The sequence below is a fragment of the Balaenoptera ricei genome, chromosome 11 (assembly GCF_028023285.1).
Source record: "Balaenoptera ricei isolate mBalRic1 chromosome 11, mBalRic1.hap2, whole genome shotgun sequence".
NCBI classification, from domain to species: Eukaryota; Metazoa; Chordata; class Mammalia; order Artiodactyla; family Balaenopteridae; genus Balaenoptera; species Balaenoptera ricei.
In genome coordinates, this window is record NC_082649.1 from 96,082,425 (window position 1) to 96,154,513 (window position 72,089).

Consider the following 72,089-nt stretch of genomic DNA (forward strand, 5'->3'; position numbering starts at 1 on the left):
GACTTCTACGTAATACAGTGTGGTTAATTAATCAGAGTGATAGATAAATTGTTTGCTATTTTGTTACTTTCTCATTAGAATGTGAATGACAGCTGCAAAGTCCCAAAGTCCCTGTTTTCTTAGTATTATTTTTGGATCCCCTACACAGGTATTCTTGTAGAAGTATATTCCAATAGAATACTTGGAAGTACTACCTAGCGCTGCTTAAAAGAGGCTGTGTTGTACCTAATTATTTCTAACAATAAAATTATTTTAGGAGCATGTCTATTGAAAAGAAGACTACATTACCCATTATCCAGTGATAAATTAGAAGAGAGAACATATATCGTAGAAATGATAATGGTAAATTTGTTCTCTGGGGGGAATTTTGGAATATATTTATTTCCCTGCTTCATGGGTACCCAGTGTAGAAATTTTTAAAAGATTGGCTACAACTGAAGTTTGTAATGACAAATCCACATCTGGCAAGATTTATAGTAGATTAACCTATCTCTGAATCCAGATGATTTGAAAGTGAAATACGGTAGTTCTTGTTGGCACAAATTAATCTCAGTTGGGGGTCACAGTGGCAGTGCAAGAGTCTTTGGTGCTGCAAATCAACACAGGCCTTAGGCTAGGCATCGGTTCTCTAGTAAACAACTCCCAACCCCTGTGCAAATAACTGATTCTAGCAAGAGACTTCTGAGGTCCAGTGTGACTTACTGACCTTGTATAGACTTGTCTCCCAGGTACTATTTTAAATTTAGTTCAGTCTGAGAATAACTGGGTTCGAATATCTAAGGGCTGTTGAGTAGCCTATATGAAATGGCATGGGATGTCAGACCTTTAGCCCAGCGACAGGCTGTATATCAGCCAACCCTCTCTTACTGCCCCTTTTCTGCCTCAAGGTTTAGAGACTGGGACTGAAGAGATGAAATTAGACAGGCCTTTCACTCCATGAGTTCTCTTGGCTGTAAAGTTACGGCACAGTGACAGGTGAGATAAACCTTTTGGAGTGTATATCTCTCCTCCTGGCAAGTCTTCAGTTTTACGATATGTTCCTTTTAGCATCTTTCAATATGTTAGTAAACCATTTGGTACATTCTGGCCATCCAGACTTAGCGCCAAGGAACAGAAGGGTTGAGATCTATATATATGTATCTGTTTCTATATCTGTGTCTGTATCTATCTATGTCTGTGTATCCATAGCTGTATTCTTATCTGTATCTATAAAACTGTATCTGTATCTCTGTATCTGTAGCTATATATTTTTGAATATCTAGTTCCTCATCCAAGAGTGCTGTCTGATGAGCCACTCCTCCGTTGAGCCTTGGCTTGATTGTCAGTCCTTTGCCACCTGCATTAGCATCACCTTAGGAGCATGTGAACTGGGCAGATTCTGGAGCCCTGTCTCAGACTCGCTGAGTTGGAATCTCCACGGGAGAAGGCTTGGGAGTCTGCGCGCTGGGAGCAAGTGTACATGCTGGAGTTTATCTTCCTTCCACTGAGTTCTCTTCATCTCCTTCATTGGAGACTAGCCCACATCGGGATGAGGCTCTCTTCCTCTTTACATTTTCAGTGAGTCATACAGGGCTAATGATGTTGTCGACTGAATGAATGCATGAGTGCGTTTCTAGTTCATTTGCTTCTATCACTGACCCTGGGATATGATATATTGAGATGACGCTTCTTTGGTTTTAAACAGCCATATAGCCTAGGGGAGGAGAGTAAAAGCAAGACTCTTTAGGAAAGACAGTTGAGATCTGAAAACATGACACATGAAATGGGCTGGCCATTTTTCCCTCTCAGCGCAGTTAGGTGAAATGACAGTGTCTGGCACATAGTAGATCTTTAATAAATATTTGCTGAATAAATAAATAACTGAATTGATAGAGGACTCCTGATATTGAGAGGTAGTTCACTGGAGTTAATGATGGGATGTTAAAGTTCTAGCACTTTCTTAGGGGACATGGCTCTAGGGCTGAATGTTTGTATCTTCCCCAAATTCTTATGTTGAAGACTTAAACTCCAATATAATGGTATTTGGAGATGGGGGTATTTGAGAGGTAATTAGGTTTAGATGAGGTCAGTGGGGAGGGGTCCCATTATGGGATTAGTGCCTTTATAGAAGGAGACAGGAGAGAGAGATTCTCTCTCTCTGCTATTTGAGGATATGGCAAGAAGACATCTACTTGCAAACCAGCAAGAGAGCCCTCATAAGCAACCAAATCTGCCAGCACCTTGATCTTGGACATGAAGCCTCCAGAGCCATGAGAAATACATATCTGTTGCTTAAGCCACACAGTCTGTGATATTTTATTATAGTACCCTGAGGTGACACATGGTCATGTGTAAGGAAGGGCTTCTGGTCAGGGTGTGGGTCTATCTGCCTCCTCACTGAATCTTCTGAGCCTAGGATAATCCCTGTGTTATACCAGGGGCTACATAAATGTTTATTGAGTGATGGAATGCCCAAAGGACAACTGCAATTGGGAGGATTTCTAGATCAGAAGAAAAACAGGGACAATCTCTAGGTCCATCCATGTCACTGCAAATGGTGTTATTTCATTCTTTTTTATGGCTGAGTAATATTCCATTGTATATATGTACCACATCTTCTTTATCCATTCATCCATCCATGGTCATTTAGGTTGCTTCCATGTCCTGACTATTGTAAACAGTGCTGCAATGGACAGTGGGGTACATGTATCTTTTCTTTTTTTAAAAAACATCTTTATTGGAGTATAATTGCTTTACAATGGTGTGTTAGTTTCTGCTGTATAACAAAGTGAATCAGCTATATGTATACGTATATCCCCATATCCCCTCCCTCTTGCGTCTCCCTCCCACACTCCCTATCCCACCCCTCTAGGTGGACACAAAGCACCGAGCTGATCTCCCTGTGCTATGTGGCTGCTTCCCACTAGCTATCTGTTTTACATTTGGTAGTGTATGTATGTCCATGCCACTCTCTCACTTCGTCCCAGCTTACCCTTCCCTTTCCCCGTGTCCTCAATTCCACTCTCTATGTCTGCGTTTTTATTCCTGTCCTGCCCCAAGGTTCATCAGAACTGGTTTTTTTTTTTTAGATTCCATATATATTTGTTAGCATACGGTATTTGTTTTTCTCTTTCTGACTTACTTCACTCCGTATGACAGACTCTAGGTCCACCCACCTCACTACAAATAACTCAATTTCATTTCTTTTTATGGCTGAGTAATATTCCATTGTATATATGTGCCACATCTTCTTTATCCATTCATCTGTCGATGGACACTTAGGTTGCTTCCATGTCCTGGCTATTGTAAATAGAGCTGCAGTGAACATTGTGGTACATGACTTTTTTTGAATTATGGTTTTCTCAGGGTATATGCCCAGTAGTGGGATTGCTGGGTTGTATGGTAGTTCTATTTTTAGTTTTTTAAGGAACCTCCATACTGTTCTCCATAGTGGTTGTATCAATTTACACCTCACCAGTAGTGCAAGAGGGTTCCCTTTTCTCCATATGGGGTACCTGTATCTTTTTGAATTATGGTTTTCTCTGGATATATGCCCAGGAGTGGGATTGTTGTATCATATGGTAGCTCTATTTTTAGTTTTCTAAGGAACTTCCCTACTGTCACACTGACTGAAGTAAGTCAGACAGAAAAAGGCAAATATCATATGATATCGCTTATATGTGGAATCTAAAAAAATGGTATAAATGAATGTATTTACAAAACAGAAATAGAGGGCTTCCCTGGTGGCGCAGTGGTTGAGAATCTGCCTGCCATTGCAGGGGACGCGGGTTCGAGCCCTGGTCTGGGAGGATCCCACATGCTGCGGAGCAACTAGGCCCGTGAGCCACAATTACTGAGCCTGCGCGTCTGGAGCCTGTGCTCCACAACAAGAGTGGCCGTGATAATGAGAGGCCCGTGCACCGTGATGAAGAGTGGCCCCCGCTTGCCGTAACTAGAGAAAGCCCTCGCACAGAAACGAAGACCCAACACAGCCATAAATAGATAAATAAATAAATAAAACCCAAAAGTTAAAAAAAAAAAAAAAGCAACCATCTCAATAGATGCTGAACTAGCATTTAAAAAAAAAAACAAACTAAAAAACCCCAAAAACAGAAATAGAGTCACAGATGTAGAAAACAAACTTACGGTTACCAAGGGGGAAAGGGAGGGGAGGGATAAACTGGGAGATTGGGATTATTGCCATGTACACACTACTATATATAAAATAGGTAACTAATAAGAACCTACTGAATAGCTCAGGGAACCCTACTCAATACCTTGTAATGACCTATATGGGAAAAGAATCTAAAAACGAGTGGATATATGTATATGTATAACTGATTCACTTTGCTGTACAGCAGAAACTAACACAACATTGTAAATCAACTATACTCCAATAAAAATTAATTAAAAAAAATTTTTTTAAAGCAGTGAGAATAAAAATTCATAGTATTTAAAATTAAAAAAAAAGAAAAAAGATAGGGACAACTATGAGCAGCCAGGCCACCTCTGTCCCTCAAAGCCACTCTGCCTGCTCAGAGCTCTTTAACCGGCCCTAGTCCCAGCAGGATGTCCTCTGGGTTCCCCCAGGACATATGAAAGGAAACTTGTAAGTGAGAGGGGATGTGACGTGAACAAGAGAGAGGCCAGGTCAGGTGGGCTTTATAGCCACTCTAATAGGTGTGAGCTTTAGGGACCTGTGGCTTTTTGGTCACCTTGGCCCCGCTTGGTAACCTTCCTCCTGGGGACTCGTTAGGGAGGGGCAGCGGCTGTCTCTGCCAGCACAGGGCCAGCCTTTCCAAGAAGCAGGTTAATTAAGGTGGGCTGCCCAGCCAGGGAGTGTGAACAAGGAAATCTTTCAAAGTAAAATGTTAGCAGATCTATTTGGGAGAGACACCATTGGGAAATTCTCAGGTCAGCGCAGTAAGCCAACCTTGGTCTCTTCAACTACAAAACGGGGAGGACCGTGTTGGCGACATTAGTCTTGTGGGATTGTGATAATGAATGTTGAAGCACTTTATTAACGTCCTGTACAAATGCTGGCTTATCCTGTTTACTTTCTGGCTGCGTTTGGTTCAGTTCAAGCAGGGACCTATGGTAGGAACTGTGCATGGCAAAAAGTTGGATGTCCTGGTATCTAATGACTCTCTACAGTATAAAGTAGAGAAATGAGTGTTTTAAGAAAAGAACCAGCAGAAGGTGTCGGTGGTTCAAAGGAAGGGAAAGTCGTCTTTGGGAAGAGTTAAAATGCTTCATCAAGGAAGCAGCAGTGGAGCTGGGCTTTTGAGACTGGGTGGGATTTTTATGGTCTGAAATGTGGAGGAAGAAGACGTTGCAGGAGGAGGGACCACCAGTAAACAAGGCCAGGGAGTCAAGAGACGATGGAGCATGACCTGAGAATGGGGAGAAACCCACATAGGATGTTGATATGGGTGCAGTAGGAGATGAGACTGGAAAGGCGAGCCCGAGCCAGATTGCAGAAGCCCTTGAGAGAGGTGGAGACTTGATCTGCAGGTAAAGGCAGCCCTTAAAGGCAGCTGAGGCAGGATGTCACCTGACTCATGCGGTACTCTGGGGAAACGAAACTGATTACAGTAGGGGAAGACAGGATGCTAAAATGCACATTATGGTCTTCATCAAATACAGAGGTTATTTTAAGCCACAGAAAAATGAACGGGCAAGAATGCTTAGGGATTTCAGACCTACATCTGCAAAGGGATGAGGAGCAAACTGCTTTCTGATAATGATCCAGGAACAGCTCCTATGGTAGAACAAGTTCTCTAAAGGGCCGGGCCAATTCAAATATAGTAGAATCCCAGGACAGAGCACTTCACTGTATTGCTAGTTCAGTTAATTCCCCGCCATCCCCCCCCCCGCCGAAGATTGCATTGTTTTTGATAACTCCTTGGAAACCTGAGAAAGTAGGTAGCACACAGTGAACGTGAAACTGGCTCTTCACCAGCTGTGTTAAAATGAGGAGTTCTGTGGCTTCAATAAGACCTCAAATTTCTGATGTAAGAATAGACGATTTCACAGATCGGAAGACTTCCTGTTACCTGCATATATTATATATTAAAAATGAGTATTTTCTGGTTTTGTTCCTAATTATAAGGCAACATCTCTTCAATGCAGAAAGTTTATAAAACAAAAGGCACTATTGCAAGAAAATTATTGTTAATTTTCCTATACTCTTCTAGTCTTTAAAAGGGTAGGTTTAAAATCAGTGGCAATGGGAATGAAGAGGAGATTAAAAAAAAAAAAAGGGTAGGTTTAGCAGGTATATATTTATGTATTTAGCAGGTATATATTTATGTATATTTATGTATATTATGTTTAGCAGGTATATAATATGTATTTATATTTAACTATACTGCAACTGTTAAATACACATATGTTTGTGTGCGTATACATCTGGATATGTGTATATTTAAATAAGATACAACTTCTATAAAATTCCATAATATAATTTTTGTGTGTATATATACTACTGTGTACAAATTTGCATGCTTCAAGATATACACAATTTTTTGTGTGCTCAGTTATTTTTGAAGTAGATTATGCACATTTTCTCTTGTCACAAAAATATTCTTTGTAGTATGTGCTTTGATGTTCAGAAAAGTGAGCCTCCATGGCCCGAATTTTTCAAGTCTTTACACTAATTGTGCTATGACACAATACTTAATAATTTCTTATATTTGTCTAGAATTTTTATGTGTATTATCTCTGAATATAAGGATTATCACTATTCCCATTTAAAGATTAAGAGACTGACATTTCAAAAATTTGAGGCTGTCTCCAGGTTAAATAGCCAGTAACCTTGCTGTTGACAAGATCCACTATGTCTGAGAGTGGGACTCAAATCGTAAAGCAATTTATGACACTGGTTAAGCCCATGGACTTTGGAACACACTTCCTCGGTTCAAATCCCTGTTCTGCCACTTGGTTGACCAAGGTCTTCAACCTGTCTGAGCCTCTGTTTCCTTACTTGTGAAACAAGGATACTAATAGGACCCTTCTATCACCTGGGTTGAAGTGATGATTAAATGCATTAATTTATGCTCTGCTCTTAGAATATGCCGGTTCATGGCAAACACTGTCTCTACGAAGGGTAGGTATCGTTAAAACAGAGCTTTTCTTTCCACTGTGCCAGCTGTCTCTTTTTATGTGAGTGAGCCTTAATCTCTTGAGTCAAGTTATTTCTTTTTCTCCAGCAAAGGTGATTTTATTTAAGACTCTATCTAAATGTAACAAAAGAAAGTTCTTTCAAGGAAGGAATATGCACAGCTGTTACTTCCCTTCTGAAAGCGCTCATTTTTTACCCAGAGGTAAAGGAGCATGGGACTCGAGAATACTGCAGTACTTTCTTTAGGATATTTGCTGAAGCTGGAAGCAATATTTCTTATAGTTTTGTGTGGTGAGGGATCAAACTATTTTTTGGGGGGTTGCGATGTTGGGCTTGTTTGACTTCAGGTGTTGCCGGGACTCCTGGCTGAGCTGCTGCCACTTTTAGCTGTGATTCCAAAGCGGAGGCAGCTTCTCTTCCTTGTTAATCAGGGTGTTGAATGCAGGGGCTAATGATGTGATATGTAACCATACTGCAACTGTTAAACCATATGGCACTTGCTTGCTGTTATTTATGGCGAAAACATTTATGCTTTTAGTTCCCTGAAGCACTGAGCTACATCTGAAACAATGCTCCAAAGCCCTTTCAGAGGCAGTGGGTGCTAGCTTTGTGTCCTAATCCAATATTCTTAGGTCCAGTCTGTGAACAGTGTGGGGAAAATCAGCACCAGGGACAGAGTTTGAATGAAGATGCAGAATGTATTTGTGACCACACAGAGCAGGAAAGAAACTCAGTACTCACCTAGAAACAAAACATTGTCACCAGTTTTTCAAGAGACTGCAAGGGTATCAGACAGAACTCTCATGTTAAAAAGAGAGTGAAAATCATATTTTCTTGGCTTCTCTTTATGTGGATGGATTTAGCTTAAAAAAAAAATAAAACCTTGAGAATTGAAAGTACCAGGTTAAAAAATATACAGCTGTGGGGCAAATGTTTATATTAGTAGTAAAATGAGAACTGCCATGTACACTTGCTCTGTGCTGGGCACAGCAGCTTTATGGGCATGTTATGCCCAGGTGTCAGTCCACGAGGGGCTTGGGAACATCCCTCTAAGTGAGATGATAGGAGAGTCTGTATTTACCAGACATCCTTCCACAGTGAGTGTTGTATATGCTGCATCATTTGGATCATAGACATATATTTATTCTGCCACATGCATCACTTACCCATGATGGGAGGTGATACCCCAAGGGTTTTGTTCAACTTCATAAGGCTGATACTAGAAATACTGAACAGATGGTGTGGCATGGACACAGACCCAACAGTTTAGCTGTCAGTGAATATCAGGATGATCCCTTTCATGCTTATTAGATAAATACCTTCCTTGGTTCTCTAGAGCAGTGATTCTCAAACAGAGGGGTGATTATTGCAATGCCCCACCTGCCCAGGGGACTTGTGGCGATGTCTGTCAACATTTTTGGTTGTTCCAACTGGTGGGGGAAATGCTACTGGCCTCAAGTGGGTATGGGAACATCACTGTATATTCTACAATGGACAGGACAGCCACTGCCCTCCCCTGCAACAGAGATCCTGCACCACATGTCAAGAGTGCTGAGGCGGATAAACTCAGCTCTAGAGTGAGTCTGAGGCTGAAGTTGAATTCCTCGCAAGAGGGGCGATTGGCCAGCAGGGTCCTCCTCTCTATCCTTCTCTCAATGTAGCATCTCTTTTAAATAAATGTTAAAAGAATATTTAAAGAAATTATTTGAAGGAACACTAAGTGACTAACCTATACAGGATGCCACTGTATCTTGGTCCAGATTGGCTAGGCACTATACTAAGTGCTTTAAATCTGTCATTTTATTAAATTTGTTAAATAACTCTACCAGACTGAAGGCACTATCACTATATTTCAGAAAGCAGGAGAGAAAAATCTAAACCTCTACTTGCAAGTGAATTCCTCTCAGTGTTATTTAGAATCAAATAACATGCGCAGTTAATCCCTTACCACATGGTTGGTTTTCCAGAAGATGGAAATAGATCATATACTGTACCTGGGAAGGGACTAGAAAACTGATATTTTCTTAGTGACATTACAAAGCCATAGATTTAAAAGGCTTGGCAAACAGCATTGTTTCTAGTCTGGTTATTGTGGAGAGAATGAGTTTGTTAACCCATGCACGGAGTGCTTCCTGCCATGCAGCTGCCCGTGGGATCATACATTGCTCTGTGCAAAGAACTATACATTTTCCATCATGGTGTGTAGGGATACAATACCCAGGGAACATAAATCTCCTGCACTTCAGGGCCTGATTTGTTAGCTGGGCTGGTATTTCCTTACCTACTCAGTTGATTTACTCAGGTCTGACTGTAGAGTCTGGTCTTGATCCTATGGGCCATTAGTTTTGAAATTAACTTGGAGTATGCTCTGAGTACATTACACATATTAACTCATTCATGCATTATGAATATTTCCACTTTATGGACAAGGAAACTCAGGTGGAGGGAGATAATTGCCCAGTGTCAAGTCAGGGCTGAGTGCGGATTTGAACCTAGAATCTGTTCATTATGATGTGCGCTCTCTCTGTGCCAGGATGAGGTGGGCTCGGATGGTTGAGCAAGGGTTTTGAAGTTGGCTAGAATCTAGAGTCTGCTACTTCCTTGTCATATATTCTAACCTCTTTAATCTATAATCTCCTTATTTGTAAAATAGAAATATAAAAAAATACCTCTGGTGTGGCTATCATTACAGTCAGTCCTCACTATTCATGGTACTTGCAGTCTACAAAGTTGCTGCAAACACTGAATTAGCGAATACTGAACCTACAGCTCCCAGGGGAAATACTGGGTTAGGTTCCTATGAGCTTCTGGTCACAACATTGTCAACCAGTAGTATGTAATCTCGTTTTATGTATGTTTCTGTTTAAAGCCACCTTATTAAATGTATATCGTTGACTCATTCACATTGAATTCATGGCCAACAGGGCCATAACTCATGCCTGAACAAAGCTTATATAACACACCTGTGTTTTCTGTAAGGTGCATCCCAGCCTTCTTGCACTTGGGAACACTAGACAGCACGTCAGCACTATACTTGGGCCATTTTAAGCAGTGAAATCAGCAAGAAAATGTGAGAAATGTGGTACTAAATAGACTGTGAACAGGGAACTTGTTGACATATGAGAGCTGAAAGAAAGAGTTTCACCTTGTTTAACCTCAGCTGGGAAAGTGTGCATCAGGCAACTCAAATTTTTCACCACTCTGTGCATGGGTGAATGACTACAAAAGTGCCATGAGTGTTGATTCTAGAGTTGCAGATAAATTTTAGTGAGTAGGTGAATTCATGTATGTGAAATCTGTGAAGAATAAGGCTGGATTCTATATACCTCCAGGGTTGAGTAGGTATATATGAACTAAGGTATATATAGTACTTAGCATGTCACCACGGAGAATATTCAACAAGTGGTACCATTAGTGTTATTTTGAATAAAGGTTTGCCAAGAATCAGGTGCATTTTGGGTGTTCTGTGCTGCTCCCCTGTGCACTGGGAAAGTTCTGCTCAAAAGGAGACGATGTGGGCTTCCCTGGTGGCGCAGTGGTTGAGAGTCTGCCTGCCAATGCAGGGGACACGGGTTCGAGCCCTGGTCTGGGAGGATCCCACATGCCGCGGAGCGGCTGGGCCCGTGAGCCACAACTACTGAGCCTGCGCGTCTGGAGCCTGTGCTCCGCAACAAGAGAGGCTGCGATGGTGAGAGGCCCGCGCACCGCAATGAGGAGTGGTCCCCACTTGCCACAATTAGAGAAAGCCCTCGCAGAGAAACGAAGACCCAACACAGTCATAAATAAATAAATAAATAAATAAATAAAAGAACGTGAATTTCTAAAAAAAAAAAGGAGACGATGTGGCTACAGAAAGCAGCCTTTAAGGAGGTTACACTGGATCTCCCTGCTCTCTTCACTTCAGGGTGTGAACTAGGCAGCCGGGGGGTGGAACATATTGGACTTGGGGGGTATATGGTAGACTGAGAGAAGAGGGGAAGGGTGCGTTCAGCTTCCTGCCTCTCCCTGCCTCATAGGGTTCCTGATTTTTATTCTGAAGTTCTAGTTAACGTTTCTCAAAATGTGATCCCCAAACCAGCACGCATTATCAAAATTGCCTAGGAAGTTTTTAGAAATAAAAATTCTCACTCAAACCTCCTGAGTCAGAAACTGTGTGTTTCAGCCCAGAATCTGGGTAGAACTGACCACCAGGTGGTTCTGAAGCCAGCTAAGGCTGAGAACCACTGTTCTGGTCTAAACCCACATTCCAGTTATCGAGTTCTTTTGATCACTACTTTGGAGACTACAAACCCCTGTGAGACAAACATTATGTACTTCTTTCATGTTGGTTAAAACTTGCCTGGATATTTCTGGGATTGTGTGGAACCTAATCCTTTTGTTAAAAAACAACTCCCTGTTTGGCTTATGATAATTTCTGAAACTTCCATATTACATTTTAGCTTCTTATTTAATGGCTGCCGGTAGAGCTTCTTTGTTATTCTGAATTCATTTTAATGCAAATACCTACAGCCTCCAGAAAGATAAAGCCTGTGAATGGATTTGTCTTCCAAGTTCTAAGGCAGATGGATTGTCAAGGTTTTCCTTTCATTTGTAAAAAGTTGAGGCCATTTCATGTTTCTTTTCTCCCTACCTGTTCTCTAATCAGAATTTCTTTATGGTTGTTATTGGATAACTCCGACTTTTCAGGCCGATGTGACTGTTTTGCAGATTTCCATTTTTGTCAAGCTGCTGATTTATTCATTTATTTCAGTAATATTTATGAGACTGTGAGCTATGCGGGGCACTCAGCTAGGTGGTAGAGATCATTGCTGAGCATAACAGAGAAGGTCCTTGTCCTCATGGTGTGGAAGACTCATCATAAAAGTAATTAGAGCTTTGGGAACTGCTGTGAAGGATGTACACAGCTCTGAGGGAGTTCATGATATAAATAGAGCCTGGTCAGGAAATACATCCATATGTGCTTGACATTTGAATAGACTTTTTAAGAGATGAGTGAAAATTAACTAGGGAAAGGTAGGTATAGGTGGGGAGGGGAAGGTATGAATATGTGCGCAAGTCTTCAGGAAGGAATAAAATTGGGCAGGGATTCAGGAACTGAAGTAGAGAGTGGTGCAAGGTGAAGCTGGCCAGCAAGCAGATGAAGTTTGCATGGTTAATATACTGCAAACAAAAATGCCAGCTGATGGATCACACAAAGTACGTTAAGATGCTAATCTTATGTTCACAGAGATCATTGTGTTAGGAGGGAGGGCGGGGTGCTACTCCCCTGTGACCCTGTACAATTGATGACACAGAAATAATAGAGATGACATTGATCTTCATGATGTTGTTTGATCTTTTAAAAATATTTAGCCATGATTGAAGGTTTGTGATCACCACACATAATCTGGGTGGAGCAATTACTAGTGTGAAGTCAGAAGTTAACGATATGGCGATATATGTATATGTATAGCTGACTCACTTTGTTATAAAGCAGAAACTAACACACCATTGCAAAGCAATTATACTCCAATAAAGATGTTTAAAAAAAAAGTTAATGATAATTTTACTATATATATTTTTTAGTTTATCCGATCAGATCCAGGATAGGGAAGTTTTGAGAAGCTGAGAGTTGGGGAAATCTGGACCATATGATGCTATGGGGATGGTGACTCAGGACAGGACTCCAAGAGTGTAGTGATGAGGACAGGAAGGGATAAGGGATGCTGAAGATGTGCATTTTGCATCTTGTCTGTGGCTTGATTCTAGACGGTGTGGGTTTCCTCACTTTTTCCTCATGTCCTCAAAGTAATTATCAGATTCTAAAAATTCTGGACCAGCGATTGTTTTAAATCCCAGACGACAAAAGGTCAAGCTTTAGGTGTAAGGAAAGGATGAGACTCGATCAGGTTCATAAGTATGGACACAGGCATTAGACTACACACTCTCCAGTCCTCCCTACTCCCAAGACATGAGCTCATCTAAATCTTTGATATTAGATATTAGATCAGCATCTCTCTTTAGCATACTTTGGACTGGTTTGTACATAGGAGGAAGCAGACCTTGAAGGAATGGGATGTTAGCCTGCTAAATTTTGATGAGCAACCCTGACCGCTGTGAGGTTGGAGAAGGAGGGGCCTGAAGTTCTGTCATAGAGGGCTCCCCGGGGTGAGGGTGGGGAGACTCAGGGTCAGGGAGCACAGACAGCAAAGTTGGTTGACTTCTCAATGTTCCCTCCCCTCTGGTTCCTTTCCCTACGTTCTGTTTTTAAGGCAGCTTGTACCCTCTTGAGGCTTGGAAGTAATGATGGGCATAGATATATTGTGTTTTGAGATAATTTTGAGTTATGACATTGCTACTATTTTAAGATTCATTTTCATCTCTTTGAGGGAAAAATCATTATACTTTATAATTGGGAAGAATTTTTGGAGCACATCCAGTGTAAGCTTTCATCTGCCTTGAGACTACCTGTTACCAACGTCTTTGAGAAAGGCTTCCATTTGAAGTTATTTTGGAGAAGCTCTGCCTGGTAATAACGTCTTTTCTTAAGTTGAGCTGATACATGATGATATGAGGAATGTTTGATCTTCAAAGAGTTAGCAGGCAGGTCTACCTCATATACACATTAAAATTTCAGTTATTTAAAGTCTGTAATCATGAATGGTTGATGTTCAACGTCGTTCCCTCCATAGGGTACCTTTTCTCTCAGTATCTGGTCCATCTCTCAAGGTCGAAACACAGTCTATCTATATTACACTTGAAGTGAGTGAGTTCACTACTGAGAGCCTGCAGTGTTGATGAAGTAGCATTTCCAAATAACTGATTTTCATTTTTTCCTCCAGTACAAAATTTAAACAGTCATTGAATAAATGTTTAAATGGAACATAATTGTTAAAGCCTAGCAATTTTTTCTTTTTGCATTGTGCCAGTAGGAAAATTATCACAGCCATAACCTAGATTTGTATTCATTTAGTCAAGTTTTAAAGGAAAATATTTTCAGTCAGTTTGGGTCATAAAAAAATATTTGAAACATCGTATTTAATTCTATGTTTTGTTTTACTCTCTTGGGTGAATTATTTAAAGAAATGTCTTGAGTTCCATTTATTCATCTTCCGTTGTTTACTAAATAGAGGAAATGACATGAATAAATTAAGCACGTTCTTAGGAGGTCAGTTCCACTGGACTCCTTGGATGATTTTGGGTGCGTGGTATTGCTCCTTTCTGAGTTAAGTAACAAAGCAAGGGGAGCAGATATGAGTAGGAAGCAGGATGGGGAGGAAGATGGAGAGAGTAATTGTAATATTTTGGTTTTGAGGTGCTTATGGAATATTCAAGAATTTATACTCCATTGATGTTTGGATTTCTATCTGGTGTTCAGGAGAGAGATCTAGTTTGGTGATACTGATTGGGAAGATTTCATCATATGGATAATACTGAAAGAGAGGGGATGAGAACTTTGAGAAAGACTGAGTCAATGGAGGAAAATGAAGGATAGGATCGAAGGCATGTATAACACTGGCTTTTGAAGGAAAGAACAAGGAAAAGGCGACTTAGAAAGGCGACTGAGAAACAGCATCTAGAGAAGTAGAAGCAAAACAGGAGAGTGTGTGAGTTTCTTACTTCATGCTCTGCTGGTTTCCCCCTTCCTCTCTGACTAGTCCTTCTCTGTCATGTATTTTCAATTGTTTGAGGAGACAGCTGTCAAGGAAAAGAGGACAGAGCAGTGTTCATTACGTTTAGCAACAAGGAACTCATTGGTAACCTTGGCAAGAGTATTTCCAGTGGAATCTTTCTGTTTTTCTCAAATGCTTTTTATCATGGAAATTTTCACATATACACAAAAGTGATAGGATAGTATAATAAATGTCCCCACAAACCTACAATCTAGCTACAAAAATGACCATCATTTTTGCATTCTTGTGACTGCTATTATTTTATTTTTTTTTAACATGAGTGTCTAGCATGGGGCCTGGCTCATTGGAAACAGTGAGTAAATGTGGAATAAGTAAATGAATATAAATGAATTAAGTGTGTAGTGTACTCTTTAGGGATGCATAGATAAAACACGAGGTGCATTGCCACACTGAAGGAGTTTATTGTCTGGTTCATTGGAGCAGACATAAAGCCATAAGAGTTAGGTCCAAATTTACAAGGGGTGTGGTTTCCTGTGCCATTATAACTGATCCAGGGAACCTCTGCATATTCCATTCACTCCTTGTACTAATAATGAGTGTGGGGCAATGGAACCAGCACAGTCTGAGCTGGATTTCACTTCTGACTCCACCCTTTCCCTGCTGTGAGATTTTGGGTTAATCATTTAACTTTTGTGAGCTTCAGTATGAAATGCAAAAAAAAAAAAAAAAAAAAAAAAATTCTTTTAATTCTGAGAATTAAATAAGTGGGTATAAAGCATGGGGCACAGAGTCTCAAATATGGGAAGTCCTCATGAAACAGTGGCTATTGTCATCATCGTCGTCATCGTCATCATCGTCATCATCATCATCGTTATTATCATTGTCATTGTCAGCATCAGCACCATCTTTCACTCTACTCTCCGTTCTTCCGGTCCAGGCTGGCAGTTCCTTCCTCCCAAACATACTTTCTTTCATGTACATCCACATTACACACCTTGTACTCATGTTTCCTTGACACCTTTCCATTTTTATTCTTCCTGTCCTGGGATGCTGTTGGAATGAACACGTAAACTTAGGTCTAGTCTGCTTCAAGACTTTCCCAGCTGGATCTACCAAATGAGATATGGCTTTCAGTCCTGGCAGTCGAGGCTCTCATTAGCACCCCCCCACCGCCATGTTGCTAGTCTGATTTCTCACTCCTTTGGAACATTTCTCCAGGCTGTATTGGTCATAGTTCTGTGAATACACACTTTAGTGGGGCTTATGTAATCATCATCCTTCCACTTGAAATCATCTTTCTGCTCATTTATAGACTTTACCATAGAAACCCGACCCATCCTTCCAGACCTGTGAGAATATTACTACTTCCATGAATATTTGCCAACATTCCTCAACTGAATATAGAAGCTCCCACCTCTGATCTGTCTGTGGCACCCTTTGCTGCTCTACTGCTTCTTGTCATATTTTCCTTTAGCATATGAAAGGCATATGTCCTTATCATCTTACATGAATGTTCTCAGGTTTAAATATTGCAAATGGTATGATGTATGTGAAAGTACTTAGAAAAACGTAAAGACTCACGCAAATGGAAGCTGTAACAACACCACAGAACATTTGTTCAGTACTAATCATGTGCCCCATCAATAAATGCTAGGCATATACCATCTCAATGAATATTTATAACAACATTATGAGATAGGTACAAGTACCACTTATTTTTTTTTATAGGCAAGAAAATACAAATCTGGAAGTGTTAAGTGATTTGTCCAACCTCAAACAACTATTAAAGAACAAAAGTAGTGCTCAAACCTGGGCCTGTCAGGCTCTAGGTTCTAAGCGTTTAGGCAATCCAAATGATACTGGCTTTAAAAATCATAGTAAATACGAGTTTGCCTCAAATTACCTAAACGACCTTTCTGTTGAAAGAAATATGTATACTCCTATAATTCCAGTAAAATTAGGCTCCTTTTTTTGTCTAAAATATCTCTTCACACACTGTAATTATCTACTTTCCACTGTTAGTGAAGGCCCAGCTAAAGGAAGACACTTGTTGCTACTGAAATTGAAATGAACCTGTGTTAAAATTATGGCAAAGCTCCTACCCCAGGGCTGGAGATGAAACCATCTTATGGTACTTCATTTCAGAGGATTTTCAACTTGAATTTCCCAGTTGGAGTACAGAAGACAGCTGATCATTGCCCCAGGCCTTAAAAGCAAACCATTGTATTATATTTGCATTTGAGCTTGCATGCTTTTTAATGTACAGCTCATTTATAACTTGTTTTTCAAGAGGGTGAAGGGTACTAATTGGGGGCATTTAGCTGCCTCAGGAAGGGACAAGGAATAGTTCTCTCAATCTTGGTTAGTGCTAAGTACAGGGGTGAAAATTTCTACCCATTTATTTATTGACACTCAGAGATACTTCCTTAGACTAGGTTCTCAGAAGTATAATGACCAGATCAAAATCTGTGGACTTAAAATCGCCTTTCTTTTTATATCATATTCTAAAATTCTCCAAAACTGTCACAGTAGTCATGATTGTAGCTCACCAGTGTGTGTTCCTACTCTCTTTATAGCCCTCTCTGTGCTTTGTGTGGGGCATTATGATAAGTTCTAGCCAATGGGTTGTGAGCAGAAATGACACATATCATTTCTGGGATGAATGATTTAATGGCCAGTGGAAGACCCTCCAGGGTACTTTATCCTCTGTATGGGGACTAGCAATGTTTCTCTATCAAACTGGGCGCTGTATGAAAAACTACGTAGAACAGAGCCTGCAGCCAATTGACCCATGATGGACGTGGAGTGTGGAGGGAAGAATAAAAGTGTTATGAGAAGCCCTGAAATTTAGGGCTAGGGACTGCAGCATAACCTAGTTTCTCGTGACCACTGTAATTGTTGTATAATTTATAATGCCACTAGCACCATTTTAAAAATGCAATTTTGTAACTAGGTATTATGTTGGTGTGATTGAAGTGTAATCTGCAGAGTTACTTTGCCTAGATTCTTCTCCAACCTTGCTTCCATCCGCTGGGTTCCCCCAAATGTCCAACACTGACATTTACTTCTTAGGTGTTCAAGAAGAAGTTTTTAAGACATTAAAAAAAAAAAGTTTATATGTATATATTTTTCTTTTTACACAGGAGATAGAATAGTCTACAAACCTCTCTGTACCTTGCTTTTTAACCTAGTTTATGTTTTGGAGATCTTATCAGTATGTCGAAAGCTTTGTCAGACCTGTACAGCTGCATGGACTGCCTTGTATAAATTACCCTAAATTAATCAGTTTATTGTTAGGCAGATTGTTCTTTTTTTTTTTTTTTAAATAAATTTATTTATTTATTTATTTTTGGCTGTGTTGGGTCTTCGTTTCTGTGCGAGGGCTTTCTCTAGTTGTGGCAAGCAGGGGCCATTCTTCATCGCGGTGTGGGGGCCGCTCTTCATCGCGGTGCGTGGGCCTCTCACTATCGCGGCCTCTCTTGTTGCGAAGCACAGGCTCCAGACGCGCAGGCTCAGTAGTTGTGGCTCACGGGCCCAGTTGCTCCGCGGCATGTGGGATCTTCCCAGACCAGGGCTCGAACCCGTGTCCCCTGCATTGGCAGGCAGATTCTCAACCACTGCGCCACCAGGGAAGCCCAGGCAGATTGTTCTTGATCTTCAGCCATTGCCAACAGTGATGCAACAAATGCATTTTTCATGGGTGATTTCATACACGTGCAAGTATATCTGTAGGATAAATTTCCAGAGGTGGAATTGTTGGCTCAAAAGAGGTACGCATTTGCAATTTCGACTGGTGTCATCTAATTGCCCTCCTTATGCATGGTGTCACTTGATGCTTCTGCCAGCAGTGTATGAGAGTGCCTGCTTCCGTAGCCTCATCAACTTTTTAAAGCATTTAAAAGTTTTCTTCAAATCAGTTTGATATATTTCTTGTTGGGGTTAGTTGTGGGCATTTTATCGTTCATGTTGCTGTTGTAAATGGAGTGCTTTCTTTCATTATATTTTCTAACAAATTGTTGTGTTTATACATAAAGGCAATTGGTTTCTAAATTTTACGTGCTCTTAGCTTACAGAATTCTCTTACTGCTTGTAGTAGTTTGGATTTTCCAGGTGTGTAACTGTATTGTTTGAAAATAGCAATAGTTTACGTTATTCTAATTTTTTTCTCTTGTTGGATTTCACTGGCTAGTACAGTATCAAATCAAGGAGGGGATGGAGGCACCCTTGTTCTGTTCTGCAATTATATTAGAATGCCACTAGTATTTCACTGTTCAGCATGATATCAGCTCTGGGGCTGAGGTACATTTTATCATATTCAGAATATATACATCTTTCCCTAGATTTTCTTTTATGAATTGTTGATTTTTATCAAGTATTCTTTTAGTGTGTTGCTGGATTGTCTTTCTTAGTAGTTTATGTAGGATTTTTTAAAAAATAAACTTCTGGGTTTTCTTTTTAGAGAAGTTTTAGGTATAAAGCATAGTTAATTGGAAGATACAGAGATTTCCCATATATTCCCTGACAACATATACTAATGACCTCCCCCATTATCCACATCCTCCATTAGAGTGGTACATTTATTACAATTGATGAACCTACCTTGACACATCATTATCACCCAAAGCCTATAGTTTACATTATAGTTCACTCTTGGTGTTGTATATCCTATGGGTTTGGACAAATGTATAATGACATATATCCATCATTATAATATCATATAGAGTAGTTTCACTCTCCTAAAAATCCTCTGTGCTCTGCCTATTCATCCATCCCTTTCCCCTAACCCTTGGAAACCAGTGATCTTTTTTACTGTCTCCATGGTTTTGCCTTTTCTAGAATGTCATATCATTGGAATCATACATTATGTAGCCTTTTCGTGTTGGTTTCTTTCACTAAGTAATATGCATTTAAGTTTCCTCTGTCTTTTCAAGGCCTGATGGCTTATTTCTTTTTAGAGCTGAATAATAGTCCTTTGTCTGGGTGTACCACAGTTTATCTATTCATGTACTGAAAGACATCTTGGTTGCTTCCAAGTTTGGGAGACTATGAATAAAGCTGCTATAAACATTTATGTGGTTTTGCGTGGACATGTTTTGAACTCCTCTGGGTAAATACCAAGGAGTGTGATTGCTTGATTGTGTGGTAAGAGTATGTTTAGTTTGTAAGAACTAAGAAACTGTCTTCCGAAGTAGCAAAATGTACCATTTTGCATTCCCACCAGCAGTGAATGAGAGTTTGTATTGCTCTGTCTCCTTGTCAGCATTTGGTGTTGTCAGTGTTCTGGAGTTTGGCCATTCTAATAGGTGTATGATAGTATCTCATTGTTGTTCTAATTTGTATTTTCCTGATTATATCTGAGGTGGAACATGTTCTCATATACTTATTTGCCATCTTTAAAAAAAAACTTTTTTTTAAATCAATTTTTTATTGGAGTATAGTTGATTTACAATGTTGTGTTAGTTTCTACTGTACAGCAAAGTTAATCACTTATACATATATCCACTCTTTTTTAGATCCTTTTTCCATATAGGTCAATGCAGAGTATTGAGTTGAGTTCCCTGTGCTATACAGGAGGTCCTTATTAGTTAACTATTTTATATATAGTAGTGTGTATATGTCAATCCCAATCTCCCAATTTATCCTTCCCCCCTTCCCCCTTGCTTTCTACATCTGTGACTCTATTTCTGTTTTGTAAATAAGTTCATTTGTACCATTAAAAAGAAGAACTTTTGAAAAGTAGACTATTTTTAAGAACATTATTAGGTTCACAGCAAAATTGAGTGGAAGGTACAAATACTTCCCACGTACCCCCTGCCTTCAAACATGCAAAGCTTCCACCATTACCACCATCCCCCACCAGAGTGGAATATTTGTTACAGTTGATGAACCTACATTGATACATCATTATCACCCAGAGCCCATAGTTTACATTAGGGTTCAACTTTGGTATTCTGCATTGTAGGGATTTTGAAAACGTATCCACTATTGACCTGCATCCACCATTATGGTATACTGAGTATGATAAAATGAAAGTATGATTAGAGTATGATTAAATTTTATCTATCAATAATGAGCATTTTCCTATAATGTATAATATTCTATGCTATTTTTAATAACATCGTTCTTATGTATGTGCCAGTTATTTTAACTGTCCCATACTGTTCCAAATTTTCCTTATTACAGGCAACACTGTAGCAAATGCCTTGATCCAAAAATCTTTTTTGTATTTGTGATCCCTTAAGGCACTTTCTAACAGTGGTATTTATGAATCATAAACAATTTTAATGACTTTGATAATTTTAATTTCTCTCCAGAGTGTGTACTCATTCCTTCACCAGAAGAGTGTAAGAGATGTGCATTTCTGGGAACCTTCCGTAACACTGGATGTTAGCATTTTAAAAAATTGAAGTATAATTGACTTACAAAATTGTATTAATTTCAATTGTATAACATAGCAGTTTGATATTTTTATACACTAAAAAATGATTGCCACGGTAGGTCTAGTTACCATCTGTCACCATACAAAGTTATCAAAATATTATTGAGTATCTTCTCTATCCTGTATATTACATCCCTACGACTTACTTTAAAACTGGAAGTTTGTACCTAATAATCTCCCTTACCTGTTTCACTCTTCCCCCCATTCCCCTCCTCTCTACCAACCAACAGTTTGTTCTTTGTATTATGAGTATGTTTCTGTTTTGTTATACTTGTTTGTTTTTAGATTTTACATATAAGTGAAATCATACAATATTTCTTTCTCTGATATATCTCACTTAGCATAAAACCCTTTAGGTCCATCCATGTTGTCACAAATGGCAAGATTTTACTCTTTTTTATGGCTGAATAATATTCCATTGTTTATATGTGTATATATGTGTGTGTGTGTATACATATACATATATACACAAACCACATCTTCTTTATTCACTCATCCATTGATAGGTCCAGGCAAGGCTGGCCACGTGACCTGGAGGGGAGTGTCACAGGATTGGCGCTTGCCCACTGCTGGGTGAGGCCAGGTCCTAATGTGTTTGGCTGCAGGGCACAGGGAACTTGGGGCTAGTGCCAGCCCACTGGTGGGTGGGAGTGTGTCCTAGGCTGGCTGGGTGTGAGGACCAGGGGTCCTTGGACTGGTGCTGGCCCCCTGTTGGGTAGGTAAGCCCCCAGTGCTAATATGTTAGAGGGAGAAATCCAAAAAGGTGCTGGCCAGCCCCAGTGTCCTCGTGGTAGCACAAGCTACCAAAAATGGCTGCCGACTGTGACTTTGTCCCCAGGGAGTTCCAGTTGCCTTCTCTGGGACGGTGTCCAAGATCAGCAAGTGGGCTGACCCAGGATCCTTTCAAATTACTGTCTGTGTGCTAGGACTCAGAGCATGTGAGATTTTGCGCATGCCCTTCAAGAATGTAATCTCTTTCCTACAGCCATCAGGCTCTCTTGTACTTAAGTCCCGCTGGCCTTCAAAGCCAGTGGCTCTGAGGGCTCCTCTTCCTGGTGCAGGACCCCTGGGTTGGTGAGCCTGATGTGAGGCTCTGACCCCTTGCTCCTTGGGGAGAACTTCTGACGGTAATTATTCTCTGGTTTGTAGGGTTGACTATACCAAGTCTCTGCCCCTTCTACCTGTCTATATTTTTAGTTGTGGAAAATCTTTTCTGCTAGCTTTCAGGTCATTCTCATGGATAGTTTCTATGTAAGTAGTTGAAATTCTGGTGTGCCCATGGGGGGAGGCATACTCAGGGTATTTCTCTCTTGATTGACTTACTTGCCATCTTATGTAGGCTTTCTGTATTAAAAATAAAAAGATTAGTGTGTAGTTTGTGTCTGTACATTCATAACTGTTTTTGTAAAGAATTTGGAAGTTTCCCTTTAAAAAAAAATACAGTTAAAATTGACTTGGAAATGCTCATATTTTAAGGGTCTCTTAAAATTTTCCCACAAACTAATCTGGCCCTGGTGGGTTCTATTTTGGGAGGGAGGGGTGGAGTGGGGAAAGGAAGCAAGGGTTTCGATTTGACACCTTTACCTATTTCTTTAAAAAGAATATTTTTTATTGTTTTGGGGAAAATTGATCTGCTTACATTTTTCAATCTCTTTTAGTTTTGGTAACTTACTTGCCTAGAAAATTTTCGGTTTCATCTAAGTTGTCAAGCTTACTTGGATGAAATTGAGCAAAGTCGACCTTTATAATTAAAAAATTCTCCCTGTGAGGTAATATTCTCTTTATTATTACTTATTTTGTTTTACAGCATCTGCATTTTTCCTATTAGGTTAGTGAGTGGTTTGTTTTATTTTTAAAGTCTGATCTTTTGGGATGTTTTGGAATGCATTGATTAGTTCCACTAGTTTCTGTATACCTCATTCATGTGGCTTTTTATGTTTGTTGTGTCCTTCTGTTTGTCTTCACATATTAAGAGTTTTAGTCATTTGTCTAATATCTCATTTTACATTCTTTATTTCTTAAAAATAAATGTATTTAAACCTTTGAATTTTCGTCTGTGTACTGCATTAGCTGTTGTCTATTATTTTTTTAAAGAAATAGTGCAACTTTAGTTTACATCTCCTCTTTGACAAAGAGTTGTTTAAGAGCAACTTACTTAATTTTTAAGTGAAAGGGATGTTATTAATTTTAAATATTCCTATATAGTGCAGAAAAATGATTGCTTTTTAAATTTCTACCTTTTAGAATTTAATGAGATGTCCTCTCTAACTTATATGGTCAATATTAATGTTTATTTTACTAGTATTTAAAAAGAAGGTATATTTTTTATTTTCAGGATTTAGCAGTAGATATTTATCAAATATACCTACTTAATTGTTTGATTAAATTGTTCTTCATTCTATCTTATAATTTTGACCACTTGATATGTCATTGACTGATGAAGGTTAATTGCATTCTCCTATTTCTAGTATATGTTTTGTCTATAGTTTTTTGTGTCACATAATTTCTACCTTATGAACGTTGCTGCAGTGTTTTGTGGTTCACAGATATTATGATTGTTCTAATTTTATTACCAGTTATTCCTTTACATTATAAACTGCCCATGTTTATTGTATTTATACTTTTGGGTTATATTCTATTCTACCTTTTATTTCTAGGTATTTTATCCAGAAGCTTTGCTTTCTCTTTGTTGGCATTCATCTGGTATATTTTGCCCATCTTTTAATTTTTAACCTGGATCACTCTTTTCTGGGGGGGTGGGCTGGTGATTGTTTCTTGTATTAAGATTATTTTCTTTAGTTCCTGTCTAATTCCTGTCACCCAGCCCTATACTTCATTGGCAAAAATATATTTAAGGAAAGTCCCTATGGACTATTACTACTACTCCTACTACTGTTGCAACCACTATTGTTATTTTATTAATAGTATTATTTGAGATCCCTGCTCTATAAAAGCATCTTTAGTTTTTTCCTCTTAATTTCCTATTTATTTTTCTGAAATCTCCTGTATTTGTTTCGTGAGGGGATGTATAACTGGGTTCTTCTCAAAAGGCTATTGACTAATAACAAAAAAGAAAAATGTCGGAGGTATTCTAGAGCAGTTGAAACAAGTAGAAAAACCAAAATGAAAGCCTTATGTCCGTGTTGGACTTGTTAAAGTGCTTCCCTTGGGGCAAATAATGTCAGAAATTTGATTTGTAAACAAAAGAAGATACTAAGACAGATGTTTTTCTTCCTGGTTCGTTCCACTTCTGCTTGAATATCATGTCACTTTGTGATTAACGTTTAGTCTGTGTTATTAGGCTTCTACAAACTTAACTCATTAGCACTCCTCAGCAGTAGCCAGCTTGGTGATGGTTGGTAAAATTGTCCTCTGTGGACATTAATTCATCTTTTGTAAGAAACTGAGATTCTACTGGGCTAAAAACATAGCTTAGAACATTGAATCTGTTATTCCAGAGGCTGTAATCTCAAAAATTCAAAGATAGAGCTTTTATGGAAAAAAATTGCACCAAGAATATCTTCCTTGGGTCAGATTATAGACACGCTCTTCTTAGATTTGTCTTGTAAAATGCTTCACAGAAACTCTGGGGAATCCACAGCTTTTCTACTCCTGTAACTTAAAAAGATTTTCTGATTCTGCTGTGGAAAGAATGCTCTCAATGGCAAATGTTTATTCTTTGTGAGAATTCTATCAATTTAAATATTTGGGACTTCCCTGGTGGCACAGTGGTTAAGAATCCGCCTGCCAATGCAGGGGACATGGGTTTGAGCCTTGGTCCAGGAAGATCCCACATGCCGTGGAGCAGCTAAGCCCATGAGCCACAACTGCTGACCCTGCGCTCTAGAGCCCGCGTGCCACAACTACTGAAGCCCGCGCGCCTAGAGCCTGTGCTCCACAACAAGAGAAGCCCCTGCAATGAGAAACCCGTGCACCGCAACGAAGAGCAGCCCCTGCTCGCCGCAACTAGAGAAAGCCCGTGTGCAGCAATGAAGACCTAATGCAGCCAAAAATAAAAATAAATTAATTAAAAAAAATAATTAGCAACTGAAATCAGTTTAAGGTTTAATAAATAAATAAATAAATAAATATTTGTATCCGTAATCACATTCTCACTTTGACATATTAATGTTAACAGTATGTTAATTTTTGATGTTTTCATCCTTTTTGTCATTAATTTTTCCTCCCTAATTTAATTAAGTATGTATTGTCATAAGACTAATTATATCATATCTCTGAGTGATTTGATCTGTGGAATGACTTTAAAATTCGTTGCACTTGCTTCATTTTGCCTGGGGGAAAATCATGATAGGAAAAGATACATTACTATCTCAGCAAATATAAATTATACTAAGAGTTCTTGTAGTATCAGCTTAATTGTTTTGGTGGTGATTAGTTTGTGAAAGGAGGTTTCTTTTTAAAGACTTATTGAAGGAGTGGAACTTATAGACTATAAACCCTGAGTTAATAACTTGATAACTAAGCTATTTTGGATGTCTGGCACTTTGACCCTCCCCCAGGGAATGCTGGGAGAGCTGTGCTTTGTACCATTATTTCCCAGTTTTCAGTTGGCTATCAATGAAAAATGGATTCATTATTTTTTTTCCTTTGACTCTGACATTTTCACTCATATTTTAAAACACATACACAAATGCATAGAGACAGACACACACATACACATATATATATATACATACACATGGGCACATACACAGTATTAGAGCAGATTAGAAATGCAGTGACCAGCTATGGAATCATCCAGACTTCAAGTCTACTTATGGCTGTGTGTCTTGGAAGTTGCACCATTCTGGGAAATTTGCTTGACTTGTCAAACTCTTAAATTCTCAGCTATAAATGGCAATTATAATATCAATCTTATAGAATTGCTCTGAGGATTAAATTAACTAATTTATGTAAGACACAATATGGTACTTGGTACAGTGGCTAAACTATGTAGTAGTTACAGTGGAATTGTTATCATTCATAACTTTTAATAGATCACATTTTGAAGCAAAATGGAAAAATTACCCTTAATTCTATTATTTTAATAAAAACAGTATCTATTTTTTCTTATTACTTACAGGTGTGTTTTCATGAACTTACATTTTAAAATTTATAAAGCATTTTATTTTCAAAAGTATTTGAGTTGGCTTATATGGTTGGTTATTGTTAATTGAAAGCAAAAGCAAGACACAGAATTAAGCTTTTTATCAAAAGCCTTATCTTTTTTTTTTTTTTAATTTATTTAACTTTTTATTTTTGGCTGCACTGGGTCTTCATTGCTGCACATGGACTTTAGCTGCGGCGAGCAGGGGCCACTCTTCGTTGCAGTGCGTGGGCCTCTCACTGCAGTGGCCTCTCTCGTTGTGGAGCACGGGCTCTAGGCACATGGGCTCAGGAGTTGTGGCATGTGGGCTCAGCAGTTGTGGCTCGCGGGCCTAGCTGCTCCACGGCATGTGGGACCCTCCCGGACCGGGGCTCGAACCCATGTCCCCTGCACTGGCAGGCAGATTCTCAACCACTGTGCCACCAGGGGAGTCCCATTATCCTTATCTTGATGATGGTCATTTTTAATGACTGCATAATATTCCTTTGAAATTGATATTTCATAATTAATGATCCTCTTTGGTTGGATATTTATCAAATCTTATTTTTATCAGAAAGGAAATATTGGAGAAGCATCTGCTTATTTTTCTTCTAATGAATCCTTTTCCTAGAGTAAGTATTCTTGCACCAGCTGCCTCGGGAAACTGCCTGCACTTCGCTGCCCGTCAGGGTTGGGTCTGATCCTCCACCTTGTGTGAGGACCGTGTCTCCACCAGTCTTGCCTGTCAGTCCTTGAAGGTCCATCTTGAATGGGCTTCATACAACCTCCCTAGATCTTAACTCAGAACGACCCCTTCCTCCTCTTGATCATGGATGTCTTTGCACCTACTTAACGGCAGCTGTTAGAGTTAAAATGGGAACTGTCCCTTTTCTTTGAGCAGAGTGGGAAGGCAGGAAGGTCACCTGTATCAACCAGGCTGTGGGAGGAAACAGAGGGCACACTTAGATTAGGATAGTTTGATGAGGGTTTATTTACAGATAAACCTAATTACAAAGGTTTAGGAAAAGCGTAAGGAAACCACAAGTGATACTGAGGGAACATTGGTCTAACAGTGGAGCTGTCTCCATCCCTGGCCTGGAGGAATGAAGGGACAGAGAGAGAGAGAGCCAGAACAGGAAAAGCAGAGTTGTATTAGCAGCAGCCTTGAGAGGTCCAGTAACCTGGGGGTGGGGGTGCATGCAGCCAACCTAGGGCAACCTCACAGGGAATGAACCAGGAGACTACATCCCTTTCCTTCTGGTCTCCTGCTGGGGCTCCCACTGGCCAAACCCAGCCAGAAACCAAAAGGCACTGAGTCCGCTGATGCAGTACAAATATGTCAGCCTCTCTCAGACAAAGCTCTGGGTTCAAGAGGGCAAGAGCTTCTGGAGGCACAAAGAGAAGACATCTGGCACAATGCTATGCTCATCTTTGTTCTTAATTTTAATTTTTTTAAATTAATTTTCTATTGGAGTACAGTTGATTTACAATGTTGTGTTAGTTTCTGCTGTACAGCAAAGTGGATCAGCCATATATACACATATATCCACTTTCTTCTAGACTCCATTCCCATATAGGTCATTACAGAGCACCAAATAGAGTTCCCTGTGCTATACAGTACGTTCTTATTAGTTATCTTTTATATAGTAGTGTGTATATCTTTTTAAACTTTTCTACACCCCACTCAAGCCTGGCATATTTTCAACACCAGTAAATACATGGTTAAGGTACTGTATATTTGTGCTTCTTATGCTTTTTGTTTCAGGATAAGTTAAACAATTATGGAAGTTTTCTTTTTTCTCCTTTGTTTTAAAAATAATGATTTATAGTAACATCTTTCTCCCTAAAGTGGTTAATGGAAAGACATGAGTAATGTATCAATGACCAACCAAACTGTTTCTTTTGATTTTGGATGTATGAAATATGTATATGTCTATACATCTCTGTCTCTCTTTATATATGTGTACATGCATCCATCTATCTGTCTATACACAGTGATTTGATCCATGGAGAAGTGGTTGATATCAAACAAGAGGAGAAGGATAATTAGTAGTCATATATATCAAGAAAACATTTAATACATGTTAAATTTAAAGAATGGTGCTAGTAGAGGGCTCATTTGAAGGATTTTTACATTTATATTAAAATACATTACATACACTGTGGATTTAGAAGATTAGAAGAATTGTAATGGTCTCCTCCGAAGGAGAGGGGCAAGCTCATTTGGATTCATGAATAATTTTTAGTGTCTTTGGTACCAGAGTTCATCAAATTCTGCCAGTTACCTTAAATGCGTAAGCAGCTTCACCACCATAGCTTGTAGTTTAAATGTTGGGAGACAGAGGAATAGCAGAAATGCTTTTTGTGGAAACCTCATGGGAATTGACTCCGAACACATTCAGGGTATCAATAGTGTGAGGCTGTGGGGATCATACAGCTTTGCAGAGATACGGCAGCTCCGGCCTCAGTTCCTCAGCTCCACCCAGCAATGAGTGTTGGGAAATGTTTGACGTCACCTCATTCAGACCCTGAGCTGAGAACCGAATCCTTCACGCCATAGTGCAAGCAGATGAGAAGCCTTAAAAAAAAAAATTCCTAGGGCTTGGATTTCAAATCCTAATTAGTTAAACTTAGAAAATTTGTTCCAAGTACAGATTTTGGCACTTGTAATTGTGAGCTGACATTGAACTTGCTTTATTTTAGACTTTTAAAACAGATTAGACTCATGTTAAATTAGGTTTTTCTTGTTTCCTATTGCTGTTTGAACATAAGTCTTGCAACAATTTAGCAAGACTGCCTCTCTGGCTTCTGGGAAGAGGGTCCGTTCACTTACCCCGGTGACCAACAAAAGCTTGGTTTTCTTGAGCCTCCCCGTTTCCACTGAAGAAAATTTAAGCAGCTTAAGTCTTTCCTACAAATTACCAGGTCATTTAAAAATAAAATGGGCTCATTTTAATCTAATTCCTAATGCACAACTGCCTGGGGAGTTATTTTCAGCTCCGTTTGTTGCAGTTTGCAATTACCTGCTCCTTTTAAAGAAAAGAAAAGTAACAGAACTATATTTTATGAGCATTACCACTGATCTTTCAGAGCAACTCATATTTAAGCTAAATAATGGGAGGAATGAAAGGCAGAATGGGTAATGATGCAGACTTGGGAAGGCCCAGCAAAAAATAGAAATGGGGAGGAGATGTCGTCCAGGTGCTAATATTTTACCTTTCTTGGGTCAAGAAGCTCCCAGGTCTGCAAAAAACGACAATAAGTGTTAATATTTGAAAGGACTTGATGATTTTATGAGCCTGCTGATTCGCTGAATCCATGACTCTAAAGCTGCCAGCAAAATTTTACTTTGACTGTTCCTGCTTTTGAGAGGATAGGATTTGTGTGCTTATTTTCTGAAATGAACAGTGTGATATAGCCACTGATTAAACCAGAGGGAATTGCTTTGACTCACAAGCCCCAGATTACGAATTCGGAATTGATTTCTTACTCTTCCAAGTTCTGTATATTAGAACAGTGTGGGAATTGCAGCAATCATTTTCCCAGCTCCCTTGGAAACCTCTGTTTCCAATACCCTGTGCGGCTTCGTTGGGGTCACTGGTTTCAAGGCACCTGCAAGGTGTAAGTCAAAGATGATGGGAATTCAAAGGAAGAAAAGATGCTGTTACATGTGGGAAAGAGGAGGTAGGTTCTTCTGAGAAGCTTTCATGGCATACGGTGCATTTGACGGAAAGGCTGATCAAATTTAAGAAGGTAGAGATATGGGTGCATTGGACATTTGGGTCAGCAGTGGTAGCAGAGGGAGGGTGAATGGTACGTTTGGAGATTGTCAGGAAACTGTTTCAGACAAGGGGGCTGGTGAGTGACACATTGTGCCCCAGGTCACTTGGGCCAGATGGCAGAATGCTTGACGAAGGCGTTTGGATTTTCTGCTCTTGCCAGCAAGGAGCCATTAAAACCATTGGAAAAATAAAATACTGAATCAGTTAAGACAAGATTGGGAATGACTTTTATTCCTTCAAATCTTTCTGAACACATACCATCCTGTTGTTTCGCCACTTAGGCATTTTAATGGCAACTTTTCATTTCCCTCTCCCCCTACTTTAGTGTGAACAGAAGGAGTTGTACTTCTAAAATAATATTGACATATGAGCTAGCTTTCTATAAACATCAGAGGATAATTAGCAAACATATGTTTGACTCCAATTTAGGTTTAAAACACTCACATGTATTTAAATGTACCAGTTAGGTGGCAAATAGCTAATAAAACATCTTACTCTATTTTGTACAGGGTCTCCTTAATCTCATATAATTCTCCTTGTATACCCGAGTTAATGACGATGACCATAATAATAATGATAGCCAACATTCCAAGCATAATCTACATGCTTTACGTGTAGTATTTCCTTAATCCTCATGACTCCACGACGCAGTTGCTACTGTTAGTCCTGTTTTACAGATGAAGAGACAAGGTTCAGAGGAGCTTAATAATGTGATGGGGGCTGCACAGCTAGTGAGTGTAGAGCTGGGGTTTGACCCAGCATGGGGGTTCCAGGGTCCATGCTCCTAACTGCTTTTCCAGGCTGCGTCTCAGAGTGTGGTAGGGATTATGATCCAGACTTCGCAGACAAAGAAACTGAGACGTGAGAAGTACAATGACTTGCATAAGGTCGCCCAACACAGTAAAATACACGGTTGCCACTTGTAGTTCTGTCTTAACCCAATAGGATCTGGATGTGAGCGACCCTTGTGAATTGCAGCAAGGGGGAGTTTCTCACGTTTAATGATCAGCGCTCACATGGAAACTTGGCTAAAGCTAGACTAAGTAGGTGTTTGGCAGGATGAGGGGGTGGGTAGAGAGTTGAATGTATGAAAATTTTGGCACATACCAAGCTGGACAGTCTCCTTTTATGATAACAGTAACAAGAGAAAGACTTCTCAGATCCCACCCAGGCCTGGAGTAGATATCCTCTTTGGGGCTCTTATCATTCCCCAGGTGAAGTTCTATCATGGATTTAAAAAAAAAAACAAAAACAAATTGCATTCATCTATTTCTCTGTCTCTTCCATTCCTTTCCCGTAGTTTCTTAAGCTTAGCGGTGTTGGCATTTGGGGCCAGATACTTCTTTGTCGGGTGCAGGGCTCTCCTCTGTAATCCAGGAAGCTTAGCTGCATCCCTGGCCTTTCCTACTTGCTGCCGATTGCATCACCCCCGTCTTAACAATCACAGATGTCTCCATACATTGCCAGATTGACCCTGGAAAGCAAATCATCCCCAGTTGAGACCTAACTTTTCTCCTTGAGGCAGTGCTGTAGACTACATATCAGAGAATTTTATCTTGATTAGACTGTGCGTACGCCCTCCCTCTGCTCTGTGTCTGTTTCTCTGTCTCACACACACACACACACACACACACACTGGAATACTACTCAGCCATAAAAAAGAATGAAATAATGCCATTTGCAGCAACATGGATGGACCTAGAGATTGTCATACTAAGTGAAGTAAGTCAGACCAAGAAAGACAAGTACCGTGATATCGCTTATATGTGGAATCTAAAAAAAATGAAGCGAATGAACTTATTTACAAAACAGAAGTAGACTCACAGACATAGAAAACAAACTTATGGTTACCAAAGGGGAAAGGCGAAAGGAGGGATAAACTAGAAGTTTGGGATTAACAGACGCACACTTGTGTATATAAAATAGATAAGCAACAAGGACCTACTGTATAGCACAAGGAACTATATTCAGTATCTTGTAATAACCTATAATGGAGAGAAACTGAAAAAGAAATATATATATGTATAATATGTATAACTGAATCACTTTGATGTACACCTGAAACTAACACAACACTGTAAATCAACTATACGTCAATCAAAAAAAAGTTCACATTTAAGTGATCACATGTAAATATTCACATAGTCTCATATGAACTCCAGAGAAATGTGTGAGACTATAGTAGATATCCTGATTTTATAGATGAGACAAACGAGAATAAATGAGGGATAAATGTCTTAAATCCACAAGCCTAGGTAGTGCCAGAGCTGGGGCTTAAACTGAGATGTCTTGGAATTATTTTTATTTTTAACTACTACACAGCACTCCCAAATTAAATAAGAGGAGCTGACATATGTGATGGAAAATGACTGAAACAGATTTCCATCATCCAGAGAAGACAAGTGAAAAAATCTACCTGAATGATACAAGTGAGACTGGGAGTTTGAAAAGTCAGATTTATCTACTGGTGTCTCCAATTTATTTGAAACCCTCTGTGAAAAGAGCACAAAGAAGAAGCTTATTCCATATTACATTTATTCTTAAAATTAAATGAGGAGAAAGGACAGGGGAACTTGCTGTCATTTTTACCACTTTAGAAGGATTGCTTTTAATTCCATTTGGTTGAGTGGATGAGTTAAAACTCCAGGTAGGCGGCAAGCTGGGCGACTTCCAGATCAGAGTCAATTTGGGTCATAAGAAGTCCCCAGCCATGGCTGTTGATGTTTCTTCTTCCTTCCTGCTCTATAGAGGTAAGCCCCTCTATAGGAAAAATACCTGACAGGGTATTGTGTATGGATTGTAAATTTCCCGTCTTTTCTACAGAACTTTGCAACTGTAAAATTTTTGAGGACAATTTGCCAGCTTTGTTTTGTAATGGAAAAAAAGAGGCATGCACGCTGAATTGTCTGCTCTATCTGAAATAGACATACCAGGATGGTAGGTAGGCAGTTTCCTTGGCAACAGTATCCACCTGAAAGTCTGGTCCTACAGTCATTTTAATAGTCATGCACAAAGCTGTTAGGAGACCTAGAGATGCAGAGTATTTAAGCCCAGAATCAAATTGGAAACATGATTGCCTTTCCTCCAAAATAGAGGTTGAAAATCCAAAAGAATTCATAGCATTCTACTCATTAATATTTCTAACACCTTCTCATCTATTTCCCATTCTATTTCACAAAACCATGGTGTCACACTAGACTGTGAATTCATAAATAGCAAAGATTTCTATGGCAGACACATACTTTCCAATATTTTAAAACCTGTGGGTTTTATTCACAAACATTGAGCACTCTCATTTTTTTCTAGCAAAATGCATGCAGCTTGGTGTGGGGGAGTTAAAGCATCACTGAATGCGGCAGCAAAATATCATCTCCCTTTAATATTCAAGTCAGTATAAGCTGAGTCTCATCGTTCTGAACTGTTCATACCAAGGATTAAAGATCGAAACCATAATGAGCCCCCATCATCTTTTTTCTTCCAAATCTGGTGACTTTCATGGTAATCTGGGCTGCCATTTTGATATATCTAGTCCTTAAAAATGTTGGGGCTGAATCTGTATTGGAGGAATGCCTTACAAATTTGCAGGCAACTTTATTGGCCATGCCATGGCCAGGTCATGGTAGTAAGTTTCAATTCATCTGACTTACCATATTAATATCCTTGTGTACCGTGGCTAAAGATGGTATCCAAGGCCATATGCAGAACTATTTTATTCACCTTCCTTGTCAAGTCTGAGAAGAATATTCTGTATCCATGAAGGCTACCTTTGGGAGAGGGGAAGTTGGCTTTCAAGTATTTTGTGGAAAGGCTGTATTAAATGTCATTTGGGAAGACCCAGGCCACGTGCTCTAGACATTGAGGATCTAACCACAATCCTTCCTCTGTTGCTTCCTTGGTAACTGAAAAACCTAGGGCTAGAGGGAACCAGAATTCGAACAGGCAGTGTTCCTCCTCTGCCTTGTGTCTTTGATTCTGGAAAGTGATGTGGACACCAGTCTCAGGCCCTGTCTGCACATGTCTGTACCAAATGCCATTTGATTGAGTAGATGAGTGAGTAAACACCCCACATAGGAGGCAGGCTTGGCCCTTATCAGGTCACAGTCTATTGGGATCTCTTAGAAGACACCAGCTCTTGTGGTTCAGTGTTTTCTTTCTCCTTTCCTCCCCCTTTAGAGGTACAAGCTACTTACTAGAATTCCAGGAAAATGCCTGTCAGGGGAGGTAAAATGTCCTGTTTGGGTTGTAAAGACTCCATGTTCTCTATAGGACTTTCCCAGGATGTGATTTTGGGGGGCAACTTTTGTCTGGGTAATGACACAGTCCTTAGATATGATCCAAAACTCTCAGGGAGGGAATGGATGAAAATCTAACTGTTCAAGGCATGGTTTTTGACATTACGAAGTAATAAAAAAAACACAATCCTTATTCTCAGTGTGCTGGTTATCTGGAGGTGGTCATAGGGCCATTCTGAGAACTGGGGAACAGTGCCAGCCAATGGTGAGCTTGATGAATATCAGTTGTAAGGAGCCAGGAGCACGTACAGGGCCTAGTGGGAAATAGGGCTGGTAGGGTAGGTTGGGGCTGAGTTTCCAAAGCCCTTGAATGAAAGATAAGCAGCCAGACCTTCATTCATTTCTCTGGGAAGTGGGAAACTCAGGTGGGTTTGATATGAGGAAGTTACAATTTCCAGGTGGCATTTTAGGAAGATACGTGAGTCAGAGGGACTGCCTCATTTTGTGCCTGCCTTGCATAGAGTCTGGCACTTGGTAGGAATGTGAAGATTAGGTGAATATATGAATAAATGAATGAAAATGTACTGTAGATAAAACGGAGTGGGGAGATTGATTGGGTAGCTCTTCTAATAGTCCAGGAATGAGATGGGGGACCTGGGTTGGTGTGGAAGAAACCTGAATGGAATTGTCTGGGACACACATAAGAAACAGGGATTGGTGATTGGACATGAAGTGAAGGAGAGAAAGGAACAAAGAAATGAAGGAAGGAAGGGAAAAAAAATCTAAGGTTGAAAACCAGATTAGCAGACCATATTGTTCTATTTGACAGGAATGGGGACTTTTGGAAGAAGATTGTATTTGGGCTCAGATTTGTGGTGTTTTAGTCATTGACTCTGTTGACAGGTTGGCATAAAAGGATTGGTGGTCAGCAGCGAGGTTGTCTGAAAACTGGGTGCCATGAAGCACGGCGTTGGTTGAAGTCAGGAGGTTGTAGTCTATCCTGTGGACTTAAACTGATGCTTCTTGTGGCAGCACTCAGTCCTGGTAGCAACAAGATGAAGGTGGAAAAGTAATAAGTCTCGTGGTGGTCCAAATGTGTATTGACTGGAGAGAACATGCATCAAAGCCCCTTTCCTTCCATGGGCTGCATAGGTATTATTTTTTCAGGGCAGATTTGGGGTGGCAGGAATTTGGAATCCTATACATCTGAATTTAAATCCCAATGCTGCCATTTTCTGTGTTTTCTGGGAAGCAGTATAGCTTAGTGGTTAAATGCATGGACTCCAGAACTGGAACATCTGTGTACGAATCCTGGCTCTATCACTTTCTGGCTGTGTGACTTTGGACAAGTTACTTAAACTCTCTGTTTCTCCCTTTTATAATCCATTAAATTGGGAAAACAGTAGAACCCACCACATGGGGTAGTTTGAAGGATCCATTGAGTTAATGTAAGTAAAACACTAGAGTTTTGTAAGTTCTACTCAGTAATAGTATTCATCTCTATTTTGGAGAATCAGTAGTTTAAAGGGTGTTTAATATCTAGGGGGCTGAGTATCCTGATCTGTAAAGTTGGAGTTGATGAACCTAAAACAAATCCATTTCCTTCCTTTTCAAGAGTGATAGACGTTACATTCTAAGTAGGCTCTGGCCTTTGCTTTATACGATTCCTTGGGGTTCTTCATGGCTTATCATACTTCACCATTTAATAATCCATTTCTTTTCCCCAGACTCACGCTGATAAAGCAGTATCCAGATGAAATAGATCTTCTGAGACCTCTGATATGAACCCTCGCGCCTAGCATGTTTGTCAGGTTTGTTCAGTTGCAACTGACAGGAAAACAATTAAGCAAACATTAAAAAGAGAATTTGGGGCTCATGCAGCTGAGAAATCTGGGGGTCATTTTAGTTCCTGGCATGGCTGGATCTAGAAGCTCAAATGCTGTCATTGGGGCTCCATCTCTTTCTCTGTTTCTTGCCTCTCTCCCCTGTGTGTAGGCTTCAAGATAAAATATACCTCCTATAAAGCGTGTTGACCGGTTCAAGGAAGGAATCCGTACTGTCTCTGCTTTGGTCCTTGATCAGTCATTTTATCCAGAGTAATGGTGTGCTGTGATTGGCCAGACAGGGGTCAAATGCCACTTTGGTGGTCAGGGGCCAGGTCTTAAGCAAAAGAAGTCAAGTGAGGGCTTCTGGGCAGCCGAAAGGATGCCTGCTACGATGCGTCACACCCACTCAGCCATCTACAAATGCAGGCTGGGAATGTTTCAGAAACCATAGCAACATTGTTCTTTGTATTCTTCCAGGTTTGGTTTCTCGTCAGTTAAGAAAAAAAAATGATGCAATATCTTCTAAAATTCATTACACCTAGAGTAGTGAAAGGAGCACCAGATTGTATTTTGAGCTGAGCCCTGGGGCTTGGATGAAAGCGCTCGCAATGCTCCAAATGCAGGAAGATTTGGAGAACTGGGGCTGGTTGTTCGTGCTCGGAGGCCACTTTGACTTTCCTCTGTTCTTCCCCCATATGCTGGCTGTGCATTGCCTTCTCAAACCGTTCCAGGCCCCATGATGATCAACAAATTAATGTTCACAGCTCCTTTAATATCTTTACATCTAAGGGATTAAATACTCCCCGACAGTGCTTTCCTTTGCATTATTTCACACATAATTCCAAAACAGAGGGTGTTCCTATTCTAATTGTAAGAAACGAAAGCTGTTCCCTCCACTACCCCCTTTTCCTTTTTCTTCTATTTCTTCTTTATTTTTATAAATAAACTATGTACTTAGGCAATGTTAATGTCAGTAATATTGCATTGCTTTGAGCGCGTGGCTTTGGTCACCTGAAATTCTCCCCAGTCTCATTCTTTGTTTTGGATTTCAGATCCTCTGTGTCTGATGTATTATTCACTGTATGATTCTCACAGAACAAAATGCATTATTTACAAGGTTGTAGGATTTCTGAAATTCCACAAGCTTTTTGTAAATTTGTGAATAGCATCCGGGGTTAGACTGGATTGCGGAGTATGGCTTGCACTAACGTCATGATACATGGACTTCTTTATTCTCCGAATGATACTTTGTTTCCAGTCCTTGCATATTCTGGAAAGAGAAATATTGATGCTTCGTATATTAATATGGCCTATCAATTCTATTCCTCTATAATTTCCAAAATTTGTAGAATCAATGATATTCAGCTGTAGGCATCATAAACTAAACCTAAGACAATGTGCTGTGCCTGGTATTGGTTGGGTTGAATCCTATGTCCAAAAAAGCAGCAAGAGTTTATTTACCACTGGAGGGCAGTAGGGCAATGCATCCCAGAGCTAGTGTCTGTGGGCACTTTTATTTTTACCTTGTGAAAAGATTGGTTCTCGAACTTTTTTTTTTTTTTTTTGAAGACTTGCATTCTTTGTCACTGGGTTATGGTGGGGCTAAGACAGGCTGAGCTGCTATAAAGGTGCTTATGTTAATTCCAGTAATACTTGAGGTTTCTGTAGCTGGTGGTGCGCTGGTAAATGATTAACAACCAGCTTTCTGGGTAAAAGCCCTGATATGTAGCATGTGCCGATTTCTGTGGTATAAATATTCCCACCATGGTTAATTTCAAGCTACGGATTGGATGTCACTGAATGTGGGCTTGGGAAGAGATGTGTATGGTTGGCTTATATAAGCCAGCTCCAGTACACCACTATGAGCTCTGGTTTATACTGTTAACTTTGTTTCCACATGTACATGTCTAAACTCTTCCCTAACCATCTCAAAACCAGAGAACGCATGCCTGATTATTTTTGTCTCCCCACGCTGCACCATTACCATGTTTGGACATTTTAACATTTTAAATGAAAACTTCTCATTGAAGAATAATGTACGTACCAAGAAATGGACACATTTTCAGTGAATTATCAGTTGAATTATAATGAATTCTCCAAATATAGTGTAGCCAGCCCCTAGATCAAGAAACCGTATATTACCAGCATCTCCGAAGCCTCCCATGTACTTACTTTCTCTAGTAATTAACTTCCTGCTGTCCTGAGTTCTAACTCCATGAATTAGTCTTACCTGTTTTTGAAATGCCATATAGATGAACCATATAATACGGCTTTTTTGTCTGGCTTCTTTCACTCTGCCTCATGTTTGTGTGATTCATTCATTTTGTTGCAGGTAGTTGTACTTTAGTCTCATTGCTGTGTATAGTATTCCATTGTAGGAATATGCTACAATTTATGACTCTGCTCTTGAGGGACATTTGAATTGTGTCCAGTTTTAGGCTATTAAGAATAGGGCTACTATGTTCACTCTAGTGTGTGTCTTTGGTGAATAAAAATATGTGGTTCTGTTGGGAATATGCATAGGAGGTGAACTCGTAGGTAATTTGGTATGCATCTATCATAGAGTTTTAGATCTTAAAGACATCCTGACTTGGGGACAGGCAGGGATAAATTACTGCAGATCAAAGTCAGACTGAGGTGATGGAAGATGCATTTGTGTGACAGTAGAAATACTTATCCAACTGTAAACTTTGGGGGAAAAATAAATCACTAGGTAGGCTGAACATGGCTGGGGATGGCAACGATTAATTCTGATCGTCCAAGGCAGCAGCTCATAATAAGAGAACCCTAGATAGTGAATGGAAGATGGTGAAGCATGGCTTTGGCAGATCTAGGAAGTGTCAATATCCAGACATTTAGGCATACAACTCAACAGAACCAGGGAAGACATTCATGAATTCAAGTAAACATTTATTGAATACCTACTTGTCATGAGCCCTTGTACTAGCTGCTGTTGATACTGTAGTGATTAAAACATAACTGTGCCTTCAAGAAGTTTATACTCTAGTTACAGAGAGAGACAAGCAGTCAGAAGATTACTGGTTATACAGGTGGTCAGTACTTTGGTAAGGGCATCACAGATGCCCTGGGAGACCAGAGGAAGGACATGTCATCACCCAGCCTAGGCTGGAAGGTAGGAAATGGGCACAGGAAGTGTTGGGATGGAAGGAAGAGGTATGAAGGCAACTTCCTGGAGGAGATTGTACCCAAGCTCAGATCTAGAGAATGGGTGGGACAGAAAGGGTTTTCCCCGCTGAGGGAATAGCACGTACAGTGGACCAGAGGTGGACATGGCACAGTGAAGTACGGGATGGGAGATAATTTACAGTATGGTTGGAGCCCAGTGTAGACAGGGTAGGCAGCAGAGGGTGATTAGAGATGACACTGGAGTGGAAGTTAAGCGTCAGACCATGGAGGGATTTTGTGCTCTACTCTAAAAACCTTGGTAAGCTAATGATATTTTTAAGCAACTAGGCTGTGTATTCTCCAATTTCTGGTGAATGGAGCAGGTGGGGGCAACTGGCATAATCAAGGCAGGATCGATTCCTCCTAAGGTAGAACCTTGACCTCAGGAATATGGCTGCAGCCCACTTAATGAGAGCTGAGATCAGCGATCAGAGTTTTCTTGTAGCTGTGTGCTAGTAAACTAGCACTTTGGCAGGGGGAGAGAGGAGAGGTGGGGAGCTCTGAATTATATAGCGTGTGCAGATGTCCATGGTGTAAATATTCCCAACTGTCTTGTAAAAATCCTGAAAATTTAACAGTTGGTTTTTGCAGTCCCATATCAGCCTGCTTCAGCATTATTAGCTGTGCCACCAAGTTTACTCAGTGATAGAGCTCTTGATCATGGCATTCGGGATCCTTAGCCAGTAGCTCTCAAACTTGGCCCTATATCAGTATCACTCGGGTGGTTTGTTCAAGCACAGATTGCTGGCTCCCAGTTGTAGATTTTCTGATTTAGTAGGTCTAGGGTGAGCCCTGAGAGTTTGCATTTCTAATGAGTTCCCAGGTGATGAAATGCTTCTGGTCTGGGGACCACACTCTGAGGACCACTGCCTTTAAATCACTCCTGGATGAGATGAGTCTCAGATTGACGGAGAGGGATAGAACCTGTAGGAAATTGTTCCCCTTGTGTGAGAAGATGGAAATGAGGCAGAGATCCCCATCAGTCATGAAAGGGAAGACATTAAAGGCAGCATCTTTATGTCAAGAATCAGAATTTGGACTCAGAAGATCTGAGGTTGAATATTGTTTTCGCTGGATAAATGTAGGCATGTTGTCTAACCTGTATTGAGAATGATTCTTCCATCTATAAAATAAGAACTCGTATCATTTAACTTACAGGGTTGTTGTGACGATCATGTGAAGCAAATTGCCAGCTATTTATATTACTTCAAACTAGCGTCTATAACCGCAAACGATGGTAACAAATGTTAGCTGCTGTTTTTAGAGAAGATCAAGTGAAAAGCTGCAGCTCAGAGAGGGTAAATGATTACAGAGCTGGAAGCAGGTCCTGCTGATTTTCACTTTAGTGCCCTTTCTCTTATATTAGTGCTTTTCAAATATTTCTTTTAGCCTAGAGACCCTTTCTTCAAATGAAACATTTAGGAGGGAGAACAATATAGGAAATGATGAAAGAGGAGCTGATCTTATTAAAGTGGGAAAATGTAGCAAGCGCCGGAGCCCTGAGGCAGTGCCCCTGAAATCCTGAGGTATCAGAGTCCAGTGTGAAGCCTGTGTGCTCGCCCACTGTTTCCCGGGAGCACTTTCTGTATGAGGCAGCGCTGAGCAGGTTCATAGGACAGATACACGGACAGCATTAGAGTCAGTCAGCGCCAGGGGGGTCTCCTATGGGCAGCACATGAACATCACCTGAGGCGGCTTTGAAAAATCCCAAAGTCTAGGCTACACCTCACACCAATGACATCAAAATATAGGGGTGTAAACAGTCATCTGTTCTTTTAAAGTCCCTTGATGATTCCAGTGTGCGGCCCAGGTTGGTAATCAGGCATAAAGTCATGACTCTCAAAGTGTGGTCCCCAGCCCAGCAGCATCAGGACCACTGGAACCTGTTAGAGATGCAAATTCCAGACCCCACCCCAGACTCTCTGCATCGAATCTCTGGGGTTTGGGCTCAGAAATCTGGGTCTTGAGAAGCTTTGCTGGCAGTCCCGATGCATGAGAACTTGAGAACCACGGTGCAAGGGCAGAGATTCTAAGGGTATATAGACATCTCCATAAATGCTGAATATGATTCAGTCACTAGAGGAGCTGTTCCAGACTACCCTCCCGCCCTGAGATTCTGAAGTGCTCATCCTTAGAATGTCCTCTCTCCCTAGGGACAATTATTGGCCTGGGGATCCATGGGACTCATTGGGTAGTGCCTTGTCTGTCATTTTCTTGAGGAAAGAAAAAAGGTAGAGGTGATCCTTTGTGAGCATCACGAGGACTTGTGCTTCTGCCTTTCCATTTTGTTTAAGAGGGTTCTTCACTATAAGACTGAGACGTTAGCAGCTGCATGCCTGGCAGAATCCCCTGCCACGTGTCTTTGCAGCCAGAGGTCAGTTCTGTTATCTGACTTAAATGAGAGATACAGGGGGCTGGTTCTTAGTGTTCTCAATATGGTCTAGTGTAATATGTAGTTGTCGTTCTGTGTTTTTTACTTTTCCAGGTGGGGAGATTGAAGTGACACATACATTCTACATGTATTGACTGTTTTTTATTTTGTTTCTCAGTTTAACTATAATTGCCATGAGGAAATTAGAAAATGAGGGAGATTGTGCCTGTTAGCTAGAGGAAAGATGGGAATAGGTCTAGAGTAGGGAGAGACAAAGGAAACAGGTAGAAGAAGTAGAATGCTGGAAGCAGGAGGAAAAAGAGGATTCTGAGGATTACCCTGCTCCTTGCCACTGGAAATGTAGCAAAGGAAAATTCCAGGTGGAAACACGGTTTGTGTATAAGAACTAAACTTGACCAGCGCCAAGTGTTCCTAGTCAAATGCTCTTAGCTCACCTTGTGACTGATATGTGTCGTTCCCCATCTCTACTGCCAAATTCAATCAGATCCTTTCCTGAGATGACCTAATGGTTCTGTGGGTTTGCTTTCCAGTACCGACTACAGGTTATAATTATTCCTTTGGTGTGTATGATTGTTATTATTTGTAGAAACGGTAAGCTCGGTGTCATAGCCAATCTGCAGGATGGCTCCCAGAGATCCTTCCCTTCTTGGAATCATATCCGTATATATTCCCCTCCCACAGGGACTAAGGCTAACCTCTGTGACCAGTAGGATACTGTGGAAATGACAGGTTGTGACTTCTGAGGCTACATTATGGCTTTGACGTTGCTCTTTTGTGGATCCCTCGCTCTGGGGGAAGCCAGCTGCCATGTCATGAGGATGCTCAAGCAGTGCCAGAGAGAAGCCCATGTTGTAAGACCACTTGACAACATCCAGAGTAAACTTATCTGCTATGTTAATGAGCCATCCTGGAATCAGGTCTTCTAGCTCCAAACTAGCCTTCTGATGACTGCAGCCATAGCTGACATCTTGACTGGAAACTCATGAGAAACCGAAACCAGAACTTCCTAGCTAAATCAATCTGGAATAATTGACCCCCAAAAGGAGTGTAAGAATGAACAAAAATTCAGTGTTGTTTTAAGCTGCTGAGTCTTGGGATAATTTGTTACACAGCAGTAGGTAACTAATACACCCGAGGAAGATATAGACAGTGTGTTTTGCTCATCACTGCTTCCCCAGTACCTAGCACAGTGTTTGGCTTATAGTATGAGCTCACTAAATACTGTTTGGATATTTTTCTCCTTTCTCTTGCCTCACATGCAAATACACATACACCCACCATTCTCCTTGAAATCAGCTTGGCCCACCATACCCTCAGTAGGCTGTGTGCTTCTCCATCATTGTACCTTGTCTTGATTTTGAATTCTTGTCCATGCCTAATGTAATCACTAACCCTTGGACAAGCCCTATAACCAGAATAATGTTGAACTTCTACTCATATGTCAAGACCCTGCTCCAATCTGTAAATCTTTCCCTGATAACTACAACACACTGAGCAGATCCTTCTTTCTCCATGGGATCAGTCAGGGTTCCAGCGAATGGCAAACTCAAATTGAGTGATTTGAAGATCATTTAATGAATGGACTATTTACAAAGGTGGGACCAGGCTTAAGGAAAATCAAGAAGGGATGGCAAATCTCCCTGAGGCTAGTGATAGCTGAAAACCATTACCATTCGTAGGCTGAAGGGGAAAGCAGAGCAGTAGTGACCAGACCTTTGAGAGGGGCTCTAGAGAGATGGACACCCAATGGGAGTCTGCAGTGAATGCACAAGGCAGGAACCAGAGGAATAAACACCCTCACCTCACTCTTACCTCACCCTCTTGATCTGCTGGGCTTCCCACTGACTGAATCTACTCAGAATTTGGAAACAAGAGCAACTCTTGATGTACCCATATGGCTCAGCCTCATGTCCATATGATGGACTTGATAGATAGAGACAGGAGAGAGTTGGGGTCTGGCGGGGACATATGGAAGATACCCAGTAAACTCCCCTCCTCCCCACAGTCTTTACTGCCCATACATCGAATTTGGAAATTAGACATACTCTTATTCATGGTCTATTTCATATTATTACTGTGTATTACTACTGAAATGTATGTTATTTAACTTTTCACGTATTAATGACTCCTCTTCCCAGCAATATCGTAAACTTCCAAAGGGTGATGAACATGTCTTATATTTTTCTGTCTCCCTAACTGAGCTTAGCCCCATAGTTACCATAAAGTTGGCATTCCGATACAAATTTGTTGCTTGCCCAAAATTTTTTATTTGTTGAGGGTTTTTCTGTGAGTCATCAATCCAAAAAGTGTAGGAACTCTATTTATTTAATGTTAGGTATGGCCAGGTATACTTTAATGAAAAACAGACTTTAAGTTAGGTTTAGGGTCTCTCAGAGGTGGAACTGGACTATTTAGAGGGCATCTATCCAAACTCTAAAGCACGAATTCCTCATGTAACATCTCTGATATATTATTACCTAGCTGGGGTTTTTAATAATTCTAATGACAGGGATCTTATTATCACATGAAGCAGTGGAGTACATCCAGTAGCTCTGATGAGTAGACACATCTTTCTCATAAGAGCCTCTGAGTAAGTCATTTACCTCCAGCCTCTGGCAATCACTGACGTGTTCTCTGTCATTATATTTTTGTCTTTTCCAGAATGCTGTATAAATGGAATCCAATATAACATGCAAACCTTTTGAGATGGGCTTCTTTCACTCATCATGCATTTGAGATTCATCCAAGTTGTTGAGTCTGTCAATAGTTTGTTCTTTTTTATTGCTGTATACTTTTCTATCATTGGATATGACACAATTTGTGTTATCTATTCACCATCCAAGGACACTTGGCTTGTTTCTAGTTTTGGCAATTATGATGCATGTCTGGGGCCAAGCAGTGGAAGGACAGAGAGAAAAACAAGAGTAACGGGTTCACCCTATTCCCTGGGATCACAGATTCTCTGATTGGAGAGGAAGGTTCTCCTTTTTCAGAGTTTTGGGCCTCTGAGGGAGCCTTTGGGTGCTGTTATTGTAGCTGCCTCCATGGCTGTGAATTATTTTTTTTTTTTGGCTGAGGTGCAAGAAAAGAGGAAAAAAACAGGGGATTCACCGTACTGTCTCCCCTTCTCCTGGAGGGCTCTCTGTCAGTGCCGATGCCTGACTCTGGGTTTTGGGTTGCACTGATTCCAGGCCAGAAGATACCAGTGAGGAAAAATGGTTAAACTCCTGCTGATTTGGTAGAGTTTCAAATTCTGGCCCTCTTCCCCAATTTGCATGCTACTGTTTACTTTTCAGAGTCCTCAGGTAGCTGTTCCATGAATTCTGTCCAGGTTTTAAAGCTTCATGCAGTGGGAGAGATAAGGTAGAGTGTGCTTACTTATTCCTCCTTACCTGAAAGCATGTCATTCTTTGAGTTTTTCATATCAAGTATTAGATTTTTAAAATTTCTAGTTCATTTCTTTAAAAAACCAGCTTGGAGATTTTTAAAAAATGGTTTCTTCCTCTTTATATTTGCAATTCCTTCTTTCTTTATATGGATATGAATGCATATTTTATTTTAGTGTCTGATAACGTCAGTATCTGAAATCATTGTGAGTCTGTTTCTGCTTATTTCTTTGTATGTTTTTTAAATGAATCCCTAATATGAGAATATATTTCTTGGAATATTACCATTGGGAATTCTTCAAAGCCTGGGATGAGGGTGGATTATCCCAAACAAACTTTATTTGCTTCTGCTAAGTGCTTGGGGTGCTATCAGACTGGGGTTGATTTAAACTAAATTCTTAGTTTGAGGTTTTGTGAGCTACCCATGTAGCGTGAGTTTAGGCAGTGAGCTTACTTGAAGGCTAGCCTGTGGGTTACAAATTCTGGGAATTTGTCTCACTGTCAAGATTCCAGCAAGGCAAACTTCTTTGCAGTCCTGTGATAGAATGCACATTTTTTCCTAATTCATCCATTTTCCAAAAGCATGACTCTTTGGGTTCCAGCTTTATGGGGTGGGTCCAGCATTAGACCTTGGGTGCCTCTTAATTTGGTCTTTTTGTCTTTTGAGCCTGGTAAGAACATGAAAAGCAATGGTTAATTTCAACAAATTTCATTATTGCCCTAAAGATGAAAGCTGACTTCAGTGTTCTCACTCTATTCACTTAGTTTTGGGCTCAGTGTTCCTTATTTTCTTGCTGAATCATTGTTGCATTTATGAAGATTTAAAAGTACTTACCACATTTTGGTTGTTTTTGGTGGGAGAGTCTTTATTTGTCCACCATGTTTGTAGAAATGGAATATTCTCTCCATTAGATCGTGTACTGAAATTCAATTAGATCTCAGTTGAAATAAGGTATATTGAATACATATGGTATAATAGGAAGGGTTGTGATCTAGTATTTTTACTACATTGCCAGTTGGGCATGAAGAAACCACATCTCTTTCTGGACCTATATCCTTATTTGTTATGTGACAGAATTGGCTTCAATCACCGCTGAGACTTTGAAACTCTGGTGATTGCTTTTTAAGCCGTGTTTTGGAGGTGATTATCAAAGTTTCTTCCAATCTCATTTCTGTTATCATGACCACCTTCTAAAAAGTCCATGTTTAGGGTATTTTGACATCTTAGCTAGTGTAATCAGAGACATGCTGAACAGCATCTTGTTAAATTTTTTTCTCTCTGGAGTTCTGATTGTTAAGAATGAAATGATTCAGTATAACTTGATAGCATTATTCACACAGTAGAGAGTACAGTCATCACAAGGGTTTGTTACTAGCATATCTAAGTGGTATCCCCAGCACTGCAAGTGTAATTCACTGCACACAGATTCAGGAGGCTAACAGCAGTCATGGTGTGTTCGTTGACTATGGAGTGTGTGTGTTTACAAGTGTCTTGGCATCCGTGGGTGATACAGGATGGTGCCATTGTTTTGCAAAATAAAAAAAAAAATTTCTACTTCTCTGGGCAAGCAATCTGCGTGTTTAAAAAGCAGCAATTGCCTACTCAAGTAGTAAACAACATCCCTGTTGAAATTATACAGGATGTTGTGTGACTTTCTTTGAATCATAAGTGTTTGGAATTCTCTGAGGCATATACAGACACCTTTAGATCCAGAATCAGAAGATGCTTTGAGATAATCCAATCAAGTTCAAGTTGTAGTTTAACTTTTACACTGCAGAAACTTTTTTTTTTTTGGAAAAAATACTTGGAATTTGGAGTCCCAATATATAAAATATACTAAATTAACATTTTTAATAGCATAAATTTACAAACTCAAGTTTTATCATGTTTATTATAATATTAATAATGGGTTCATTTTGATGATTTGGTGAAACAAATTTCAAACTTAAAAATTTCAATGTAGGACTTCATTTAATCAACAAATATTTACTGACTTTCTATTTGGTGTGAGCCATTGTGGTAAGGTACTATTTTCCATAGAGATTCTAAGGGTTATTGATGATAATAGTAGTCTTATTTCACTTAGAACATCTACACAATTAAAATAAAATGTGCAGAACCCCCATGGGACATCCCAAAGAACACAGTTTGAATTGTACTGGTCTAATTCCACTTTTTCCAGTGGAGATAATGTTGGCCCTGAAAGAGATAATATTTTTCCCAAAGAGGAAGGTAAAATAACATTTCTTGTGTATCTACTAAGTGCAGGTCGTGAGACGTATTCCAAATACAGAGCCGATATATTTTTTTTTTTTGAAATTTACCTTATCTTTGAGATGTTACTGATATTGATATTATTAGACCCATATTATAGAGGAGGAAATTGGGCTGAAGAGGTAGACAGCAGCCAAATACAGACCTTTTTAGATGCATTGATTACTTTGGCTATCAGTTTAAATAGGAGTGGTTTGACCAGATGTGTGTTGTTTTTTTGTTTTTATTGATCTTTGCTATTGTTTTCTTTGTTTCTATTTCATTTATTTCTGCTCTGATCTTTATGATTTCTTTCCTTCTGCTAACTTTGGGTTTTGTTTGTTCTTCTTTCTCTAGTTTCTTTAAGTGTAAGGTTAGATTGTTTACTTGAGCTTTTTCTTGTTTCTTTAGGTAGGCTTGTATAGCTATAAACTTCCCTCTTAGAACCGCTTTTGCTGCATCCCATAGGTTTTGGGTCGTCGTGTTTTCATTGTCATTTGTCTCTAGGTATTTTTTTATTTCCTGTTTGATTTCTTCAGTGATCTCTTGGTTATTTAGTAACGTATTGTTTAGCCTCCATGTGTTTGTCTTTTTTACGTTTTTTTCCCTGTAATTCATTTCTAATCTCATAGCGTTGTGGTCAGAAAAGATGCTTGATATGATTTCAATTTTCTTAAATTTACTGAGGCTTGATTTGTGACCCAAGATGTGATCTATCCTGGAGAATGTTCCGTGCGCACTTGAGAAGAACGTGTAATCTGCTGTTTTTGGATGGAATGTCCTATATATATCAATTAAATCTATCTGGTCTATTGTGTCATTTAAAGCTTCTGTTTCCTTATTTATTTTCATTTTGGATGATCTGTCCATTGGTGTAAGTGAAGTGTTAAAGTCCCCCACTAGTATTGTGTTACTGTCGATTTCCTCTTTTATAGCTGTTAGCAGTTGCCTTATGTATTGAGGTGCTCCTATGTTGGGTGCATATATATTTATAATTGTTATATCTTCTTCTTGGATTGATCCCTGGATCATTATGTAGTGTCCTTCCTTGTCTCTTGTAACATTCTTTATTTTAAAGTCTATTTTATCTGATATGAGTATAGCTACTCCAGCTTTCTTTTGATTTCCATTTGCATGGAATATCTTTTTCCATCCCCTCACTTTCAGTCTGTATGTGTCCCTAGGTCTAAAGTGGGTCTCTTGTAGACAGCATATATATGGGTCTTGTTTTTGTATCCATTCAGCCAGTCTATGTCTTTTGGTTGGGGCATTTAATCCATTCACGTTTAAGGTAATTATCGATATGTGTGTTCCTATGACCATTTTCTTAATTGTTTTGTGTTTGTTTTTGTAGGTCCTTTTCTTCTCTTGTGTTTCCCACTTAGAGAAGTTCCTTTAGCATTTGTTGTAGAGCTGGTTTGGTGGTGCTGAATTCTCTTAGCTTTTGCTTGTCTGTAAAGCTTTTGATTTCTCCATCAAATCTAAATGAGATCCTTGCCGGGTAGAGTAATCTTGGTTGTAGGTTCTTCCCTTTCATCACTTTAAGTATATCATGCCACTCCCTTCTGGCTTGCAGAGTTTCTGCTGAGAAATCAGCTGTTAACCTTATGGGAGTTCCCTTGTATGTTATTTGTCGTTTTTCCCTTGCTGCTTTCAATAATTTTTCTTTGTCTTTAATTTTTGCCACTTTGATTACTATGTGTCTCGGCGTGTTTCTCCTTGGGTTTATTCTGTATGGGACTCTCTGCGCTTCCTGGACTTGGGTGGCTATTTCCTTTCCCAGGTTAGGGAAGTTTTCGACTATAATCTCTTCAAATATTTTCTCTGGTCCTTTCTCTCTCTCTTCACCTTCTGGGACCCCTATAATGCGAATGTTGTTGCGTTTAATGTTGTCCCAGAGGTCTCTTAGGCTGTCTTCATTTCTTTTCATTCTTTTTTCTTTAGTCTGTTTCGCAGCAGTGAATTCCACCATTCTGTCTTCCAGGTCACTTATCCGTTCTTCTGCCTCAGTTATTCTGCTATTGATTCCTTCTAGTGTAGTTTTCATTTCAGTTATTGTATTGGTCATCTCTGTTTGTTTGTTCTTTAATTCTTCTAGGTCTTTGTTAATCATTTCTTGCATCTTCTCAATCTTTGCCTCCATTCTTATTCCGAGGTCCTGGATCATCTTCACTATCATTATTCTGAATTCTTTTTCTGGAAGGTTGCCTATCTCCACTTCATTTAGTTGTTTTTCTGGGGTTTTTTCTTGTTCCTTCATCTGGTACATAGCCCTCTGCCTTTTCATCTTCTCTATCTTTCTGTAACTGTGGTTTTTGGTCCACAGGCTGCAGGATTGTAGTTTTTCTTGCTTCTGCTGTCTGCCCTCTGGTGGTTGAGGCTATCTAAGAGGCTTGATGGGAGGCTCTGGTGGTGGGTAGACCAGATGTGTGTTTTTAATAATGTGTTCTATGGACTTTACGTGTATTACCTATAATTCTCAGAAAAATTGAAGGAAGTAGCATGATTACATTTTCCCTATGTTACAAACTAGCATATTGAGACACAGCAAAGTTGGGTCACTTGGCCTGGGTAGTGTGTAAGGGGGAGTGAGTGGCAGAGCTGGAATTGGAACCCAGGTGGTCTGGCTGAAGAGCTCTATGCTTTTTGAGCTATGCAGTGGTCAGTGCTCTGCAGCCAGAGGCCACCAGAACTCACCTGTGGTTCCAAAAGCTGGTTTAGTGGTCACAGCCACAGGGGCAAATACTCATGGAAAACCAGAGATGCCTTTGTAAGAGGGAGTTAGAAAGGACTTATAGAATTGGGGCTGCATTAGGTGATTTGAAGAGGCTTCAAGGATGTGACACTTTGTTCTGGATTGCATGCTGTCATAGAATGGCGTAATTCTATGATTGGGACTCTTAAGAAATCTAATCGTATAAGAGGGGAAAAGAGTGAGGCTAGAGTTGTAATTAGTAAAGAAGCAGCAGTATCGTTATCCCGAGTGGGGATGGGGATAGGGGAGATTTGGCCATTTCTGTGCTTCGGGCAGTGTTCATGTTTTGTCTGTTTTGGCAGGATGACAGAGAGGGCTAACATCCATCAGATGTTGTCTGATGCTGATGATCTGTGAAATTATTTATAGTCAACCGGAAACTACTCAGGCTTAATTGTTAGAGGTTAAGGGCAGCTTCTAGCAACTCTAATACGTAGTGATAGTGCCAGGACAGCTCCTCGCTATTTGAGGATGCTTTCCTCTCCTTCACAGTATACAGCCTTTCAGGAAACGTGCCCTCTCAGATGGCTGTGTAGAGATGGAGCTGCCAGGGAGCAGGAGAGGATGCCAGGGTACCACTTAGCAGGCCATTGCTGAGGCCAGGAAAGAGGCGTTGCAAGCTTGGCTGTATGAATAGAGAGAGCAGGGCGGCCTGGTGGATTTGAATGTCAGCGGGGATCACATATTCTATAAGAACTCCAGTTTGATGTATTGGGATTGAGACACAAAAGCACCTGAGAAAACACAAAATACTCATGGAGCCCCAGTTGTCATGGGATAATGAGGAAGGGAACAATCTTACAAATACTACCTCAGCTTCATCTCCCCCAAATATTCTCAGGCCACTGAATCTCTGATTTCCAGAGAGGCCGAGATTTATAGAGACCTCTTTTTCCTCCAGAATATTTGGATTGTTTTCACAAACTTCTTGAGACCAGTACTTTCACTGGCTGAAACCCCTCTTTCATATTGACACGGTCCTCCCAGGAGGCACGTGGGAGTTAGATCTGTGTTTGGGGATTTGCCTTATATATGATATGACCGGGAACGGAGAGAAATGCTTTTGGTTATGAGTGTAGGGGCCATAGAAGTGAGGATTAGAGAGATTTGCATGTTGTGTGGAAAGCAAATCATCCTAGAACAACATGCCTGTGTAACCAGTGAGCCTGTTTATCTCCATGAATCCTTTGGGATTTAAAATAGAGCTACCATATGATCCAGCAATCCCACGTCTGGGCATATATCCAGAGAAAACCATAATTTGAAAGGATACATCCACCCCAATGTTCATTGCAGCACTATTTACAACAGTGAAGACATTGAAGCAACCTAAATGTCCATCGGTGGAGGAATGGATAAAGAAGGTGTGGCACATATATACAGTGGAATATTACTCAGCCATAAAAAAGAACAAAATAATGCCATTTGCAGTGACATGGATGGACCTAGAGATTGTCAAAATGAGTGAAGTAAGTCAGACAGAGAAAGACAAATATATGATATCACTTATATGTGGAATCTAAAGAAATGATACAAATGAGCCTGTTTACAAAACAGAAGTTGAGTCACAGATGTAGAAAACAAACTTGTGGTTACCAAAGGGGAAAGGGGGAGAGAGGGATAAATTGGGAGATTGGGATTGACATATACACACTGCTATATATAAAATAGATATCTAATAAGAACCTACTGAATAGCACAGGGAACTCTACGCAATACTCTGTAATGACCTATATGGGAATAGAATCTAAAAAAGAGTGGATATATGTATATGTATAACTGATTCACTTCGCTATACCGGAGAAACTAACAGAACATTGTAAATCAGCTATACTCCAAAAAAAATTAGTAAACAAAAAAAAAAAATTCCGTTTTAACTGAAGAGTAATTTCAATAGTGTTTTTTCTCAACTGCCTCCTGTACCTTGCCCTTTACTCCAAAAACCCCATGAGGCATTGGTTCTACAGAGGATCACCAAGCAGAATAGTTAGTACTAAGCTGGGTCCTACCTCCCTATTTATGACACCTGAACCTCCACAGATTTGCCAAGCCAGTATTGTCATGTTATAACCTCATTAGAAATGCAGCGTGATAGTCTCAATTGGATTCTAGTGCCATAACCTTGCCAGAATTCTCATCTCAGAATCGTACTAGGATTTTAATGTTATACCTATAAGGGTTTAAGACATCCAAGTTAAGATATAAGACAAAGTAATAAGGCAGACAGAACCCAAAGTATCACTTTACTACTGTTAAGGTCAGGGGGTGGAGGATATGCTCAATATCTTTATGCAAGTGGGTTTTCTAATAGTCAACCTCAGAATTAGGCAGCCTCACCTCCCTGGCATGGCATTGTGACTTCCTTTGTCCAGGAGGGTGGGAGAGAGGCTGGGAACATCATGGTCTCTGAAGCTCATTCCTGTGGCGGGAAAGGTCAGGTAGAGGGAATTGCCCACTAATAATTCAGTTAAACAAAATTCTGTCTCATAGAATTTGTGTATTCTAATATAACCACCTAGCTTGAAACACAGTATCATAAGTGACCCTGAATTCAAGTGTTAAAACCCAGCTGGGATTCTCTAGTTAAAACTCCACTGATTCTAGACTTTTCGTGTTAAATGCAATCTAGAAGGAAAAAACGTTCAGAGCTCAGAGCAGATTAAAGAGTTTACATGATAATTAAATAATTTTAGGCAAATAAGAGTGAGAGCTCTTCCTTCGTGTGCCATTTGGGACCCATGATTTTATTGGTCAGAAGCCAATGAACTTTCATTATTTGGAGAAATAGCTAGTCCACAATGAAATTGCTACTGAGGCCCCTCCACCTATCTTAAGGGGAGCCCTGGGGCTGGGATGTCCATTCAGAGTTACTACAAGGTAAAGCCAAGGGTGGGACTTTTATTTTTAATTGAAGTATAGTTGATTTACAATTTTATGTTGGCTTCACATATAAAGCATAGTGATTCAGTATTTTTGCAGATTATACTCCTTTATAGGTTATCACAAGATAATGGCCATAATTCCCTGTGCTACAGAGTATATCCTTGCTGTTTATCTATTTTTTACGTAGTAGTTTGTACCTGTTAATTCTGTACCGCTAATTTGTCCCTCTCCCCTTCTTTCTTCCCTTTGGTAACCACACATTTGTTTTCTGTATCTGTGAGTCTCTTTCTGTTTTGCACATACACTCATTTGTGTTATGTTTTAGATTAGAGGGTGGAGCTTTTGTACCAGCCCTTGTGACCCTGAGCAAGGTAGTTCCCTGCAGCGGGGTGGGGGGGCAGCTGGCAGCAAGGGTGGCAGCTGTGAGCTGACACGACTGTCATTCTCAGAAGCTGCAGGTTAGCGGTGTGAGACCAGGGAGGGGATCTTGGTGAGCCTCACAGGACCCCACTGCCTCTAATTGTCCTTTTCCAGATGAAACAGAGAGCCATGTAGCTCATTACATGTAAGTAGACCGTCCACGATCTCCAGACTCCCATACTGGTGGTCTTTCCACTCTGAGTGGCTCAAAGACGTATTTTACTCACTGTGCATCTCTAATCATGTTAGATACCTAATGTGTCCTTAAATCGTCAGGAGAAGGGAGGTTCAGGATCCCTGACTTGTGGGTTCCTGTCAGAGTGTCATTCAAGGCTGAATAGGTTGGAGCTGTGGATTTAGAAAGCATCAGGCAGTGCTTCTATAGCATTTACTGCTCTAACTTCCCTGCATGAGTTAATTCATTTACTGTCCGTCGGCATTATGTGGCAGGTATATTCTCATTTTTACAGTTGATGAAACAGAAGCACCGATATTTAAGTAATTCACCCAGCGGTGCCAGAACCAGTAGGTGATAGGACCGGAATTCGGGCTCAGAGAGTCTAGATCAAGAGTTTATGCTCTTAACCTTATAGGAAAAAAATTGTCTCTCCCTTGATTTCTGATGTACTTACTCTGGGTCAGGCACGGGGCTTAGCGTTTTACTCCACAGGTCTTTGAGGTTGATTCAGATATTATCCTCATTTTGAGGACGGGGACACCATTGGCCGAGAGGTTTGTAACCTGCCCCAGTTCACGTGGCGAGAAGGTGGTGGGACTCGGATTTAAATATGGATCCGTCTGATTTCACAGTCTCTATTTTTAGCTGACACCTCCAGTGTTTAGTTTTTATGTTTTGATAAGAAAGCCAGTAAAGCCTCGTGACATGTTTTTCAAGTTCTTGTAAAGCAAAATGAAGCTATTTCTGGGGCAGGTTGGGACCCTGCAGGAGTGGCTTTATGTTTCCACAGATTTCATCCTTAGCGAATTTCTGTTAGAAGAAAAAAAATTCGAAGAAGAAAATAAACAAGTATCAGACATTTAATAGGTGCCTGATAACGTCACATACATTCTCTATAATGAGAAATAACAGACATGAATTGTGACCATGTGAAAACACAGTGTCCACTCCCTACCCCTCGCTTTTCAGGGGAGCACGAGAGTATTGTGCCCTGAGGAATGGAGCTTCTCTCTGGCAGGTGGTTAACAGCGCCACAGGGGGATTGAACCCCAGACCACAACCTTGGTAACACTAGACCCCAAGCAACTGAGCTCTTCACTGGTTTGGGGGAAAATAAATAAAGAATCTAAGGATCAAAACAAGTCCTTTCTTAGATCCTGATCAGACACCTTATAAATATTTTCATTTTCTTGCTTCTGAAGTTCAGGAGCCTAGATTTGAGTGTAGGTTAAAGAAAGTCTTGTCCCGTTCAGGTGTTCCCTTAAAAGAGAGCTAGAGCGTTTCTCTTAGGCTCTGAGACCAGCTGAGCACCTGCCCGCTGCCTTTGCCCAAAGCTTTCAAAATGAATGACCAGGCACGTTATTGCCACCCATGTGGAAAGAGAGGCTGACAAGGGTTTGTTGATGGAGCCTGGCGTGGTTCAGTGGTGGGACGGACTTTGTGCTAACATCAAATAGCAGTGATTTCAGGTTTATGACTGTTATCAAATATAATGATGTGGAATGAGACTGAATTGTACCATAATAGCAATAAAAATCAACCTGGAAGGAGAGATGCTTCCATCTGTTTTGCTGTTGCTCTGGGACCTTGATTGTGCGCATTTGAGGTGGGGCTATGAGTGTGAAAGATCAGATGTTGTGATTCCCCCTGAGTGGAAGATAGGGCAACCCGGGCTGCTGTGGTCACAGAGAACTCAGACTAGGATAGGTATTTCCGGGCCAGGCATCAGCTGTCACTTCAATAATCAACGCCGATGGTTGTCTTCTTGGGAGTTCAACTAAGGGAGGGGAGAGAAGGCTTGAGCCGGCTGGGTGAGACTTGGTGTTATTGAAATAGAACAGCTCTTGTGCAAACTGCAGGCGACTGTAGTTCTACATTTTTGTACACTGGGAGGTTTCCTTGCTTGGATAGTTGGAGAATGATCCCTTACATTTCTTACGGGTCTTCTGTGCAATACTTTCAGACATGTCTTATGCATCCCAAACAAACAAGCTAACAAAATCCCTTGGTTAAATGAATTCCAAAAATATTATATATGATGTCTTCCCTTTTTCAGTTAGCTTTGCACTTGCCTGTCTTCCAGACTCAAGAAGTCCTGTCCCTACCTCTGTTTATCTGAAAACTGTAAATGCTTATTTGACCATGGAGAATTTTTACCTCTTAGTATCTGATGGAGCTGGTGTTTTAAGAAAACATTTTTTGAAACACGTTTAGAGAACTGTGCCTCGTTAGCTGTCCGTGTTTGGGTCGAGGTGATTTCTTTGTACTTGAAGGACACAAACAGTGCTGAGCTTGAAATCTGGCCCCTCGTCAGGGCTGGGAAGATGCGACCGCATGCTCAAATGCAGCCACTAGTCTGGGGGAAGGATTGCCCATGTTGAAATGCCTAGAGGCTGACTGAGCTGAGAATAGTATTCTCAGTGCAGAGGACCTCTGTTGAAACCAATTTTTAAAGTCTTATTTTATGTTTAGGAAAAGAGAGCTGTGTGGGCTAAATAAAGGAATTCATTTGTGGTCCATCTTTAGGGATGGATAAGGGGAGACCCAAGGACATGAAAGGGACAATGTCTAGGAGGATTCACCGCAACTCTGGAGTCTTCACTGTGGTTTTGTTACTCAAGGTCCCTTGAGGTCCTGGGGTGAGTTAAGAGAAGACAGAGACCTCCCTGGCTGTCCATAACCCAGGAGACCTTGTCATACTCTCACAGACCAAGAGCCTGTGGCATCATCAGTAGCACGATGTCTCCACTATATCTCAAAGCTTTGGACCAAGTCTTTCATAGTTCTCAGGAGGGTTTAATTGCAGAGTTTTATTGCACAGTCTTATCCCCTAGTTACACCGCACCTGTACCAATGGAGCTTTTAGTTTCAAGTAACCAAACTCCAGCTTAAACTGCTGCAAGCCTGAAAAAAGAATTTAGTGGATTATATACCAGGAAAGTACAGGAATCCTGTTCAGATACAGCTCAATTCAAGGCTCAAGCAATTTGTTCATGCCTTCTCCCCTCTCACCCCTTCTCCCCACCCCCAGGATTCAGTTCTGCATCCCTCAGAGCTGGCTTCTGTCTCAGGCAATATTTCTCTGTAAGATGGAAAAAGAGCATCTGGAAACCCAAGATTCACATTTTCAGAGGTTAACGGAATTGAAAAATACTTTCCCTTTCCCAAGACCTCTAGCAAAATCTTTGAATCAGGTTTTCTTGGGCCAGTTTGAGTCAGAGCCTGTTCCTGGACCCATCGCTGTGGCCAAGCTGGTGGAACATGCTGACTGGCATGGCCAGGGTCACAGCCTCAAGTCTGGTGCTGGGAGTAGAGAGTCAGCTGTACCACATCAGCAGGGAGGTCTTTCCCCAAAGTTGAGATGCTATGACCAGAAAAAGGGTGAGTGCACTGGAAAGAGAAAAATAACAGGTGTTCTTTTTAGTGGTGTAACTACTCTCATCATGCTATGGGGGGATGCAGGGAGGGGAAGCAGTAGAGGATGCTTTACCAAGAGAGAAAGGCTAAATTTGGCGCCTTTGTGAACATTGCATGGTAAGTCCTGTAGGAGAAAACCAGGGAGATGCTTATATTTTGTTTATGTGAATCATGGTTAAGTTGTGTCTTAGGTTGGTTGTTCTCTGTTTGTCTCCTCTCTCCCCTCATTCCCTGCTCCTTTCTGCCCTGTCCTTGGCCCAGGACTCTGGCCCCTCTGAACTGTATCACCTGGGCTTCCTTGAGCTCTGACTTCCACATGGGTTTGGGCAAGAGAGGCCTCAGCAGGAGACTGAAGGGCGGGAGGAAAGGAGTTGGGGTATTTATTCCCTGCTCCTTTCCTGTACCTGAGCTGCGGCTCAGCAGTGGCTGCAGTTCACTCAGCTGAGAGTCCTGCCTGGACATCCTTCTTTGGTTCCAGTGACACCCCTTCCTCTCCCCGCCCCTGCAGCCTTGAGAGTTGGAACGGCAGGCATTCTGGTTTCCTGCTGTTGCTAGTACTCAGGTTACTAACCACTCCTCTTAGATTCCCTTAATCCTGCCCCTATCTCTGTAGGAATACTTTCCTTAAATTCTTTTTAGAATCCCATCTGAATGTGCCTTCTCTTTCTTCCCAGGTCCATGAACTTCATTTATAAACTTTGCAGGATTTTTGAGAGACCTGGAGACTTTTCTCTGTCCCCTTTTCAGTATGAATAGGTATAAATATCCAGGCCAATATGGCTCTGACATGTTCACTAGGGAAAAGGGGAGAAAAGACTTTTGGAAGGTGCAGAGGAATGAAGGTTATCATAAGGTGGTAAATAAGGAGAGAGGGGGGGCTGTAAAGATAGCTCATTCCAAAATGACTGGAGATGACAGTGCTTAACCCTGGAGCATCTAGGATCCTAGGTGCTTGGTGCTTAGTGAGAAGCTGATGATGTTTTCTCAGTTCCAGCTGAGACCATCCCATAGTCACTCGTGTATGGCTGTCATTTTTGTTACCTGTTGTTTACTATCCCCGTGTGGTTAGCCTCTGCATTTTTGGAGGAAGGAGCAAAGGTGGGAGATGGTGCTGAAAAGACTCCATTGTGGGGATAGAATAAGAGGTATCAGCTCTGGGAAGGAAGGGCAGGAAAGGAGTCTCAATGCTAGGAGCTGTAGAAAGAAAAAAAGGGTGCATAGGAGGCTGGCCAAGGAGAGGGAAGTGAGCCTGAGATCACTGGTAGCAGTTCCTTGTGGGTTCCTGTAAAAACCTGTGATTTGGTTTCAGCAGTAGATTTCTGACCCTACTGTGTGTAGATGGGCCATTGGGGGAGCATTTGAGCCTGGGTCTCTCATTATAGGGTAAAATCAAATTTGGAAATGAAAGACTTTATTTTAATGCATTTAAGAAAACGAACAGACAGAATGTAGTTTCTCTTCTCTCACAGTCATTGTTTTGAGGGAAATATATATTTATGTACATATGAACAGCGACGTGGTAAGTGAGGAATGAACACATCTGTAGGAGACTTCATCAAGGAATGAGTAAGTGTCTAGGAGAATCCGAAGGCAAACCCCTTAACTTTTGTGAGTAGGATAAAAAGGAAGGCACATCAGGGGAGGGACAACCATTCTAGACAGAAGACACAGCAAACCCAAGGGCACAGAAGATCCCAGAAGAGCTACAGTTGTACCAGATGAACAGTTGTACCCAGTGAGGCTGGTTGGGAGCTGGACCATGGAGGACCTTGTACGCCAAGCTAAGGAATTTACATGGATGAGCATTTTCCAACGTATGTCCCTTAGAACAGTAATCCTGGGAGACAAATATTGAGAACAGGAACTCACTTAAAATCGGGAAATTACCTCCCTTTGTCAACTTCTTGGAGATTTACAATGCACATTAGTGTATTAAATGTTCTGATAAGTACTGCGGTAAAAACAATTGTCTGTTTAATTTTGCTGTATCCAGTTTTGTCTACTCTTTTTTTTGTTTGTTTTTTGTTCCTACTTAATTCTCAAAATAATGATCTTTATAAAAGATTTTGGTTATAGCAACAGTTCTTTTCTTTTTTTAAATGAGCTTGGGTTGGGCAAAGATTTCTTTTTTTTCCTTCTTTTTTTTCTTCCAGTTTTACTGAGATGTGATTGACATGTAGCACTGTATTAGTTTCTGGTATATAGCATAATGATTTGACTAACATACATCATTAAATGATTACCACAGTAAGTTCAGGGAACATCTATCATCTCATATAGATACAAAATAAAGGAAAAAGAAAACAATTTCCTTGTGACGAGAACTCTTAGGATTTACCTTCTTAACAATTTTCATATATAACATACAACAGTGTTAATTATATTAATAATTTGTACACTACATCCCTAGTACTCATTTATCTTAAAACTGGAAGTTTGTACCTTTTGACCACCTTCATACAATTCTCTCTCCCCCATGCTTTGTCTACTCTTATTTAAACGTGTAACTTTTTTTAAAAAAAAAAAGCAAATGTGTTTTTACAATTTTTAAAATTAATGATCCACAGAACTCATTTTGGGGAAACAGTGAAAGGAGACTGTCATAGAGGAATGACATCATTACATCTGGGTTTTAGAATGATCACTCTAATGACCAACATGGACAGGACGCGGGGAAGGGGAAAGTGAAGTCAGAGGGACCCATGAAAAGGCTTCTGTGGTAGCCCTGGAGAGTAATGACAAGATGCTGAGCTAAGGCATTAGCAAGGGGAGTGATGAAAGGGAGTTAGATGTTTGAGAGACAGAATCGACCATTCAGCACTTGAGTGATCAAATATGGGGCGATAACACACTATGAACTCAAATATATTTTAAAAAATCGTTTATTAGGAAATAAAGTATAACAGCAGTTATAGCAACACTGATCGAGCACATGCCATTGCGCCATGTAACGTTCTAAGTGCTTGTAATGAATTAACTAATACAATTTTTGCAAAAAGCCTCTGAGGGGGATGCTATCACTTTACAGGTGATAAAACCAAGTCACATAGAGATGTATTACCTGCCCAAGGTCACGTGCTTGATGAACGTAGAAGTCTTCAAAGTATGGCCCTTCACCTGTGTTTGTATAGCTTGAGAACTAAGAATGGTTGTTTTTTTTTTTTTATTTTAATATTTTCAAATGGTTGGGAAAACAATCCAGAAAAGAATAACATTTCTGGACATAAGGCTTTGCGACAGAGGCCTGATAGCCTGCAAAGCTGAAAATATTTACTGTCTGGCTTTTTGCAGAGTTTGCAGATGCCTGAATAAGTGGCACAGCCAGGATTCAAACCTGAGATTCACAGCCAGATCCAGGGGTGAGGGGTGGAATGAATTGGGAGATTGGGATTGACATCTATACACTACTATGTGTAAAATAGATAACTAATGAGAACCTACTGTATAGCTCAGGGAACTCGACTCAGTGCTCTGTGGTGACCTAAATGGGAAGGAAATGCAAAAAAAGAGGGGATATATGTATACATATAGCTGATGCACTTTGCTGTACAGTAGAAACTAACACACATTGTAAAGCAACTCTACTCCGATAAAAATTAATTATTTAAAAAAAAAAAAAAAAGCCGGATCTGGCCGTCCTCTGCAGGCAAGACCACCCTGGTTCTGGAAAGGCAGGCTTGAGACCAGGTGTGCCTTCACAGAGCTCACAGACTGGTGAGAGATGGGTAAGTGAACAGTCCCCTGGGATCCAATGTGGCAGCTGTCACAGTGGGTGCACGATGCAGCAGGGTCTTAGGGGCTGAGAAACACTGCCTAATTTGGGCTGGGGGAGGGGGCAGCTATGTCAAAGAAATTCAGTCAAGAACGGAGATGAAACATGACACTTGTGGAAAGATAAAGTGGGGTGACACATGATATCATAGCAGAAAGCTTCCTGATCCCTGGCTAAAGAAGGAGCGCGAGATTTGAGAACAACACCCGGTATAAAGAAACGGAATAAATTGCACTCAGGGGTTGAGTATCATGTTCTTGGGGAAAGCAGAGGCTCTTGTGTTAAAATGGAAGTTGAAAGTGGTCACTGGGTGCTTCACAATCTTTACTTAGTAGTAGGAAGCTGGTGATAGAATCGACAATAAAACAGTTTCTTCTATTCAAGGCAATTGTGAGCAGCTTTAGTACAGAAGCACTTCTCATCCCGATACTTTGATCGGATCCCCATGTTACTTACAGCTGGGAAGAGGCTGAAGTTGAAGTGCACCTGCCCCATGTGTTCTGGTGATTGTACACGTGGTCTGTCTCCCCTGCGTATTCTCTTTGCCTTGTCTGAAGGGCTCTTAGGAATCTCTCCCCATCAATGGCAGGTAATAAACATGTGGAACCAGATGTTTTCCTTACTTTCTGTGCGATGTGTCCCAGCATTCCTTGGACATCCTGACTTGCTTTTTCTGCTAGGGTGATACTTGCTCATCTAAGAAATTAAGCTCAAAGTGAAAGGAGATAAGACACAAAGCTGGCACGCAGCACTGACTTGAGCTTTTTCTGTCCACGGCACAGGGAAACCTCATGAGTGTTGTGGTCTGCATGGCCAAGTTTGTTTATAAAGAGCATCTGTAGGGCTGGAAATGGCCTCTGGGAGTCAGCTTTGTGCACGTTGGCTGCCATCATGGGAACCGAACCTTTTATTCTCCTATTTGATAAATATGTATTGGGTGTATGCCTCACTTGTCCAGGCGATGGGGATGCAGTGGTTTTACAAATGCAAATGGTCCCCGCCACCAGGAGGGAGAGTACAGTTTCGTGGGGGCAGAGATGTCAATCACATAGTCACACAATCAAATGTAAACCTTGACCGTGGTAAGTTGTATGGAGGAGAGATTCCTGTGCTACATACGAAAGCATATAGTGGGAATTTGATCTAGTCAAGGAGGGTAGGACCTTGAGGAAGTGGGATCTATCTGAGATTTTCAGATGAGCTTGAGTTGCCCAGATGAAGAGGGGACAGAAGAAAGTTCCACACAGAAGGAAACCCACCCTGGCTTTATGGCTGCTAAGCTTGTCTTGGCTCAGTACCTCATCTGTCACTGGTTTATAAATGCCGAGGTTGCTCCCCTTATTCCGTGGTTTACCTTCGCTCTGTCCCGTGCCTGGTGTGAACTCACTTATGGTTTAATTGACTTCTTGGGCTCACTGAGTCAGCAGTCTTTATTGAGAGCTGTGTGCCATGCTGGAATACTGAGGTGGAATACTCATACTGGAATACTGGAATCATCATTGTGATCAGCATTCCAAAGCTACCGTTTATTGAGCTCTTGGAACACAGATCTGTGGGTAGATTCCACACGTGCCTTTTATAAGGCCTGGCAAGGGACTTAGTCTGTCTGAGACTTGGGTCCTAATCTGTTTAAAGATAAAAAGGCTTGTGATGTTCATTTAACCCTATCTTTGGGAGGATTAAGTGAGGTACTGCAACATGTAGCACAGTTCCTAGAACAAAGTAGCAACTCAGCCAGTGTTTGTTGATTGAATAATGGAGTTTGTCTTGGGCCAGTCCTGGGCTTTGGAGTCCAGCCCGCTCCATCTCACTCTACGCACAGATTATAACATTCTTCTTCAACTGTCTGCCTGCAAATTCTCCTTCTTTATTATGTGCAGAAATAGCTTTATCCTCTTACCAAACTCTACCCATTCCTTCTCTGGTCGAAGGATGAATGCATTATTAAAGAATCATTTATTTATATATTTCTAGCATTTGCCTGATGGTTGGGAAAAAACAAAGATTTTCATACTGTTACAACCCAAGAGTATTAAGATAGATTGATGATTAGGGAACTCTCAAAGTTTGCTCATTATTTTTTTTTATGCTGACACCTAACAAAATAAATGTGTGAATAGCTCTGCCATCTTTCAATCAGGTATGCTATTTTGACTCAAATTCTACCCAAATAATATTCTTTCTTTCAGTGTCTATAGTGACATCAGCATTGCCCACAGGAAGCCCAGCAGGCTTCATTTTATCAGGAAATGTGTTTATGTCAGTAATGGAACTGTGCATTTTGTTGTTTCATGCCTCCTAAACCTGAAATTACACTCTCCAGGTGCTTGCCTACAGAGTGTAACATGTCCCTGTATTGTGTTGCAGAGAACTGAGGAAAATGAAAAGATACAGGTGGGTCTAATGACCTTGAGAGTGAAGTGTTCAGGGAAACAGAACACAGAGAAATTTCTGGCGCTCGAAGGCCCATATGTTTGATATCAGATTCCATGAGATTGATCATGATGCTGCCAGAAAGTGAACCAGTGAACAGAAAGTCTCCTACGAGGACATCCCATCCTCCCTCCACCCCCGCCCCGCCCATTTCTCATCATAATTGGCAATTGATGACTAGCAATCCGTTATTATTTTTTTCTTAAATTTTCAGAGACTGGGATCCAAGAGAGGAAAGTAATCTGGTGTGCTCTCTTTATTTATTTATTTATCCCCCCCCCCCACCCTTTTTGTAACATCTTTATTGGAGTATAATTGCTTGACAATGTGGTGTGTTAGTTGCTGCTGTATAACAAAGTGAATCAGCTATACATAAACATATATCGCCATATCTCCTCCCTCTTGCATCTGCCTCCCACCCTCCCTATCCCACCCCTCTAGGTGGTCACAAGGCACCGGCACCGACGGAGCTGATCTCCCTGTGCTATGCAGCTGTTTCCCACGAGCTATCTATTTTACATTTGGTAGTGTATATATGTCCATGCCACTCTCTCACTTCGTCCCAGCTTACACTTCCCCCTCCCCGTGTCCTCAAGTCCATTCTCTACGTCTGCGTCTTTATTCCTGTCCTGCGCCTAGGTTCTTCAGAACCTTTTTTTTTTTTTTTTTTTTTAAGAGTCCATATATATGTATTAGCATACGGTATTTGTTTTTCTCTTTCTGACTTACTTCACTCTGTATGACAGACTCTAGGTCCATCCCTGGTGTGCTCCCTTTAAACCCAAATAGCCAGGGATTTTTTTTTTTCCTATGATTACCCTAAAATCCTATTTTCTGTGCATTAAGCCCTTTCTTTCTTCTTTCTTTTTTTTTTTAAATTAATTTATTAATTGATTGATTTTTGGGTGTGTTGGGTCTTCGTTTCTGTGCGAGGGCTTTCTCTAGTTGTGGCGAGCGGGGGCCACTCTTCATCGCGGTGCGCGGGCCTCTCACTATCGCAGCCTCTCTTGTTGCGGAGCACGGGCTCCAGACGCGCAGGCTCAGTAGTTGTGGCTCACGGGCCTAGTTGCTCCGCGGCATGTGGGATCTTCCCAGACCAGGGCTCGAACCCATGTCCCCTGCATCGGCAGGCAGACTGTCAACCACTGCGCCACCAGGGAATCCCTCTTTCTTATTTCTTGATTCTATCCAAACAAAGAAAAGCAAACAAGCGACACTCATGATTCTTGCTTCTGAGTTGTTGTTGACAAACAATTTGGGGAGTGGTTGACTCATCAACCTGCTTGGGCTCAAATTCTGCCCACTTGACTTAGTTGCTGTGCAACTTTGTTCAAGTTACTTGATCTCTCTGTGCTTATTTTTCCCATCTTTGAATTGGGGGAAATAATAACACCTGCCTTGTGATACTATTATGAAACCTAATGCATTCATATGAGTAAAGTGCCTAGAACTTCATGGAACATATTGATACTAAATAAGGGTTAGGTTAAACATAAAAATAAGGCCATTAACTTCCTCCTACCCAGAATAAAGTAAAAATTGCACTTTCCCTTATTTGTAAAATATCTTAGAAAATTTCAAATTTTAGGAAATAAGACATAGAAGAAAGTAAGTAAATATGCCCAAACAGCACTGTTTATAGACTTCCTTTAAATGGAAGATGTGTTCATTTAATTCATGCCCTCTCAGAGAGAGGATTGGAATGGTCTTTTTGCTGGCAAAGGCTTTGTGGAGCATCATCTTGTTTGGGGGCTCAGAGGAAAGACGAGCCTTACTCCTGCTCCTAATCAACATATTCTGTAATTAAATGTTAGTAATTTATCCTGGAGCAAAGATAACTTTCTTGGGATAATCCATTGCTGCTTCACCACCTGTGCTTCTCAGCCTCCCTTTCACTCAGTAAGTCCATGATTTTTAATGGCTCACTTAAGGGCAGGTTATTAGAATTCATTTTCCTTCAGACCTCTTCGTTGACTAAACAGGTTCTTAATAAAACTGATCCCGTTTCATAGATAAAGAAACAAAATAGATGAGGAAAATATGTATAAAAGTGTGCGTTAAATCCCAGATTCCTCATTTGCTCATTGCTTCATTCTTGACCCTGTGAAGGTACCGTCTACAATCATCACCTGCAGGAAACCATTGTCTCTCAAATCTTGGTGTGCTCAGCTCTCTCATTTTCTGAGATGGTATGTTTTCTCTCTTCTGCAGAGAGCCGAGGCATTAGCTGATGACACAGACAGGAAGGCAGATCTCTCGGAGGCAGGCTGTGGCGAGCCCAGTTGCATGGCTCGGGCTGGCAGCGTGGGTTCAGAGGCTGAGGATGGACAGAGGCACAGAGCACTCAGTGTTCCCTGCTTCCTTGAGACAGACGAAGTCTCTAGCTCTGTCAGCCTAAAATTTGGTCCATGGGAATTGGACATGGAACCCTGCCGTATGCCAGGCAACAAGCCTCTCTGAGGTCGTGAGGCCTGAAATAGGGCTAGCGGGGCTGACTTAGCTCTGGTTAATTTTCCTTCCTTGCTGTAGATGTAATTCTCCTGCTTGCTCCACCTACCTGGCCTCTGTCTTTTTCTCTAGCGCAGTGATTCTCAACCGTGGGAGATGTTTACCCACGCCCCGGGGGACATTTGGTGATGTCTAGAAACATTTGGGCTGTCACAGCTTCAGGGGAGTGGGGTACTGCAGGTGTCTAGTGGGTAGAGATCAGGGATAATCCTAAACTTCCTACGGTACACATCCTACCGTGCACATCACAACACCCAATGACTAATAATTATCCAGCCCCAGATATTACTCATGTCAAGGTTAAGAAATTATGCCCGATGTGACACAGTTTTTCTCCCCTGGGTCTTTGTGCCGTGTGTTGCCTCTGTCCGAATCTTTCTTCGCCCACACCTCCTCCTGGCAGATCTTGGTGCAGATTTCAACTCCAACGCCATCTCCTTGCAGGGCCTTCTCTGACTTGGTGTAGGCCGCTGCCTTCCACCTTCAGTTACTGTTTATCAACACCCTCCTTTTTATTTTGTTCACAGCACTTAGCCCTGTGGGTTATGAGTTGCTCAGTAAAGATACTCACTTTTATGAATCATGCATTTTGCTTTTCACAAAGCAAAGAACCTACCAGTGCATTTGAATTTTTGATATGTCTTCTGTGGATTGCGTTCTCCGTGCAGAAGAGCTTTCAAACGCCAGCAAAACCCTTTTCACTTGTTGAAATATGCAGAATCATTGTGCCGCAGTGATTATTATTATCTATTTTGGCTTTCGCCTAATTAAATGTGTGCAAAGAATGAGGCAAGGGCTTTTATCATCCACAGGAGAAACAAGTTTCTCACACTTGACTTCAATCACTCTGAGTCACTACTTCATTAAGACAGAGGCAAGCCTAGTGACAGATCATTAATTTTCATGGATATAATCTGGGAAGGCAAATGTTTCTAGAAGGGGAGTCTGGCAAGAAAGGCATAAATGTATTAGGACTTATTAAAAATAAGCTGTAAGTCTGTTTGTGAGCTGCTTCTGTCATGTTATGAATTAATCGCTTCAATGTAACCACCATAAAATATATATAGTGCGATGTGTCAAGGAAGGAAAAGTAGGTACTATCTTCATCCTCTAACAGTCTGGGTCATTCACATTCTCAATTTTACCCCCCCCCCCTTTTTTTTTGAAACTAATGGAAAGAAATCAAATGGAACCAGAGCCAGGAACATCTGTATTCTTTCTTGCCTTCATTTGACTCTCTATGCTGTTTTGATTTTTGCTGCTTTGAACAGGAGGAAAGTGAAGGCAGTAGGTCCCTGAAATACACTGTCTTTTCATCCATTTCCGTCTGATAATTTTTAAATATCACTGTCTCACTACTTCACAGGGAGTCTTAAAAATCAGAAAAAAAGTAGCATTAGTGAAAATTCTGCCTGTCTCCAAACAAACCAGTTTTGAGGGAGGGATCTTGCAGTCTCTGAATGTTTCTCTTCTTTGTGAGGAATTGAAATCTGGGGACTGTTGCATCAAATGAGATAATCTTGCCAGCTATAAAGTACTTCACCTGTATATTAGCTCAAACTAAGAGAGAGGAAGCTCCTCTTCTTCAAGGCTGAAGTTGTTCTGTTCCTTTTCCTCTCTGAGGCTGGTATCTGCCAATGCAGGATCCATACTTTGTTACAGAGGCCTTGCTTTGTAACCTACGTGCAGTCTGGTTATAAAAGTCGGATTAGGATGTGTGCTAATTTAAAGTCAATTCAGTGGAAAGACAACAGCTTTTAGCATCAAAACTACATCCAGATATTGGCTCTGCCACTTACTAGCCATGTTAGCAATTTACTTTGCTTCTTTAAGCATCAGTTTGTTTCCTGGGGTGGGGGGGGGGGAAAGGGAAACAATGATTAAATGAGAGTTTATGTAATGTGTTGTCACAAAGCGGCAGTGGTTGCTTTTCTTATAACAAATATCGTACTAGATTTTGAGGTTTACCTTGCAGACAGTCTCATTTGTCCTTGGTTTTTGTTTGGTTTTGGATTGGATTATCAAAGTTGTCATCATTATGTTTATGGTTATTTGAAGGGAGCTTTCTGGTCATTCCTTGAGGGTGTTTTTGTTCAAGCTTTTTTGATTTTTTCCCAGAGACTGGAGGTCTGGGTGCCATAGTTTACCTAATATACTGCTGGATCCCGTCTATCTTTGAGGGTAACTTCATTTTCTGCACTCTAAGTAGTAATAAGTGACCTAAATATTTAAAATTAGGACTATCCTCTGAAAAATCTTGGATGTATGGTGACCTTAGATAAATTTATGTAGCAGAGATTATTTTTTCCTTGTCTTTTTAATTATAGTAATATCAGTGCTTACTGCTCTCTCTATACAAATTTGCTGAGTAAGTGAAAGAAAGAAGAAATAACCCCCAGCACCAGAGATGATGGCTTCCTGTTTCACCTTCACATCTCAAACAATTATGTTATGGTAAATAAGGATGGAAACTGGGCAGTAGGAAAAGAGACAGTGTAAATTAGAAGGAGGACTCACAGAATATTTGGGAGTCAGAAAACGGAGGTTCAAATATTGACCCTCTGGCTTAATAGCTGAATGAGCTTGGGCAAGTTTCTTGACCTATTTTAGTCCTCGCTGCTTGATCTATAAAACAGCAATTATAATAATTCCTGTCTGTAGAAGTGCAATAAGTATTGGATGGGTCTTCATGATAATTTCATAAGATAGTGTAGGAAAGGTACTCAGTACATTGTAAGTAGGCAGCAAATGTTAAGAGTAACAATTGTAAGGATTATTTTTGGATTCAAGAAAATTTGCATTCACGAGAGCTGTTTGGGGGTAGAACTCTACTTCAGTCACATCCTCAGAGTCTCCATTTCCTGTTGAAGCCAGCGTCAATTTCCTTTGAGGCGGAGATGCATGAATAACTTGTGGGAGTGGATCTGAAAGCTGCCCATGAGATGTGTCAGTCTGGTGTTGGAAAGCTCTAAGATCATCCCCTATTAGCTAAATTCAGTAGCTTTTGAACTAAAGAGGCTGCGTCCATGAGAGTTAAGCTCTTCCAGTATGCTAATTTTACATTTTTTATTGGCTGTGGTTCATGAACATCCTGCTAGAATATATTTATCTGAAAATACTTCATGCACATAGCGTGGTGCTGAGAAATGAGCTAACACAGTGAGATAACGTTTTAAAATGAATGAGGTAACCTCATCGGATGGCGTTCAATCCCAGAGTAAATTGCATTTGTGCCTTCTTCACTCTAAACACATTGTTAGCCTGAGTCTCAAGTAAAAAAAAAAAATCATATCAAGGTTAATAATACTCTCCTTCACTCTAATTTTCCTCCAGACGCCCTCCCTAGAGATGTGACTCCAAACCCAGACACTGTCAGTTTCCTCACTCAGTTCAACTATTCATTCTCCACTTTGCTGGGATCTTCCATCCAAGTGTCTCTCCTCCCCTGTGTAAGCATTGAATCTTTGCTTTTCTTCCAAAGAATAGCTGCTGGAGCAATGTGTGACCTGCTTTTGCATCAACACAGCATTGGCAAAGGGGAAACTTTCCATTATATTCTCTTTGTATTAATCAGTTCAAAAATTTTTTTGAATTGAGCATCTTCTCTTCCAGGCGCTGGGCCAAGCATTCAGAGGTAAATGAGGCCACTCATATTCTAACAGAAGATTATTAATAGGTGTCTCTCATGGTCTCATATTCTTGCCCCTTGTATTCATTTCCTAGGAGCTGCTGTAACAAAGCACCATAAACTGCGTGGCTTGAAAAATAGATATTTATTGCCTGTCACTTCTGGAGGCTAGAAGTCTGGCATCAAGGTGTCTGCTGGGCCATGATCCTTCTTAAAGTGCTAGGGAAGGATCTGTTCCAGGCCTCTCTCCCAGCTCTTGGTAGTTTCTTGACTTGTGATAATGTGTAACTCCAGTCTTCCCACGGCCTTCTCCCTGTATGTGTCTCTGTCTCTGTGTCCAAATTTCTCCTCTTTTAATAGGACACCAGTCATATTGGATGAGGATCTACCCTAATGACTTCATTTTAACTTGATAACCTCTGTAAATATCCTATCTCCAAAATATGTTCACATTCTGAGGTAATGGGGTTAGGACTCCAACATCTTTTTGCGAGGGGACACAAATCAATCCATAACACCTTGGTACCTTGGAGGCATTGCTAATCCATTCTGTAACTCTGTCTTCCTACCACATTTAAGTGCTCTCAGAACACATGTTTGCAGTTGCTAGACATGACATTTCTGGTCAGAGAAAAGGTTTCCTTTCTTGGAATTATATCTCCCTGAGGTTTAGCAGGGTCCCATCAGTCCTGTGTTGTGTCCTTCCATTCAAGGGAGACAGCTATTTAGCAGACGTGGATTCAACTCTGTTCTCTGTATAAATACATGGCTTAATTTCACTGAGCCTGTTTCCATTGTTGAGAAAGTGGGTATTAAAAATCATTTAAGAAACTTTTTGCACAGATTAGTTGAAACACCCCGTATGAAAGTGTTGGCATTTAGCAGGCAGTCACATAATAAAAAACTCCCTCCCTCCTTCTATATTCAGTAGTTTTTACCTGGGATGGGAGAGGTAAACTGTGGAAATGAGGGTCTCTCGTCCCTGCTTTACAGATAGGGAAATCGAGAACCACGGGCCCATAAATAACTTGCCCAGAAAAAATGTCTAAACTCCTTCTCTGCTATAGTTTTGTGGTTGAATATCTTGAGAGAAATAATCCTTTTCCTTTTGTTTTGCCACTTAATAGAGCAAAGTTCTAAGCACCTAAAAACGGGAGGATGATAAAAGAGGTTATTATAGGATTTGTTTATAAAAGCTTAGCTTTTTGTAAGGTGTGGGCAGAGTGGTGCCCCAAATCCATCTTTGGGTTTACTGTTGCTTTCAAATGACAGTGATTTTTTTTTCTTTTCTTTTTTTTTACTTTAAATCTAATAGTAATGTTATTTCTGGCAGGAGCCATCTACCACCTGGTACTATTAACACTATGTTTTATTCGTGACAGCTTCATAATTGTACATAAAATTTACGTACTTTAAAAAGTTCACTCAGGGCTTCCCTGGTGGCGCAGTGGTTGAGAATCTGCCTGCCAATGCAGGGGACACGGGTTTGAGCCCTGGTCTGGGAAGATCCCACATGCCGCGGAGCAACTGGGCCCTTGAGCTACAATTACTGAGCCTGCGCGTCTGGAGCCTGTGCTCCGCAACAAGAGAGGCCGCGATAGTGAGAGGCCCGCGCACCGCGATGAAGAGTGGCCCCCGCTTGCCACAACTAGAGAAAGCCCTCGCACAGAAACGACGACCCAACACAGCCATTAATAAATAAACAAACAACAACAACAAAAAGTTCATTCAAATAATAAGCATTTGTTATGAAAACAGTGGTAGTTTTGTTATCGTTTTCATCTCTCATGTACGATCTGACTAGAGAGCTACTTTGGGTGGCATGAATTGGATGTGTTGGCTGACTTATGAAACATAGGAACATGCACACACATTTGGGCTATAATATTTTTTATGGATCCATGTTTTCTTACTTCTAACCAGAGGCTAAATATATCTGTGCCCTCAATTACAGAATTAGGAAAATGGTGTTTATTTTATTTATTTTTTTTTTATTTTTTTTTTTTAAATTCTATATATATATATATTTTTTTAATTATTATTTATTTATTTTTATTTATTTATTTATTTATGGTTGTGTTGGGTCTTCGTTTCTGTGCGAGGGCTTTCTCTAGTTGCGGCAAGCGGGGGCCACTCTTCATCGCGGTGCGCGGGCCTCTCACTATCGTGGCCTCTCTTGTTGCGGAGCACAGGCTCCAGACGCGCAGGCTCAGTAATTGTGGCTCACGGGCCTAGTTGCTCCGTGGCATGTGGGATCTTCCCAGACCAGGGCACGAACCTGTGTCCCCTGCACTGGCAGGCAGATTCTCAACCACTGCGCCACCAGGGAAGCCCCCTGGTGTTTATTTTTAAAGAAGAAATAAGCCAGTAAGAAAGCTGTACCGTTTCATCAGCAGGAATCAGATATGTCTTCCTTTGCTACTCTGACCTGCAAAAGCCAATAAATATAACAGCCCCTTTCCTCTCCCCATCTCCCCATCCAAAATGAGATTTGCAGCCAAATACGAATTCAACTCTTACTGAGTCTCCAGATGGGCTCTGACTAAAATCGAGAAGAAAAGAATTCTCCCTTAGATCTTTATTTTTAAAACGTCTTTCGAGCTATGCTTTTGGAGAAATCGATGGCAATTTGAAAGAAGAACGCACAGCTGTTTGGCCAACTGTGTTGTTGATGTGGAATCTGAATGCCCCCTCAGGTTCCATCTGGGACTGACATTTAACTCGACCTTCTCAGGACAAGAGGTTAATTTCTGAAGTATTAGAATTATGAAGATTAATTTGTGAAGCTGCTTATAAT